At 26.1% G+C, this 72,089-nt stretch overlaps 1 protein-coding gene across 1 annotated transcript; it reads left to right on the forward strand.

Annotated features, from left to right (window-relative positions):
• Positions 1–29,306: 29,306 nt before the first annotated feature.
• LOC145833621 (uncharacterized) lies at positions 29,307–48,446 on the forward strand. The gene is made up of 19 exons (XM_082940774.1): positions 29,307–29,423; positions 30,311–30,473; positions 31,469–31,648; positions 32,645–32,844; positions 33,051–33,251; positions 33,550–33,688; positions 33,918–34,061; positions 34,393–34,680; positions 34,899–35,803; positions 36,795–36,836; positions 38,238–38,374; positions 40,122–40,214; positions 42,198–42,371; positions 42,786–42,857; positions 43,129–43,236; positions 45,319–45,428; positions 46,079–46,145; positions 46,829–47,023; positions 47,935–48,446. The coding sequence occupies exons 2-19, from the start codon at positions 30,400–30,402 to the stop codon at positions 48,016–48,018; spliced, it is 3,213 nt and encodes a 1,070-aa protein (XP_082796900.1). The 5' UTR covers positions 29,307–29,423; positions 30,311–30,399; the 3' UTR covers positions 48,019–48,446.
• Positions 48,447–72,089: the final 23,643 nt, after the last annotated feature.

Raw genomic sequence — 72,089 nt, forward strand, 5'->3', positions numbered from 1 at the left:
ATTAAGTTAAAACTGATGTTTATTTTAGTATACGACAGTTTAGATAAAGTTAGCTTATTGACAAATTTAAAGTTTAACTAAATAGTTCTTAGCAGAGTTTATTTGTAGTTTATTAAAACTTTTAGTGAAATAAGATTATTACACTATGTAAGTTCTACAAAAAGTGACAAAACATTTAATTTAAGTCCGTAGTAAACGTTTTATTGTATATTTAAGTTTATGCGTTGTTTTGTAGAGCATTCCATGATTAAAAAATAGCTTCGTTTTATTTCAATAATAAAAACATATTAAACTAACAGTTTTCATTTTACTTTAAACAAGTTTTAAATCTTTTATAACATTTATGGATTTTATTAAGCTAATTTTTGGATATCTTTATTTAAAATTTTGTTTTTAGAAAAAACGTAATAATTTAGACTAGAAGCAGTCTCAATATTTTTAAATAAACCAGAACTGTGTTAGCAGAAAGAGTTTGACTATAAGGTTTCCTTATTTGCTTAAAAGTGTCTTTGGTTAAATTCCTTAAAAGTTTCCTTGGTTATTTAAGTGTTTACTTAAAAGTTTCTTTTTTTGTGTTTTACATTTTGTTTTGTTTTGTAATTAATAATGTTTTTTTTTTGCGTTAATTGCTATTTTACTTCAATTGATGTTTTACTTTAACTGTCTGCAGTAAGTTTCCGATGAGTTCTAGTGAAAGTATATTAAAACCAGGGGCGTGTTTTGACTAGTTTCCTGTTTCCTAGGAACCCCTAAAAAAAAAAATCTTAGAATATCACTAAAAACGTTGTTTTTTGACTTTGTTTTAGTTATTAAATTAACTTTGAATAATGAATGATGAATTTATATCACTGAAAGATTAAAAAGTTTCCTTAACAAAAAATGCTATTTTTTGCCCAGCTGAAATAGATTTTAAATAAAACTTCAATTGTGACGTCATAATAGTTAAAAGTTTTAAAGTAGCATTTTCTTTCTAGGAAACTTTTTACTAAAATGCTGTTAGTCCCAACTGTAAATTGTTACTTAGTGTTAAAAACTTTTGATATAGTATTGTTTTTGAACTAGTAAGTACAATTTTACTTAAAAAATGTCCAATACAATCACTTAAATTTTATTTTACTTATTTGGTTGTATATAATAATGTTGTGTGAAGCTTTTGTACTTTAAAATTTATGTTTTTTGTTTATGTGTCAACCAACTAGGTTTAAACCTTGAAAAGTTCAATTTATTCTTGTATCATTTAATGGTATTTTAATATTTTTTATTTAAGTTGTTTTATTTTTGTATATCTGTTGGCCATAAAGTTAGTTATTGATTTTTGAAGTTTACAACTCAGAGAGATTTCAAAATCATTATTAGAATTCCTGCACCATCAGGCAAACATTTAATTATAATTTAAAGATTTTTTAATTTATTTGTAAAAGTCTAAAAATTTTTGGTAATTATCTAGGATGATGTTGCATCAATATCAAGCTGAAATTATATTGTGTTAAATATGTTTTTGAACTATAATTTTAGGCTTAAAATCAATATTTTAAGCATTGTATGATTGATCTAAAATTATACTTCGTTTTAAACAAGCTATATAAATACATAGTTGGAATTAAATTATTATTATTGTTATGTTGTTTATTGTGCAATGTTGGACTCAGGCATCAAAACCTGAGCCACTTAAACAGGACACACAAAAAGAGAAAAAGAAAATAAACTTCTATTCAAAACTTTAAGATAAATTATAGATAATTTAATTTTAAATTTAAATTCATTTGTTATAAACTAAAATACTTAATTGATATTAATTTACAGTATAGTAATTTATATAAATTATTGTATCATTTGCTTTATTTTAAAATTAAAAGCAATTAAATATTTAGGTTTTATTGGTTTATGATAAATAAGTTCTATATATGTATTTATAAAATATAATTTTTTAGCCTATAATTATGGTAAAAGAGATTACTTAAAAAAATAGAAAACATTGAATTTAATATAATTTTAGCTTGATATTGGTGCGACATCATCCTAGACAATTACCCATTTTTTTTAGTGAAATTTAAGTTTTTATAGATAAAATTACTTCAAAAAAATTTTTATTGTAAATATATTTTTTCCAGCTCTTTTTGTTTTAATTTATGTAGATTTAATACGGTATAATAAATAAAAAAATATACTATTTTTCTATTACTACCTTGTATGTTTTTTTATTTTTAAGCAGGAAAAAGCATTTTAAACACAGAGTTTTTCGGCTAATTATTGTGTACTTAACTGGCAGTGCATACCTAAGAGATGCGTACTTAAGCCGGAAATTAAGAACAAAAAAAATTGTGAACACCCTTTGAATAAAAGTCTAGACACGCCCCTGATTAAAACTATTATTGAAAAACATTGATTGTTATTTATATACGTAAAAACTAGAGTAGACTTATGTTTTTAATGTTAGTAAAAAGTTTAAACATTTATAAACTTACAGTTTGCAACCTTTTACTCAATTAGAATATACTAGTTGTATTTAGTAACACAGCATAAAATGTTTCAGTAATTAAAATATAGTGCTGTAAGTTGTGTTAATAAAGTAATATTTACAGTTAACCTACTAATACCTCTTTGAAATTAAAGATGAGTTACAGCATTAGCTGTAATTACTAGTATCAAATATAAAATAGTTTAAAGAAAAATACATTAATACTGACATGTAAGGTTGTTTAAAACTATTTTAAAAAAGCAAAATTTTTATTAAATAGTTATTACTATATATTCACGTTTTATCATAGATTACACTTTGTTAACACATAGGTAATGTTTGAAACAAATAATGAAAGTGATAATCATTAAAAAAAAACTTACAGTAAATCAAAAATCACTTTCACTAGCTTACTAAATTTCAAAAAATCTTTGTTAAAACAAAACAAACCGAGTTTTGTCGAAGAATTTTAAGTTAAACACATACAACTGGTGCTTAACAACTACAAATTTATAATTGTAGATTTTTTAAATAAACCATGAGTGTGGAAAACCAAGGTTTGGAGCCGTTATTCGACTTCTTGGACGACCAGGAAGACTACCACACCGCCAACAAGATGCCGGTCATGCACGGGGTGCAGGGCGTGTCCAGCTACCAGAGGATCAACGACCCCGGGTACTACCATGACGCCAGCAAGCAGGTCATGCTGGACAAGCAGGTGGCGGAGGCCGGTTTCAGCGGGAAAATATTCTATGGTTAGGGGATTTTTTATCGTTATTATTTTCAGTTGTTTTATTCGCTGTCATTCAGTATCAGGCTTAGTAATAGGGAGTGTTATATTCATACAAGCGTGAAATTACTAACATGAAACAAACAAAAGTTCTATCCTTCAGTATTTAGTTAGAATTTTCCAACGATGTTCAGTACAGCACAAGTGTTTTCGATACTGTGTGGTCCTTTTTAAACGGTTGGTAAATTGAGATTGTGTTGGGAGAAATAGCACCTTCAGGTCTCATTTGTAGGTGATTATTTAAAATTAATAATGTGTCCAAGATTAAAACTTGTGCTTGTTTGTATTTTAAATGGAAACAATCTGCATTTTTTGCCTAAAACTAAAAACATTACTATGATTTTAGTATACTTTGTATAAATCATACATTAATATTTTCAGACAAAATACAAATGCAGTTTACAGCCTAATTAAAATTAAATCAAAATATAAATTTCTTCAATAGACTATGTAAATGCAATTCATAAGTATTAAAGTTAAAAGCCACAAAAAACAAAACAATTAAAAATTATAAGCAGAAAATATTCAGTATCAGACATTTGTACAAGTCAGTAACAGATATACTTGTATTATAACTCTTATCATACTTTATTCGCTTTATAATTGTAAGGCAATAAGCTTAATAGAACTTTTGTTTTATTATATAAAGACATCTTAAGTGTGAAGCTCTCGAGCAATTTATTGGTTAAACCTCAATATAGATATATTCTTAGAATGTGTGTATAATTCTCCCATTAGAATACCTTATAAAACTGGTAAAATAAAAACTTTAAACGTGCAAACACGTAGAAACTTCATTTTTGAGTATTTTTTTTTTCATAATAAAGAATTCAACGGAGCTCTGATAAATGAGTCTAAATCCTGAAGTTTTCCGTGGTAATCCTAATGTTTATACATTAGAGTTGTTCAAGATAAATCAAGATGTATTTATTCTATAATTAACTTTTAGCTGATCAGTTTTCGCTGAATTAACTCCTTTAATTATTATCAAATTCTTATGAATTTAAATATCCCTGCTGTGAAAACTGCACAAAAAAATTTGCATAAGGTGAAGAAAGTACAAGAAAATTTAATTGAAAAACAAAAAATTTAAAAGTTGTAGTATTTTGGTAAATCTTCATAACTAACTTCAAATTACTTTTTTTGACCAGTTAAAAATTAATAAAGTAAAGTTCAGAAATGTTTTTGACAGCATAAAAAATCCAAAACGATTGTTTAAAGATATAAATCAAGTGTAAAAAAAAAATTATACAGTAGTCTTCCTTTTTTGTACCAACACATGTTGATGTGTGTTAACAGATTAACATACTTCAACTGGGTTATGCATGGAAAGGAATAACTCATAATTTGTTTTTATTATATTCCAGTGAGCTCGTTTCACTAGGATCTTTTGGTAACAAACACTTAAGTTCATATTTTTATTAGTTATTAATAAAGTAGGAATTTCAGCCAAGGCTTTTATTTTTACCGCTTATCAAACAAAACTAAGCCAAGCCAACAATTTGATATTTTAGTCACCCCAACCACAACCCATGCATGAAACTGGCAATTATCAAAATTTAATAATATCAAAATAACATCAAAACATTTACAGAACTGATTCCATTTTTCATTTTCATCTTTTTCGGCTACTTGCTGTCCAAAAATAAGGCCAAAAAGGAAGCGAAGAGAAAGAAAAAGGAAGAGAGAGAGAAGAGAAAAAGGAAGAGATATGAGAGCGATTACAGTGATGACGAATCTGAAATCGATCCTAAACATGTGGATGAAGAAGAAGGTATTTATTTATATATGGTTTATTATTTTCCCTGAAATTATTGATTTTTCTGAAAGTGCCAGGATTGCAAGTTTATTTAGTTATTAATGTTTTTTAACTTTTATAAATTTTTTTTAATTTGAGCAAGATAATGAAATTGATCCTAAATATGCTGATAAAAACTGTGTATAATCAATTTCTTTTTTTTTCCTTAATTTAATTTTCCGAACGCTAACAAAAAGTTTTTTTTTTGGTTTAACTTGTTTTTTAGTTTAGTTTTTATTCGTTCCCCGAACTCCGAAATTTATTTTATATGTTAAAGAAATTATATTTACTTTTTCTTTCAACTCTAACTTTATTATTTACCCTGAGATACCCTATCTTTTTTCATCAAAAGACTTGAAACGGCTATGTCAGGAGAAAATTTTAGGTTTTAAGAAGAAGGCTTATTTAACTAAACTTCGGAGACAAATACAAATTTAAGAAAAATTTACAACTAATCATGTGTTACTTATTTTCCATAACTTCAACTTTTTCCAAGGTTCTCGAACGTACGTGGGAAGGCTGACAAAAATGTTGCAATGCATGAGGCCGTCGAGTATCATCCATAAAGTAAGAAGATGGCTCAACAACATGGGCGCGAACTTTGGGCTGTGCAAAAGAAATAAAGCTGACAGAAAGCGTGGAAATAACAAAGCTTACTACAGGAGAGGCAGGGAGGCTTTGGGGAGGCTTAGGACCAACATGAGCAATTTCAGGGCTAATGAAGACGGTTACTACCAGAGAGGTTTGGAGTTTCGAATATTAACTAATGAACGATCTGTTAAGATAAAAAGAAGTAATAAATGTTTAAGGGTTTGGAAAGTTCAAAAGTGGCTACTTGTTTATTTATTTAAAATAAACGGTCTGTAAGAACTATATTAATTAATAACATAAGATAAAATTGTTTATTTACAAAACAAAAGCAATTAAAGAGACAAGAAGATATATTTTAACATAGAGGGTTGAAAAATAAATTCTTAATCAATTTTGTTTTACTAGCTCTCAAGTTTTTTTTTTGTTTTAAATTATAAACGGTTACTAAAAATAAAATAAACAAAATAATAGAATCAGCTAAATTGATTTACAGGTTTGAAGAGCGTCGGAAGACTCAGGACCAGCTTGGGTGACTGGCTTCAGCGCAGGGAAAACCCGAACAACGAAACTGTAGAGTCTCACCAGATGGAGAGGTTGAGGCCGAGTGACTGCAGGGCCGCTTCAAACAACTTCGGAGGTGACAGTGGAAATGATGGCAGGTTCCAGTCAAGAGAGGGAAGAAACGTCAATAATAGGAGCCACACTGGTAGTAGGAACGTGAACAATTATGATAATAGTGGGAATGCTAATAATAACCAATATGATCAGCACTATAGATACTAAAGTGATGGTGTTTTCAGTTTGTCATAAACTTTGGATTTATATCGCTTTCAACTTTCTAAATTCAGATTTTGTATTCCTTCAAATATATTTAAATTTTTAGATGTTTTTAAATGCTACTTAACAGATATTTTTAATTTAAGCGTTTAAATTAGGTTCCATAGAATACTTTTTTATAAATTGCACTATAAAAATAAAAGTTAGTGAACAAACTTATAATGTTTGTTGATCTTATTTTTTCCCAATAGTCGTAATAAACAAGTTTAGCAAGAATGTTTGTTGAAAAGCATAAAGTTATATAACTGTTTTGTAGTTTATTCTTAATATCAAGTTACCAAAGAATATTACTCTAGGATTTCAAAATGATAGATATTGAAATAAAATATATTAACTATATAATTTTATAATTTCTCAGGAAGCACTTCCTACTTTAAGTGATTTATTGAAAAATCTTCAGTTCATTTTCTGATTGATTTGTTTTTATTTCAAAAACTATCCATTTTGAATTTCAAAAAAATATCTTGATATGTTTTTGTAATACTGTTATTAGTATCATTTGCTACAAATAGAAAAGGATAAAGGTTTTATATGAAACTCCGCAACTATACTTTGTATTTTAATCTATTTTCATAACATTTGTTTGTTTTTGAAAGTAATTACAAATATTTTAAAGTTTAAAACGTAAATTGGAAGAATAAGTCTAAATTAAAGCATATTTATAGTAAAAACAAAATAACAGCCTACAATTTTTCAGACTTATAGTTTTACATTTCAAGTTTTTTCAGATTAACTTCATTGAATTTAATGTAAAAGGAGTGTTAACTATAAAAATGTAAACATGCAATTAGCTGCACGATTTACTTTCATTTTAAATTATGTCTCACTTATAAAATTTGAAATTCAATGTTTAGAAAAATAATTTTTGGTGCAACCATCGGGAGCCGTTCACTTTTATTTTGGTGTTAAAGCTTTTTTGTACCATAAATTTGTTGCAGTTTACTGTCAAGCTCTTAAACCATATTATCCTCCAAATTATTACAGAGCTAAATAAAATATGTGTGCCCTGATGTGTAGCTCATCAAGAATTTCTAGTGCAATGCTCAAATTAGCCTTAAAAAATTGAGACTTTTTTTGCTTTTCATTGAGAGTTCAAAAACATCTTTAAGTTTTTTATTTTAAATAACTTTTCATGCACCACAAAACATATTTTTTACACTAGTTTGCACCGTTGCACACTTTTATAACCACTGCTCAACATCGTTTAGTACCCGCCTATGTTTCTGAATGTTCTGATACCTAAACACAATGACTTTTAAAAATCACTGACAAGTTTTATGAAGTAAAAAAAAAACAATTAATAGTATTAATCTAATAAAACACTAAAAGAATAAGGCTGGTTTAAGACTTTTACAAAAACAAAAACTTATATTGTAAGCTTTAAATAATTTAAACTTTTCAGAAAAACTACCAATATAAAACTGAAAAAACAATAGTTGAGTCTTTTTTAGAATAAGATTTATCCAAACAATTGTACTTAGCAATCAAACGTTCTAAAATTATCCTTTATACATTAAAAACATAAAAAAAGCATAGCAAATATGACAAGGTTATCTATTAAATTTCTATTTACCAAACCATTAACCTCGTGCGATTATATTTTCACGATATTTAGCTTTTGAAAGTTCGCTTTAGAATATCATCTTGACTTTTAAAAAAAACCTCATGAACAGTTTAAGATGTTATTGAAGGTTAAACAATATTTAAAATTTATTTTTTGAATATTAAAAGTTCGCCTGTTGAGAATAAATAAGTCATATTTAGAAAAAATATTTTCAAAGTATTTCTGTTTAAAAATGAAATACGATTTTGTACCAAGTTCAGTTTGGTTAGAAAAGAAAGAAATCTTTGAAACAGAAGTATTTTTGCTTGGAAAATTATAAAAACATTAACAATAGTGTGACGAAACACCTTTTACTCTCAACGTTTCGTTTTTTGAACGCATCACAAAAGAGTTAAAGTAAAATATTTTGAAATATAATGTGACATAATTCGTGTTGAGAACGGAAAGTGAAAAGAAAAAAGCGTGAATTAATCTTGATAAAGTCAGTTTCAAAGTTGTCTTGCAGACGCACGGCAGGGCAGGCGCAGAGACGATCGGATGTTGCAAAGCGTTTGAAGCACAACCAACTTTCAATATTTTGTAAAATTTGGCCTTTCTTCAATCTTTTTTCAATCTGGCTAAATTTTTTACTCAAACTCATAAAATAAAAAAAATTATAAAAAAGACTTAACAAATGCCAAATTGTACAAAATATTGACAGTTAGTAAGAGAAGAATTATAGCCGTTAATTCACATATTTATAAGAAGATTTAAAAAAAATTGATTATTTTTTTTTTACTGAAACTTATAAAATAAAAAAAATCATTCTATTTGAATATGCCGTTTATCGCTTGATAATGTTTTAATAAACGAAAGTACTAGTGAATTGAAAGCGTGTTATTTGTTCATTTTTAAGACAATAGAAGCAATATTGTACTTTTTACAATAACTTTGTTATACCTATAAATTATTATCTACTGTCTGAACAAAGGAGTTCTCATTTTCTTGGACACTGGAAAAAATAAAAACGGTTTAAAATTTATCAAAAATAAAAAAAATTATAAAAAAACCCAATTTTTTTAAGGGGCCCCACACTAAAAGTCAAACCCAAATCCAATGGTTTTATTTTAATTAAAGACAAAGAACCGCTCTCTAGAATAAAAAAAAAATTATTTAGCAATTAAGATAAGGAAAATAATTAGGTCCAAAGTTTAAACATTTTAAAAAAAATTTGAAAAACGCGGTCAAGCTAACTTCACACTCGTCAATTTAGTATAGTAGTAAGAACTAGTATACTAGACTTATCTGGCATTCCATCTGACCTTTTGTATTATTTATTACAACCTTTAGTAATCATGTTATAAAAAAGCAGCATTAAGCTTACAAAATCCTAACTTTCATCAATATGAAGACGGAATAATATTTTTAATTCGCAACAAATGATTGCAAAAACTTCATTTCTAAAGAATTGGCTTTTTTTTAACAAAATAAGTTTATAATAATATTGGATGTTACACCTCATCCAAAAACTCAAAATTTATCTTTGTTTATTCAAAATAAAGCATCAAAATTATTTCCAAAAAATAACAGCAATTGCTTTTTAAGACACAAGATTTTATAGAGTAATGAAAATTGTGCTTACTCTCTATTGTATACTGATATAAGTACTTACGATTAATAAACACGTTTTCTTTTAGCTGCTTTGTTTTCATCGACAATAGACAAAAACATTTTTTTCAATGTATAAAGTAACTTTATTAACTATAAAAAGTTGTATAATTAAAAAAATTAAAACAAAAGTTTTCAAATCACAAAAAATATCGCCTGATTTTTTAGTTATTAGATTTGGTGTTTTATAGTGAAAAAGTACTAGTAAAAATTTTTATCTTTTCCATTCAAACTTTTATCAACTTCAAGTAAAGTGTATTGGCGCTAAGTTAAAAAAACGTTTTTTATCTAATTCGTTCTAATAATTTGCATTGTAGTTTCATATTAAAACGGAAACTGACTAACCGCAAAGATAAACTCTCTCGTTAAGTTATTTTTGTTTTACCATTTTTTAAGTTATGGTTTTAAGTAGAAGACAGTCTCTTATTTTGATGAAAGTTTAACACAATCGTATGGTTATTTTGTTTAATTTTGTTTAAATACTTAAGTTTTTAAGGTTTTTAAGTTTGATTAGTAGTAAGAGGTACTGAGTAGTACAAAAATATTTAGGAAACAGCCAAGCATTATATCTTTTTAAGAGTTCTAATAGTAGCAAAGTTTATTTAAAAATCAGTTTAGAACCGTAACTAACTTTAAACTTTTACTAATTTACTCCAAATGTATTTAATCTATTTATTTTATTTAGTTTAATATCTTTATTTTAATCTATATATTTTTATCTACCCTCAATCTATTTAGTTTAAGTATAAAAAAACATAGTCGCTTTATGCTTTGAAATAATTGTTTAGGAGATAGTATTTGATAAAAAATAAAATTTTGTTGAATATCAAAGGAAACACAAATATATAATTTTTGTTCTACTTTCACGCTTATTTTCTTATTTTAGAAACGAAAAAATATATACAAACTTGTATTATTTAAAAAACAGATAATATACACAAAGTTTATTTTCACACAGAATGATGAATCTAACAGTGGTTATCATAAAATTTATTCTTTCAAGACTTTATTTTGCAAACTAAGTTTCGGTCAAAGACCTCGTCAGTGCTTAAATAAAATATGTAAAAAGATATGTAAGAGTCATGGAAAATAGTTTAAAAACAACTAATTAAAAATAAATTTACTTAAAACTTATACTCCGAAACAAAATAAATTAAATTTTAATATCAAGATTGAATTTATGGTAAAGTTTAAATTTTAGTTAAGTTTAAAAATCAATATAACAATAAAAATAATAATAATAATAAGATATATGTAGCTTTCTATTTTCTTCTAGTTAATTTTCAAAATAAACATTACTTAAATAAAAATGCAGGTAGTAATAATTTTAACATGCAGATTAGATGATCTTAAAGTTGAGATGCATTTAAATGTAGCTAATTTTAAATGTGACTTAACTATCAAAAATTTTAACAATTTTATACTTTTAATAACTATGAAAATTTGAAGTTTTTAATTTGAATAATTCAAAAAAATAGTAGTTATTGTAAGTTAAAATTAAGTTTTATATTTTGCTCAAAGGTTAAAAAATTTATTTTTGCAGATGGTGAATTTTATTTGTTTACCTTTTATGTCATTAATGGGAACAATTAAGACTTCCATAGGTACTTATTTTGATGGACTAATGTTTTGTTCTTTAACTGTAAGCTATTTCAATTAATAGAACATAATATAAAAATAACATTTATTTTTTTAGTACTTACTATTAAATTTTGATTTTTAAAATAATCTTATAAATTTTTGTTTCTTAATTTTACACAACTAACAATAGTTTCTGACAAATTTTAATTTTACTAGGTTCAAGAAAAACAAAATTTTAGAAATAGAAATAATTTATATTCAAAAACAAACATAAATATTGTTTTAACGAACTCATAATATAAACTAAAGTGAGTTGTTAATTTAATTTTTATTTTTTTTTGCAAAATCACTATATACTTTATATAATTTTTTAGTGAAATTTTTTTCTAGGCTTTTGCATCTTGGATTGCTCAACTAATAGCTTTAAATCATGAACACTGCAAGGTTTTAAAGTTGACATTTTCTTTTTATTCTAGGTAATATTTAAAAGGAACAAATAAAGTAATCATAATGCGCTATAGTTAAACGCTAAATAAAACTTAACAGTATACCTTTTTTATATTTCATGTTTAATTTGAATATTCTGTCTTTAAAAATATTTAACGGTTTATTAGATATAATATTTAAATGAAAGTATTACTAAACTTAAAGAATAAATCAAATAAGAAATAGTTTTATATTTTTTAATTTAACAAGAAGTGCTGTAAAACAGATTTATAAAAAAAATCTTAGTTTCACATTAATTTCAACTATTATTTCTTCTTTCCTTTGTTTAAACAATGTTCAATTGATACTAATAAAACAGTTTTACTACCTTACATTTCTTTTCTTTGAAGTTTAAACAAGTATTTTAACACTGCGTTTAAAATTTTTGTTATCAAAACAAAAAAAGTTACAAACTTTTTTATTTAATTAATAACTTATCAAATTAAATACATTCAAAATAATATATTTACAGGCATTTATAGCATCCAACCTGGTTGGAATCACATGCTCACTGAATTTAGCGATTAACAACTTTCAGCACCAATCTGTTTATAATTATCAGGTAGTTATTTTATATTTTGACTTATGCAAATAGCTTAAAACTTTGCACTTTTAATTCAGGGTTTATGGCGTTTGATAACGCTGAAGGTTGCTTTGCAAGGGGTCCGATTTTAAAGCGAAGGTGTTTCCCTAATGTTTGCTGAATCATCAATAAAAAAAATAGTTTTATTTAACTTATTTATAATCTATACCCTTAACCCAAACCTACCTTACCCAAAATATTTTTATTTTTTCAATTTATACCCTTAACCTACCTCACCCAAACATATTAAAAACTAATTAAAAAATAACTTTTTAATAACTTTTTTTATGCTGACTCAGCAAATATTGGGGGACTTCCGTAACATCAACAAAAGGACTCTTTTACAAGCTAACAAATGTACGTTTTATGTCTTTTTTAAAAATTTAGCAACACACAAACTAAAGTTCTATAACAGTTGTCTCCGAGTTAATAAAAATCTGTGCACCCTAAAATGCAAAATTGAAATTCTGTATACCCCAAATGCGAATATCTAGTACAAGTTTCAAATTTCTCATAATATCTAGTGCACGGTTTCCAAACTATTTTTCAACTTCCAACAAAATTTCTGAAAAAACTGCCCAAGATTTTTTTTATTTATTTATTATCAACTCCAAAATATATAATCTAAGTTTTAAATTATGGCCTTGTGGCCTGCTAAATTTCCTAGTTTTTTTTTTCTATAATACCAAGTATAAGTTTTAAACCTACCATTAAAAACACCTAAAACCTTTTTTTGTTCTTCATCATTAACTACAGAACATCTAATGTAAGTTTAAAAATTTTAAGAAAAACTTTAAAGTTACGATTCATCCACCACAAATTGAATTTTAAATACTCAAAAAGTTTCGTGCACCCCAAAACAAATTTCGTGCACTTTAGTGTGCATTGGTGCACACTTGGAAGACCATTTTTCTATAAATTTAACCTAGCTTGCAAAATTTTTTTAATTAATTTTTGCGAACTACCATTTAAAAAATGTTGAATATTTTAAAATGTTCTTTATTGTGATTAAAATTTTGTTTTAAACAGGTTACGTACATTATAGCAGGGTCATTAGCAAGTCTTAACTGTGGGCTTTGCTTATTAGCTATGTACTTCGTTGCGAAGGAAATCAAAAAAGATGTTAGTTTTGTTTGATAAATAACATAATTTACAATTAAGTTTGTTTAAAATGCTTAATTTCATTCTAAACAAATTATCCGAGCTAAAAAAAACTTTAGTAAGGTAACAATGCTTAATACTTTATTTGATATTCATACTTTGGATTTCCAATAAAAATAAATGAGTGTGTTTTTTAATTGTACAAACGAAAACGTTTTATAAAAAGCTAGAATATTATTTAAAGTTTATAAAATAAATACAGAACCAAACAAAAAATAATCGAACACCAAAAAACAGTACAACTCTGCAAAACAGAAGCATAAATGGTATGATGTTACTCCCATAACTTTTTTTTTATAAACAAAAAATATTGGAATATTCATGGAATAAAATTATTTTAATTTAAAATTATTTTTATAACGTGAAAGTTTAATTCATTATGCTAAGTAAGTTTTTATGCTTTATTCAATCTAAACTCGTTTGTTTTAAAGACTTTTTTGCTAATTATTTAGTTAAAAAAAAGTTCATGTTTTAGTTAGTTGCTAATACTCAAAACTAAAATAATATTATTGAGTCTTAATGGTAGTACATAATCAATATTTTTTCTATTTTTATTACAATTAATCTTTTTTTTTAATTTTGCTCTTTAAAACATTCTTTTAATCATATGAAAAAGTAGAAAAATGCTCAATTCCAAGTATAAAAATTATTAGATAATTTTTTCAAATGTTACACCTAGTTCAAATAGATAATCAATAAATGTATAAAACTTACAGGATCTACAGTACGTCAAAGCATTAATTTGGTTGCCATTAACAACTTGTTACCAAATGAACCCGTCGAACACTTGCCACAGGCGACTTTAATTTGTAGTAGTTTAGGGGAACTACCACCTCAAAGTTATTTTGAAATTACCCAGGGACAAACAAATTGTCGATTTTTTTGCACCAACTATATTTATATCGTTTTGTTTTCCTTTGTATTTTTTCTATGTTTATTTAGAGGATTTACATCAACTTGTAGATAGCAACTAATTTGTAGAAAGTATGAAATGAAAACTTCAGAAACTATATTCTCTTGTTTGACATAGTTAATATTTTTAACTAATTTTTGGTTTTGTTGGCTTGAATAAAACCTTATGACCATGTTTGCAGCTTTGCACCACGAGAAAAAAGTTTATCAGTTGCATCTATTATCCATAAGTAACTCTACTGACTGTTGTCAATTCTGTTTGATTTTTATTAAATAATACATTTTTGATTTTAACTTTATGTGTAAGCAAACTGAACTTTAAAAGAACCTAATTTAAAAAAAAAAAAAAATGATTTTGTAGTGTAACAGATTTTAATTTACTTAATACATGTTATTATTAATTCAAACGTAAAACAAATTAAACTAACATATTTTATAAGATAAAATAGATTGTCACCAAACAAATTTTAAAGCTTTAAACTAACTTGTTGTAAAATTGCAAGTTTTATTTCTACTTGTAATGTAACACAAAACTGTTAACATTAACACAATAGTATTATATATACAGTATAGAATAGACTTTCTTATTCAGGCCTAAAACGCTTTTTATTTATTCATTTTACTTGTTATTATCATTTTTAATACCAGAACGAAGTCCTTAAGTCTAAACTTACAAAACTACTACAAAATCTTCTTTACTTTTGTTTGGTATTTTGATTTATATTTTTTGTCTGTTTTTAGCAAAACATTTAAAATTTAAATAAGATTAGTTTTAGCTAAGGACGGTTTTAAAATTTTAATAAAGTTAGTTAATTTAAGAACAAAATCTGTTATTAAATCAATATGATGTTTTTTTGTATTCCACTTATATTTACTAAAATCTAAACACCTTTAAAGGATAAAAGTTAAGACTAAACTTATACAATAATAAACGTCATAAAATTATTAGTCCATTAAAATCACAAAAACGCAATTCTTATTGTTAATTGAGATCAATAGAAAGAAAAAAACACAAAGAAAGACTTGACCATTTAGTTCTAAAATATTTTAATTCGTGACTTTGTTTTTTTTTTCTGTGCAGTAGAGAAAAAATCTTAAAGTGCTTTTTGTAAGAGTTTTAAATGAAAATGTATTTATTTTTGTTGAAAAAGTGCAGTGCAGTTTATAACATACTATTAGTATTCTTAAACAATACCAGTTATAATATCTAATTCTACAGTCTAATGGAGTAAAGCTATTTTAGTGTTAAGCAGTGTATTATAGACAAAATAATAATTTAAGAAACTTACAAATGATTTGTTTTAAATAAAAGTTACATTTTAGGCATCAAAAGCTCTTCGTTTTGCTTTGAAAAATTTTAAGTCTTTTAATTTCTGATAAATATGATTAATTGTATTAACATAATGCAAAACTGAAAGAGATCTTATAATGTAAGCAGGCTATTAGGTTACTTTAACTGATTAAAAAACTTTTATGAGTATAAGTTAATTGTTTACAAGTACTTTTTTGATTTCTACTAACATTAAACTGTATTTGTAATAAAAACTCTGATCTATAACTTTGGTTTTTCAATGATTACTACAAATTTTATTAAGTTATTATTGTATATTTTATGTGCATAAGAAATTACAGAGTTCTTTGTATAAGTAAGAAAAAATATATGTTAAAAAGATTTTGTTTCTATCTTTTTAATTATAAAGTTGTGTAAACTTTTGGTATAAATATCCAATCTTTATATTTTTTTTTACAAAAACTGATCTAAATAAGTTTGTAATTTTTTACTGTTTTTTTTAATTTCTTTTTTTTTAAATATGTTTTTGTTTCTGTTTGATAAGTTGTTTTGTTTAGGTAAGTATTACTTAAATGATTTTAAATACCATTTTATTGCAAGACACAAGACTTTTTCCATTATAACTTTTATTAACAATTTCAGCGCTTTCGGAACTCACAATTTCTCTTGTCAACAATACTTATAACTAATAAACTCACTAAAAACAATGTATATAGATTTTAACTAAATACTTAAAAATATCCATTAACCAAAACGACAAGTAATTATTAAAAAAAAATTAATAAAAAACTAATTAAAAATAACAATAACTTAAATATGTTAATAGTAACTCTTAATACTTTATCAGAACCCAGCTGATTACTCAATTTTGGTTCAAATAGTAAAGCTTCTGTAGATTTTAGACCAATATAGAACTGCACGTTTTAATGATTTCAAAACTGAATGACGATTTAATATGATGTTGTTACAATTTGTTAAAAACGCACAACTCTCGATATGTTTAAATACTGCACTATTAGTTTGAGGTACATGCTCTTTGATTCTTACAAAAAGTTGTCTTTCAGTCTCACCAACATATTGGTTGTTTAGATCACCTGGACATGTAAACTTGTAGACTAAGTATCTTTAATACATACCAATTATTGAGTGCTTTATGGAGTAGTTTAATAGAAACACATAAGTTATGTTTAGAGTTTCAACTTGAAATTTTATAAATTACTTAATAAAGATTTGTTTGAGTTACAATAAATGATGCTGTTGTATTGATGTGGTTTTTTTACAAGTTTTACAGGTTTTTGTCAACAAATATATCTTCGAATGTTTATGATTATCTTAACATTAAAACAAAATAATTTTTTGTTCTAAAAAGTTTTTAAGGAGAATATCAAATTTGAACAGTACAAAGTAATTATTATTTTTTTTTTCTAAAAGCTTGGTTCAATTTAGAGATAGTTCTAATTAAACTTTTAAATATAGTTCTTATAAATTCTAAGTTTTAATAGTAAAACTTAATCTGAAATATTATTTTTAATAAACGTTTTTTACCTAAAACATTTCTCTAAAGTTTACCAGATAATCTTTTATTTCGATATATATTTATTTTTACTTAAACAATTGTTATATTTATAACTTAAATCACAAAAAATACTTCAAAAGAGTTGTTGTTTTAGTTTTTATTTCATAAAAACAAAAAGTTAGTTGAAGATAAGTCAGAGAAGTCAGAGACATTAAGACATAAAGTCAGAGAAGTTAGTGAAAAGATAACAAACTAATCATCAATTAATATGTTGTTAACAGCATCAGTGAGTTTATTTTTTATTAATTGTAAAGTGTAAGCTTTTTAATGCTTATTACAGTTTTATTACAGTTTACTACAGTTGTTTTTTCTGGAATGGTTTTCTATCTTGGAATTTCGGAAATAAACGATGGTCATTCTTTCTATGGGCTATTATTCTGTTCCATAGTTGTAAGTCTTATAAAACTTTTTTACTTTAAAGATCTTTTGCTTATAAGGCTTAGCAATAAATCACAAATAAAACAATATTTTTTAGTTCGCTTAAAAATATTAAACAAAGAATATTAGACAATAGTTCTTTTTTAAAGAATTAAAAAAATAATTTACTATGGTATTATAAAAGTGTATACTTATGAATAGCCATTGCTTTATTTACTCGAGAGTGAAAATATTAGATTAATAAATATGATCTTCTTTTTGCTTTAGTGTTTAATTGGCATAACAACTATTACCAATTTGAAAGCTCTGGTGCAAATTACCAAAAAATAACACACGGTTTAAAAATTTTTAATACTTTTAAACTTTTATACACTTTTATACATTTCAACAGGTCTTGATAGCTGCAATTTTTCAAGTGGTAGTATTATTTTTAGAATATGAAAAGATCAGTTAACTGTTTTGTAGTATAAAAAAATAAGTTAAAATAGTAGAATTTCCCTAAATTTAATTTTTGAAAATCTAGTTGTATAGTTTTATTACAAAACAATAAGATTACACACTAAACGTTTTGAATTATCAAAAATAGAATACTAGTGAAATACTTATTTAAGAATAATCTGAAATAAATTAGTTCTACATCTTTAAGAAAAAAATATATAGTAGTAATTTTTCGTTTTTGTAAACGTTCATTATGTTTCGCTTTGTTTGTGACGTATATATAAGAATTCGTGAAAAAATATCAAATCATGCTACCTAATACCTACCTTTTTAAATTGGTAATGCGTAAAGACTTATTGACAGAATTTAAACTAAAACTGTGTATGTCATATAATGTATTGCATAAACAAAGAATTATATTGTTGGATACAGGTTAAAAGTCTTTGTAAGCTTGTATTAAAATATGTAATAAAGAATTAAAAAAAGAAAAAAAATTATTAACTTTTAAAATTGTATCATTTTGCAGATTTCTATTGTAATTGACGTTATTAGAATAGTTGCTTTGTCTTTTCTCGCAGTTCAGAATTGTGTACACGCGTATGATCCACACAGTTTACAACTAACTGTTATTTTCTTTAGTAATATCTAACGGTTATGGTAAAAAGTATAATAAAAGTTTTTTTACTGCTAAAACTTTTAGTTTTTGTTAGTTTCTAAGCACTGAATTTTTTGCATCTGAGTTTTATAAATTTTCTCGTATAATAATTGGTTTTTTATTGTTTTTAAACAGTGCACAACAATATGTGTACTAAAAACACATAAAAGTATTATATTTTAAGATGGGTGAGAACTATACAGGACTAGTAAATGTTTATAAAATATTTTTTTTAAACAGAATAACGAAGAAACCAACCTTTAACATCAAGCGGCAACATTTGCTATCTTTACCATTGGGACTTTTATTACAACAATCTACTGGGATGTTAAGTATATCAAGGAAAAAGTTAGTACATTGTTTGATCGTAATTACAAATATTAGTTTTAAAAATAAAATATTTTTTTCAAAATTTTATTTTATTTGTTGAAAAGAAAAAGGCGAGCTCAACTGTTTTGTTAGGAATACAGTACAAAGTTTTATTAAATTTTTTTTATGGTGTTTTTTAATTAAAAAATTTAAAGTGTCGTATATATTATGGAACATACACTAAACAGTAAAAATGTTTTACTAGGATGAATTTGAAAATAGACGTATAGAACAAAGTAATAAAAAAGTGGACAAAAGTAATTTGATTGGTTAGCTTTTTTTTATATTTTTTAGCAGCTGATGATTAGAATTCTAAAATAATTAGAAAATAAATTTTAACTAAAAAAATAAATCCACTAAAAATTTAGCAGCTTTGAATGTTTAAATGTGTTTTTCATTTTAAGTTTAATGAATAGATTAATTTAAATGTTTTAATAAACTACTAAACCGTAAACTATAATACTTAAATGATAACAATCTTAATTTTCCTTTTGATACGGTTTTTATTTGAAAACAAAAAATATTGTTCCAAGTGATCCGAAAACTTGTTATTTAACTTCTTAGTACACTTACAATACTAGTTTATAAAAAATTGTTTTAATACTTAAATCAGAAACTTGTTTTGTATTTAGCAACTTTGTAAGTTAAAAGCATAATTTAGATTTCCTAATGATTCATTCCTGACATAACTAATACTTAAAGGTGATGATTTTGCCATGGAGATAAGAACAAGCAGCAATCCGGTTGCCAAGGACAACCGGTTACCAAGAGAACCCGTGGAAAACGCAACAGCTCCACCTCAACCGACGTATTTTCCTGATATTCAACATTCACAAAATGTAGATAGTCTTCTTCCGCCTCCTAGTTATTTAGAAGCAACTCGATAAAAATTATTGCTCATTAGCTTTGTAAATATTTTAAAATTATTTAGTGCTTTTTGTTTTATGATTAATTTTTCACCAACAGTCGAAAGTTACTTTTTTCAACTTTTCTTAACTTCTCTAAATCTACTGACAAAATTTTATTATAGTTTTATTTTTGAACTTTGGTTTAAAGTATTGCTTTAAAGTACATGTTTTAAGTTTTTCAAAACTTGTAGATATAGTTTAGCATGTTTTTAATACACGATTATAATTTCACAAAGAAGTACAAGTCTTTTTTTTTTGCATTTAGACATTGTAATAAAACATTGTAAATAAAATTTTCTATTGATTTAAATTTTAAAAATATCAAAACTTATGTTCAATAATAATAATTCTACTAAGTTTGAACTTTTTTTTGCAAAATGTTTTTTGTGATACTTAAAATCATAACGATTTTGAGAAGAAATACTATTAATTTTTTCTGTTAAAAAATGTTTTAAATAAATATATACTTTATAACCAGTTGGTAAATGTTTTTTACTACTAGAATTTCTATATCACAAATTCGTTAGAAAAATCTTTAAATATTTACTTCTTTTTTACTGATTAAACATAATTACTTTTTTTTTTATAGTTTCTTGAACGACAAAAAAAAAACGCTCAAAATATTTTATCCTTGGACTTATTTCACAAAAAACCTTTCGGTTATCGAGTCTCACACCTCTTGGATACCTTTTAACGTCTTGTCCAGGACAGTTTTAATTATACTAAATTTTAAAAAGCAATTAGGTAGTAAAATTATTTTTTCTTACTTAACATAAGTAATTTATAAGGAGTCGCAGTTAGTTGCTTATTTATTTTGACGATAAAGTGTTTCAAAAGTTACAAAGTGCTTATGTATATTACCATTTAGAGGTTGTAAAGTTAAAATCTAAAAATCATTTGATACTTTTCTGCCTAATTACTTTTCTGTCTGATTACTTTTCTGTCTAAAATAAGAAACTTTGAAATTCTATTGCTTCATCATAAAATAGGTTAACATATATAGCAATGAATAACTTACTCAAATTAGTATTAAAATTATGTTTTTAGTCTTAAATAGTTGTTGTTATTTTAAATATTTAAACTATTAGTTTGACACATAAAAGAAATATGAGGGATTTCATGTCCAATTAATGATAATTAAGTGAAAAGTTCATGGGTCATGTCTTACATAAAAACAGTTTAGATTTTAAAAAAAAGCGTAAACCATTTAAAATAGTATCAGTTAAGTGTATTAAAATTAGTAAAAAAAGCGCGTTATTTATTTTGCTACAGTGACCGTTAGAAAATTGCAGAATTTCGAAATTTACAATCGGGCATATTTGATTATATTATTAAAATATAAGAAAAAAAAACCCTTGAGAACACAGCAAAGTAAGAATATTAAAATAAAAAAATATATTTTTTGACTAAAACATTCGTTAAAGTAAAAATTCCAAAAAAAAGCATTTTTTTCTGAGGGGCCCCACTCAAAAATTCAATCCCCAATCCAATGGATTTTTTTTGTACTGAATACTTGTAAAAGTGATTTCAGATTACATCCAACTTTGCTTTAATTTATTTTGGTCTTTAAAAATGATAACTTTTTAGAGCTGAACTTTGAGCAAGTTGACAAGAGTACTGTCAAGTTCTAAACTGAGTGTTTCTTCGGTAGTGAAAATTTTTCATGCGACAAACTTATGGTTAGGCCATAAAATTTGTGCACGAAAAGAGCATGCAAAAGCGTTGTTCTTAAAAGTACGCTAGTCTTTGCTGTCTGAACCTGTTACAAAGAAGGTATTGGGTGAGAGGCATGGTTTAAAAGCTTCTTCCTTTTTTTATTAAAAATACCGACTGTTGTGTGCAAGTAAACGTTATTTTAGAAAACAAAAGTGAGTTTTACATAAACAAGTCAATAAGCTACTACACAAACAGGTTTTGTAGCAGTTTCAATATACTTATTTGTGGCGGTAGATACCGTAAATTGGATAAAGAAAGAATTGACCCTTGTGTGTACAAAACCAAAGTGAGAAACTTAAAAAAATCAGCTTTTCACTGAAATATCATAAAAAAAAGATATTAATAGTTTATAAAAGGCAAACTTTATAACATTTGTCTACATTTGGACAAAACACTCGCACACTGTGTTATTCACTTAAAAAATACTCACCTTAATTAAAGACCTGGAAACATTTCAACAAAAATACAGTTCAGAGTACTGTTATTGCGCCTTCTGTTATTGCATCTTCATCATGAGCGGTTTTCGAAACACGAGCCCCAGCTACCACACCGACGTTTGCATTGAAAAAAACGTGGTTGGCGAAAGTTGGCGGGAAGCGGCCCGCATGAGCCAACCAAAACACGCGTCCGCTTGCCGCGCTCTTCAAGGAAAAGTGGTCGTGCCCGGGGGTAAGCACCGAGGTTGTCACGCTTTTACGACCACGCAGCTGACAGCTGGTCACACATGCCCTAAATGGTGTACGGCAGAAACTACCACAATTTAACAGTCGTCAGGAACAAGCTGTAAGGGGTCGGAGACAGCACGGGAACTTTTGAAGGTTACGGCAGCCTTTGTGGAAAGTTCAGCGCCTTGAAGCGACCCTCGGTCCCACACATGAGTCACCTTTTCACCATCGAGACCGTTCCATCGAGGCCGTTCCGATTGAAAGTGGAATTTTGTTTTTCAACTGCAACATGGAGAAAGCAGTGTTCTACAACATGGAAGTGGAAAGATGGTCTGAAGAACCGCATAAAATTTTAAGACATATTTCAGAGTTTATTTGTGTGAAAATGCCTAAAGCCTAAATAAAACTTTCCTAATAAATGGTACTTTTATATCTTAAGTAGTGTTAACATCGAGTTTGTTTTTACTTCAAGTATGTCTGTTAATTAAAATTCCAGTTTAGTTTGAGAAAGAGCTTAGTTTTGATACAATTTTATTTATCATAAGTTTTAAATACTAACAATAGTTGCTTTAAGTCATAAACTTAGTTGTTTAAGTTTTTTGTATTCGAACTTAAAATGTTAAAAGTTTATTAGTAGCCTAAATTTAAATGTCCACAACAAAACCTATAAGTTGTACATAATTTATGTTTGTTTTGTAATCATTAAACAAAATGTACACATTAAAAAAACTGACTGTTTATGAATATACTTTTAAAAGTTATAAGAGAATTGTATAAAAACTAGATCAAACGATAAATTTATTTTACTTAATCTTAGAAGAAAATGTTATTAATTACAATCTATAAAATCAAAGTTTTAAACTGTCTTTTAATTCTTCGTAATGTATAGTTTCAATATGCTAGGACTAATTTACTAAAAAATAAAGATTAAACTATTTAACAGAGTTTAATGTGTATAAAATACGTAAAAGTTATGGTAAGATAAGAAACAATGTAGTCGCAAAAATAGCAATGAGCTATTAGCAAAAAGTTACACGAACATGAACTTTATTGTAAATGAAATCAAAACTTAAAATTTGATTTTAAACTGTTATTCTACCGCATCCGGCCGGATTTTCAAACCAAAATAGTTAAGATTAAGTTATACTGCATAAGTTTTTTATAACTTATCATTATCAATTTTACCAAGCAGAATTTTAGGCCTGCTACTAAGTTTTTAGCTAAAATCATAAAAAAAATGTATAAGTATACATTTACAACTGTGCTCTAGATTTAATTAACAGTAGTTAATAATGCTTATCTAATGATTATTAAATAACAGTTTTTTTTTTAAGAGTTTTTAAACTTTTTAGTGTAACATTTCGAAAAAACAGTGGCCTAAAAAGTCTTTTATTAAGGAATCTGTCCCGTGAAGGATTGAGTTAATTAGGTTTCACTTATTATTAGAGCAAATCTATGATAAAACATTTATATTTTTTCAAACATTTAAACTTAAGTATATTAACTTTAAAAATAATTTAACAGTATTTATGAATCAAAAAAAAACTAAAATTAGTCACAAAAAGTTGTTTTTAAAAATAAATCATTATAATTTCTTTGTTTTGAAAATTTGTAGCTCTGCAGATAAAATAAAAAAAATAATTGAACACGTCAGTTAAACTAAGTTTTGTTAATTTTTTTTAAATAGTGTAAAAGGTGATATTAAACAAAGAGTAAAAATGTAAAATAAACTTTATATGTTAATTTAGCATAATTAAATAGTTTTTCTCTGGTTATCGATAATTAATACCAACATTTATTCCTTAAAGAGATTTTTAAGGGTAATCAATTAAATCCCAAGTCTTGGGGTCAAATGTTACCAGAAAAAAAAACTTGATTGAAAATAAGTTTTTGTTAAGATAGAAAACTAACTATTTGTTTTTTTTTAAATGAGCCATATTAACTTTATATTTATAAATTATTTGTTTACATTACACTTTGTAACTATGCTAACAACGCACATAGAACGACAAAAAAAAGTGTACAAAATATTTGGTTCTAGGACCTAGTGCACGAAAAAAAACCTTTTGGATATCAAGTCGCACACAACTTGGATACAATTTAACTTAACGTCTTGTCTAGAACAGAAATACAAAATGAACAACTTTGTTATTGATAAATAAAAGTTTTGTTTAAGCGAATAAAAACAAACTGATTTAAAATAACTTAAAAGGTGATAATTAAAATTTTGCAAGATTAATAAAAATATTAGTTTAAATTTGTATTAGTAAACATTTTCTTCCCTTTAATTATCAAAAAAAATCTATGTTTTTTAGTTTTGAAAGTTTTCAAGTAATATCTTATCACACGCATAACCTAGAATGACAAAAAACTTTTTATAATTTATTTTACTTCGATATATTTTTATGAAATTTGCTTAAAGTTATATCTTTAGTTTATTAGTTCTGTACTTTATTAAATAATTAATTTTGGTAATGAAGTAAGATTTTTGCTTTACAACTTTTATTAACAAAAATTTAACTACTGTTTGAATGCTGAATATACACATTTTTAGGAAGCATATTATAAAATAAAAACATAACAAATCAAAAGGATTATGAATATTTTTATGTAATAATCTATATTGTTAACTTAGACTAAATCAGTGTATTAAAATATTTACAATGTGTTTGTAATGCCTTTTTTTTTCTTTGAAACAAAAACCCTTTTTTTTATTTAAATTATTGTCAATTGTATTTGTAACATGGCCAAAGAAAATCTATCATTATTTAAATCACATAAATTTTGAAAAAATGAAAGAAAAATGTGAATGCTCACAACTATGGTCATTGGATTGGTGTGGAGAAAGACCTTTTGGTCATAGCCTCACACCATATATTTTGTAAACAATTTTTATAAGTTTTAATATAACTTTAATAACATTTAACTATAATATCAATCTAAATGAGTTTTGGTAAATACCTAGCATGATGTTGCACCAATATCAAACTAAAATTACAATATTTGATGTCTACTTTGTCCATAGCTTCCAAACTATTTAAATCCTTAGGTTTAAAACCTAACATGTTTAGTCTTAAACAGTTTATATTAGTTTATTTTAAACAAGTTTTAAAATACTTAAGTAGAATTAAATTTATTTTAAATAATTTACTAAAACTTAGATACTTAATAGCTTTTATCTTACAGTACTGTAGTCCATAAAAAATATTGTATTGATATAATCGATTTATGTTGTAAAATGAAAGCGATTAAATGTTGAAGTTTTATTGTTTTATGATAGATGAGTGTGATTTTATTATATTTGTACTCACAACATGTCATTATAAAATAGTTCTTTAGCCTAAAATTATGGTTAAAGTAGACCTCAAATAAAATAAAATTTAATTTGATATTAGCGCGACATTAGGCTAATTAATTACCTGAATTTTCTTTTTTTTCTTAAATTAAATAAATTAATTAACTATAACTAAAAAAAAAGGTAAGCACCCTTTTTAACCTATTACTGCCAATATTAACCATGGAAACCATAGTCTACCATGTGCACCACACAGTCTCATCCAAAATATTTTGATTTTAATAATCATTTAAGTTCACATTTTTCTAGTTGCCTTCTCTACAAGAGCAACCATGAAAAATACAATAAAAAGTTCAATAATAAAATAAAAAGGGAGAGGTAGTAAAATTATTGTAACTAACATATTTATCCTGTAAAAACAAACATGAGTATAAGTATCTGTAGAGCATAACCTATTCTAATAAGATAAACAGGTCCATGTGCTTATAATCTCAAAAAAGCAAAAATATTCTGTATTTTCTTATACTTTTTTAAAATGTAAATTATTAATTTACAATAACTAGTTCTTGCACTAATGAATACTAGATACCAAGAATACCAAAATGAATATCAAGTATTTTTAATAAAAATATTTGATGCAGTTAGATTAGTATTACCCAATCTAGCCAATTAAGATCTCAACATGCTGTTAGTATTGTTTTTATTAATAAAAAGACCTATATAACAGTTAATGCATATTCTCTTAACAGCTATACACTTAAATTTTATTGTTTGAATTTTTAACTTCAACAGCTAACTCTTACCCTTTTGTTAACTCAAAATTGATGATAATTTTAACCTTAAAAGAATAATATTTTCTTAAAAAGGTTAAGATTCATAAGATTTTAGAAAAAGTGACAGTTTTTAACAAAAGTGTTGAAATTTTAGGGTTTACTAAGCATAAATAGTAGTTAACACACAAAAATGATAAATTTGGTACAAACAACTAAAAAGAAAGTTATTATATTGTAAAAGTTTATATATTTTTTTACACTTAGGATAACTCAGGCTAGTTTGAAGTTAACAAAAAACTCAAAATGACTCAGAACAGTTTATTTTTTTGTATAAGAAACTGACAGAGTAATTTATTATAACCTCATGTCAGTTTTTATTTCTAAGTTTTAAATGATATTTAGTGTTCAAGTTTCAATAATTTAATATATCCTAATAAATTTTGTTCAAAAACTAGTTTTAAAAAAATAATAAAAATATTTTCAAAGAACTTGGATTTAATAATGTTAGGATGACTGATACAGTTTTTGGTCACTAAGAATGCATGCAAAGAGTGGCAACCCTTGAGACAGTTAAAATCCTGAAAACAGTTGCTAAGTTTTTTTAAATATCAATCTGTAGTATTCTACCCTTTGCCACAATATACTTTTTCTGGGATAAAGCAAATGTGTTACATTATTTGTATTTTTACCTTCCCTTTAAATTTATATTTTGAAATAAAATAAAAGAACCTTGGTAACACACCATTTGGGAACACCTACAAGGTTGTTATGTAGTTGTAAAGAGTACAAATCAACCTTAAAAAAGTTTTATGTTAAAGTTATACAGAATTAAGTTTAGAGATCTTAGTTTTTTACTACATAAATGATTTCCAGAACAATATTTTTTGAATTATTTCAAATTTCACAAAACAATATACACCAGTTGTCAAAATTGCACATATACAAGACATTGCCCAATCATAATCATAATCAAGATTTGTTGTTGAAAACCCTAGCTTACACAACTTAGGAAAAAAAGATTTTTGACTTATTAAACAGTTTCTTGAAATTAGCAAATACAATATCCATTTTCTTTAAAATATATTTCCTTGAATTTTTTCTTTTATTTTTGCAAAATTTATTACATTATAAAAGTTAAGAATATTTTGTTTTATTCAAAGTATATTTTGTTTGTTCTTAACATAATAAAACTAAAAAAGTTGTTAGTTTTAAATTAAAAGCAGATAATTATTATTGTGCTACAAGAAAATACTTTAAATTCTGTACAAGACAATGTAATAAACTTATTGATAAACTTTTTTAATCTCTAAATTTCTTTTTACGAGAGTAAAATACATAGATTGTTTATTGTTTAATACTGTATAACTTATCAAATTAAATAAGGAACTATATGTCAACAAGTCTTGTATATGCGGTTTGTTGTGCTGAAGTAAAACAAATATAGTTACTTAAAATTTAAATCTTATTTTAAGAAGTAAGTTTTTTAAAATTATTTTCAAGTATTTAATTGAGATAAATTGAAATGATATTATGTACATTTCCTAGTACTTAAATATATATATTTAATACGTTCTTTACATTTTGTAAAAACCAAAACCAGCTGTGATTAGAGTTTAAAAAAATTACTATTATGTAATTTCACTCATTTTTTGGTATTATGCTTAACATAGATGGTTTTTTACACTTATGAAGGAAAGTTGTTGGTTTCAAAAAAAAATGTGCCTAAATACTTACAATAAATAATAAATTACTAATACGAAAAATTCAATAAATAGGTTTGCTCATCAGTTTATGAGTTCTTTTGTTTTCTTTGATGTACAGAAAAGTTAAAAAAATTGCAACTCAACTAAAATTAAGATGAAAACCTATAGTGGTTAAAAAAAGCCTATTTACTTACTAATTTTAATGATAAAGATTTTAGCTGATATATGAGTAAACTAAAAAAAACATTTTTTTTGTGAATAAGTAGCATGTTGTTTTTATTAATTTTTGATAATAAACAAAGTGATTTTTTTATAATTAAAGGTTAAAACTTTTAAGTAAAAAAAATCTTGTAATTTATACATGAGCACTAAGATAAAGTTTAATATTTAGATAATGAGTAAGGTAAAGAGGCAATATGGAAAGTACGACAAAAGAAGGAAAATTCAGAAAGTACAAAATCCCCTCATAAACCTTGAAGGTTTGTGTTGTTTGGGTTATAATATGAATGTTCCAACTCATATATAATAGCTATATACATTGTATTGGGTTTCCACACATTTTTCAGTACTTTGACTATAGATTTATGTTTGTCAACTTGCCATTTCAAGCAGATTGAAAGTTAGTGTTGTTAAGCTAAATTTTGCTCGAATGATTTTCCATTTCATGTGATATAACTGTAGCCGTGAAGAAGTGCCTTTCTGAAACTTTTTTCAAGTCAACTAAAATACTTTAAAACGTGTTTTTGTGATACTTGTCAAATGTAAAATTTTTTTAAAGTTTTTTTTTAGGTCCCACGCTATTTACATTAAGATTGTTTTCAGAAAATCAAAAGTATTTAAAATATGTATACAGCCTCAATGTTTAGGTCTCCACTTTTGCTTTATACTAAGAAATCTTTTTGAACAAGTTTACATGTTTTAAATACATATTTGTTATTTTAAAACAAACCAGATCTTCGTTTTGCACAAAACCTAACACTTAATTATTAAATTACATAATTTTTTATTAACTTCAAGTCTTCAATTTTTGTGATATCAAAAGTTCATATTATGCAAACATAGAATTACTCATTTATCAATTTTATACCATTTTAAATCAACATTTAGGCCTCCATTATTGCGTGATACCAAACATCCAACCGCAGCTCAACAGCACCAGATTGCGGGAGTTTTTCAGGGAGTTCGTTGAGAGGAGAGGATTTTATTGCTTCCACTACAGAAACAGACCTTCAAGCCATCCATGGAGAGGTAAGTTGTTATGTATTTAGTATATTTAATTTCAAATATCTCATTATAAGTTCTCAATCTAAGAAAGCAATAAAACTGATTTTAGGGATTTTTTTATGTATTTGGTTATTTATTAATGTGATTCCATTGCTTCCACTACAGAAATAAACCTTTTAGTCACCCGTAGAAAGGCTTTTGTTGAGTTATAATTTTATATATAAGTTTGCCACTAAACAGTTTTTTAAGAATTGAAAAGTATAAGTTTTACGACACACAACATAAAAAAGTTTAATTTTTTGTTTATTTAGAAATTTTTTTGAAAAATTCTTCTTAATATTGAAAAGGAGTTGCTTTTAAGTTTTAGGTATTTATTTCAGCAAACATAGGAGAATATAGGTTTTGGTAAGTTTTATTTGTTCTTTAGTTTAGGTTTCTCCTCCCATAAGTAATTAATTGTAGTTTCCAACTTTGTTTAAAATTAAAAGTCTGTATAAATCAACAAGTAGCTTAGAAACTCTAAAAATTAAGTTCAAGTTTATAAAAATTTATTTACCCCCATAGAATTTTTGTGGTTTTTTCAAGTTCTTTATCAATTATTAAGTTGTTTTAAATATATATTATTTTCTGCTTTAGAGTATATTTTATAGTTTTACAGTAATTTGTATTTACAATTCTATTTTATTTTGTAGTAAACTCAAATATCAATTTTTTTATCAACATTTTAAAATGGACTCAGTTGTTAAATGGTGTTTTATTTATAATCTATATATTCATACATAATTTAATTTAATAGAAGCTCAATGTACTAGGATTTTCTAAATATTTTCTAAATAATATCTAAATGTTATTTATGTTAAAAAGTGTTTAAACTTACAGTTTTGAATTTTTATCACAATTCTCAATTACAGGTGGATTCAGCTTTTCTGCCATTGCGGCGTTTGACTCTGAGAGGAAGCAGCAAGCTTTCATTAGAAAGTACGACCAAACTTACTGGCCCATGTACTCCAACGGTATTGCGTTGTTGTGCAGCATCAAACCTGTAAAAGTTGTTGAAAAGTGCTCTGAAAACAGGTGATAATCATTTGAAATGTAAAAAGATATTCAAAATACATCTAATTAACCACTTAGTTTGTTTGTTGAACTTATCTTAATTTTATTTTTCAAAAATATTTTTCAATTTTCTAGTATTAAACCTGTGATAATTTTTATGAGCGCTTTGAAAACAGGTGGGAACTTGAAACTGTTTTGATAAAAAAATAGTTCTTCAGCTATGTTAAATTTTATTTTCCTTTTATGTTAAAACTTTTAAGCTTGCTGGACTTTTGTTTTATAATAAAATGTTTTTCAAACCGCTGAATACACATAATTTTGTTTATGATTTAACAACTTGTTTTCAAATTTAAATATATTTGGTTTGATAGAAATAGTGTTCAGCAAACATTTTATACTGAATTTTAAATTAAAAAACCGCTACTTGTTAGCTATATATTATCCAAAAATAATAGTGCTCCTGCATATAAAAAGGTAAATCAGTTAAAAAAAATTTTTCAATCAAATTTTGTTAAAATCAAAAGTTTTTCAATATTCAACTTGCTATTTTGAAATTATGCTCTCCTTATATTTTTGTAAGTAATCTGTATACTTTTTTCACAGATTTAGCAAAATTTTCATGAAAATTTCATTGATTATTATTGCAAGTTGTGAAGACTTAAATGTTTTGGAGAATTTGGCATGAAAACATTTTTTTTTATTATCACTATGCAAATTAAAAAAACATCTTTCTTTGCTCGACTTAAAGTCAGCATATAATAATCTCTCAAATCATCTTAGTAATGCTGAATTTGTTCTTTTTTCTTTTCTGCCACAATCTGGTATTAGAGTAATATTAATAAGTTCTGGAAATTGTTTTATACACATTAAAAGATTTACAAGTTGTTTTTTATATTAATTTTAATAAGAAGTTTCGTTTCATCCCCAGGCAAGCAAAAGTTAGTTTTTCAATGTGCATTTTAAAGTGATTAAACAATTCAAATAACAAGTTTTACATAAATACATTTGTTTTTCAGCAAAGTGCGAGTTCGAGGTAGGCCGTGCAAATCGTTCCAGGGTGAAATTATCGAGTACGAAATGAGAGAGTTGGAGAATATGTCCGAGTTCCGGCCTCCCCACTGCTACCCCAATGGAAATGTCGGCACTCCAAGCGATGTCATACAGGAGCAAATAAGAAACTGCTCGTTTCCAACTCAGTTTGTTTTGTTTAATAAGTTATTTAAAAAATATTTTGAATTAGTAAATAAAATTGTAACAGGATATCAAGTTGCACTTGATTACTGTTTAGATTTGGTTGGAAGTTTTGAGCTAAAAGTTCATCCAAGCGTTAAGAGAAAGCTCGCAAGGTCAAGTTTTATACTGATGCAAGTTTAATACAGTTGACAAATGGAGAAAATAAAGTGCAGACCAGAAACCCTGATGCAACATTGAGTTAGGGAATGTTATATATAAGCTGATACAACAGACAGACAAGGAGATTCTAGCCACAGCCTGCTGAAGTAAACATGATAATGAAGAATAGACATTTATATTGTTTTGTTGTGTTTTATAAAGTATTTTTTGATTAGTATTATTTTTGTAAGTATTTCTTATTTACATTCTAAGTAGTTAAATTGTATTTTGTTTTATACATTCTTAAAGTATATTCTTGCTAGATTAAATCTTGTGTAAAGGTTTTGACCACATTTAAAGTATTTTCTAAATTTGATGTTCTTTATGTATTTGTTAGTGTTTGCAATAGTTCTTTATATAAAATATGTTAACTCATGTCATGCCTAGTTTTATATAGAGTAGTCAAGTATTATTAATATCATTATTTAGTTTAAGTTAAGTTTAGTATTAAAGGTACCTACATCTGTAGGTTACAAAATATTAACAACCAAGTATTTCTTCTATCTGTATATTATATGTTTGATTTTATTAAACTGTTCGTGCTAATATCATTTAGATTGGATAAGAACTTAAATACTAATCACTAAATATTTTAACCACAAATATGTTTTCTACTCTGTAGGTTTGATGAGTTATGTTTGAGTTGTAAACCCAAATACTTTTTAATTTTAATTTTTCCATTATAAAAAAGTTAGGGTTACCACACATTCAAGCTTATTTTAATTTTTTTTTTCTTAAACTTTATGCTAATTTTTTGTCACTCAGTAAGTAAGTATGTTTCACACCCAATCTTGTTGCAGCCTGCTCAAAACGCTGAATTCTCGAATGAAAAAGGAAGGTAAAAGGAAAGGAAAATACGGCAACGTGCCTTTCAACTACAACCCCAATGTGAAAACTGAGCCAGTGGCAGATGATAGTGAACAAGATACCAGCGATTCTAATGAGGATGATGATGAAAGTTTCAAGAAAGTTTACAACACCAGATCCCCATCGCACAGTGGTAATTGTTGTTTAAATTTTTATGTTTTACCAAGCATTTAGTTATGTAAACTAGTAAAGTAAGAAAAATATTGTATGTGCTTTTACAGTGCATATTTAATCCATGTTTAAACAACTTAGATTGCGACGACGACAAAAAATAATGAAATTTATAAAATGTTCTTCGTATAAGAAAGACCATCATTTTAAATCTGTAATGTTTTTCAGACTATGACGACGACAGCTGGTTCGATCAGGACTTCCGTGACAACGATGACGTCATGTACAACGGACGCGGTGAGAGTTTCGTAGAGCATGAGGCGGTTACGTCAGACGTGACTTCACAAAGGAGGGAGAAAGAGAGGTTGTTCGAGGAAGAAATTGAGCAAAAGTGGGAGAAGGGAGGCAGCGGATTGGTTTATTATACTGGTGAGAAAATTAATGCATATAATAGAATATTTTAATTATTAATAAATAAAAAATTGAACATTTCTGGTAAATAGTTTTTTGTCTAAAGAAGTTAATTAAGGTATGTACAGAAGGTAGTCTGTATAAAAAATTAAAAAAAAAGTTTCGAAGAGGAATTGGTTAGAGATAAAAATAAATTAAGTATCGTGTATAAACTGACGCTTAAAAATACAGTTTGTCTTTAAGTTTCGAATTTGTTATTTCAATTTAACTACATCTACTTTGCATTTAGTTTAATTTAATAAATACAAACAAACAGACGCGCAGTACTGGAAACAGCAGGAAGGTGATTTCGACGAGCAGACGGCTGATAATTTCAACGTCGACATGCAGGAATATTACGGGCAACACGGTGACAGGGATGCCAGGGATTTCATCAGAATACAAGAGGAAAAGAGGTAGTTGTTTGACATTCATCTTTATAATTATCTTTTTAAACTTAAAACAGTTCTTATAAAGAAAATACAGTTTATAAAGTAAGCACCTACAAATGTAGCAAACAAAAATTGAAAATTCATTACAGAGAGGATGGTTGTATTATAAGTTTACTACATTTTACGTTATGAAATATATGTTATAAACTTGCATAAATTGTTTAAATTTGATATTAAAGTGTTTATTCCTAAGACTACGTGACGGGCATGAACTGTACCCAGAAAAAGAAAGAAGTGAAAACGAACCTTCCACCAGCATGGATTACAGCTGGAGGAAATCTGTGGGTAAAAAGAAGCACCACAAGAACAACAGAGTGGCTTTGAAGAACCCAAAAAAGTTAGTTTGATTGTTGTTATTTTTTGGAAAATGGTATATTAAACATCGTTAAATTTTTAAAAGCAAGCTTAAATTAATTTTCAATTTAATTATTTAAAATAAAATATTTTATATACAAAGTGGTAACTTCTATTATTATTAAAGAAACATTAGTAAAAATTACAAGTTATGATATTTATAACACGTTATAAAATTGTTTTGTTTATAACTATCAAAACTGAAAAGATATACGGTTTATCAGTTAAATCAGAAATTTGTCAATATTTTTAGTAACTAGATTTATTTAAACTTTCTTTCCAACACCAACTAAACCTTTCGTAAAATATTCCAGCAGCAATAAACCCGCTGAATTGGGCGACTTCGAGCAGCACACGAAGGGAATTGGCGCCAAAATATTAAGCAAGTACGGCTGGTCTAGGGAAAACCCCCTAATCGGAATCAACGACGAGGGACTGGTGAACCCGGTGGAGCACTGGGGACAGTTCGACAGGAGCTGCATCGGTTACCAGGGTGAAGATGGTGTTGGTGGTCATGGTAACCGTGGTGGTAACCATGGTGGTCGTGGTGGCAAGAATAGTAGGAGGAGAAGTAGGCAGAAGAAAAGAAGAGAAGGGTGGACGTTGGTGTTTGAACTGATATTTTACAAATTTTAATTTATCAATGTTTTTGTTGTTAACTTGAAGTCTAATACCAACCCTTAGTAAGTAATATCTATTAATTTTTTGCAATAGTTTATTTAATTTGATTTTAAAACTTCAATAAAACTTAATTGTAATTATTCTCTCAGTTAAAAGTTGAAGTCGCTATGTTTTATACTAAACAAACATTTATTTCCAGTAACAATCGTCAAACCAACCAAGCGTATCCAAGCAACAAACCCCTCCACGACGACCCATCCGTTTCTGTGGCAACCAAAATAATGGAAAGCCAGGGCTGGACCCCGCAGAACCCCAGGCTGGGTCCCGACCACAACAAGGGACTCCATGAACCCATCCAACACTGGGGACAGCAGAGCAAAAAGGGCCTGGGCTTCGAGATGGTTGCCAGGGCAAACAAGAAAAAAATCCCCAAGATCGATAAGGTGACCCACAACACAAAGTACATGGACGCCATCCCCAATTTCGCCATGGCAACTTTAAACAATGGGACTGTTGCTATGCAACGCCATAAATTGGTCCCAGGAGACGATGACGGGGTTGTGATAACAACCAGTTTTGACGAGCGGCCCCTGGATGTTGACCTGCCCGTGGACGTTACCAGGCAACCACAGGACACAGCAGTCAAGTACAGGAAAGAGTATTTGGAAAGTAACGAGGTGTTTGGGGATCATTTTAAAAGCAGGAGAGGGAATTTCAGGGGGAGGGGCTCCCGAGGTGGATATTACAGAAACATGGGAGACGCTCATAATAGGGGATTTTTTGATAAAAATACCCCAAAACTTGAAACAAAGACAGAGTTTTCTGATAAAAATAGTGGGATCTCCCAAAACAGGGGTGGAAATAGCAAGTTGGTGAGGCGTGAAGCTTGGAAGTTTATGAACGATGAAAATATTGCTGATAAAGTAAACCAGAAGAAAATAGAGAAAGCCATGAAAGGAGTTTCGTTTGTAAATGGAGAAAATAATAATGCTGATAACAAAGATAATAAAAATTCACCACAGAAAAACAATGATGCTGGTAGAAAACCACCGAAGAAAAGTTACAAAGCGTATAGGAAAAATTATAACACGAATAAGACTGGTGGTAGTTGATTATATTAGAAAAATGACTGACTATTGAATTAATTATTAAAAGACTACTTAAACAATTTTTATATTATACTATTGTTAATTTCATATTTATTGTTTTTAATTAGTATTATTAGATAAAAGATAAAAAATTACAATTTTAAGTAGTTGTTGAACGGTTTTGTATAATCATAGTTAGTATTTCCACTATACGATAAAATTTTCAACTATTTATTTAGTAGTTAATATAGTTTTATTCCTCAATCATACTAAATCTAGAAGTTTGTTTGTATTTATCAGTAATTATATTACTTAATGATACTGACTTCTTATAATTTTTTTATGCCCTAAGTAAATTTGACTAAAAAAAAAGTTAGATCTCCATTATTTTAAATGAAAAAAAAGTCTCATAGTCTTGAGTTTAGTTTTGTTCTATTTTAATTAAATTAGACTTTGTTTTTTAGATTTTAAAGTTACTATAATAACTAAAGCATATATTTATATGCTTGATGTATAAAAATAACAAATCTTAATGTTATATTATCAAGTTTAATAATGTTTTAAATTGTTAAAAATTTATTGTTAACATAATTCTAAGTAATTTGTGGTTTTATTATTTTTAAATGTTTTTCAACTGCCTATATTTTTAAACTAATTTTCTTCTACCCTTTTTTATTAAGTATTTCAACAATTTTTAAGTAATATACTTATTGTTAAATGTTGCTTTAAAGATGATTATCATTATTCTTTTAGTTGTAATTAATAAGAGAAAAATCTACTTGATATCTTGGATATGTTTGTTATAATTTTAGATCCATTGAAACTAATTTTAGCAGTGAAAGCAAAAAATTATTGTCGTAATTACTTTTTATTATTAATTGATTTAATACAAAGAAATATTCGTTAATACCAAAAAAAATTATTGTACTTGAACACGTTCATTATTAAACTTAAATAAAATGTGTACTTTTAACAGAAATAAGTAATAATTTAAACAAATATCTGAAAAATGACATTGTTTGGTTCATCGGGTAACAGCCTGTTTGGAAGCAGTAAGTTTTTTATTAATATTTGTTAATTAGATTTTGATTTAATTTATAAAGTAACCAGCTTGATTGTTTGGCGTGTATTAGTTAGTTTTCAAAGCTTATTATTGTTTTTTTAATTAATAACTACCAATGCTTGAAATAAAAAGTGTAATCTATTTTTTTGTAAATTTAAAAACATAGGTTTATGAGTTAAATTTAAAATTTATTTTGAGCTAAACTAGAATAATTGCTTTTAAACTTTTTAATAACTAAAATAAAAAGTGTCTGATTTGGAAAGTAATTAAACTAGTTAATTTTTCGAATTAAAAAAAATACACAGTAGTTTTTAAATGTCAAGTTAGTTCTAATATAAAAATTATCATAATTTAAGAATCGATAATTTTTTTAGAAAAAAAAAACTTTTTCTAGCGTTGATTGTGTTTTTTTAAAACTAAGTTTTTTAGGACATTAAATTAAAACATCTAAAAAATAAAACTTATTTTTCATCTAATTTTATTTTTTTGCTTATTTTTAATAATGAATATTGATAAATAACCTTTGAATATTTATGTTGAGTAAAATTTATAACTATTAAAAAGTTATGATTAAAGTGTGATTTAATTATTTTTGATATATAAGTTATTTTGTTTATATTTATTCTTTTTTAAAGTTTTAATATTTTAAATTTTTCTCATAATTTGTGTGTTTTTTCAGGTAGCAAGACTTCAAAATGTACGTTTCATTTCAATTCATTTGCATGCTTATAGTACTATTTATGTTTATGAAATTAAATATAAGTTATTTATAAATTTATTTGCTTTAATTACTAATCGATTTAAAGTTTCAATGGTTTTAGTTTAGTTTACATTTTTGTTTAATATGTCTGACTTAAATTTAAGGTTGTTTACAAAGCTTTCGTTTTTATTAAGTTATTAATAAAACAATATTATCATTTAATGTATTCATAGTCTAGTATAGTTTTTGATAATTAAGCTTTTGTAAGTAGATAATTACATAATGCTTTTTTTTTGTGCTTTAGTATTTCTTAAATTGATTCGTACTATTATATAAAAAAAGAAATAAAATGTTATGTGTAACAAATTAATGCTTTTTTTATTAAAGTTTTTACATGGAATATATAACAAAACCTATTTTTTTAAATAAAAACATTTATCACAGTACTGTTTTTTAAAAATCTTAAAATAGTTTTGAAATAGAAATAGTACTGATAGTTTATATAAGCAATCAAAGTTTTTTCTTAGTAGAAGTATTGATGCCTTTAAGCAATAAATATTAAAAATATATAGAACATTAATTTATTCTTCACAAAGAAAACATTTAATCAATTAAAAACTTAAACCCAAACATTTAATCAAATCAACCCTCATTAACGTTTAATTAAAACTGTTTACTGCTCAACAGCGGCAACAAGCAGTGGCAGCCACAATCCAATGAAGGACTACGAAGCGTTGGAGCCGCCCAGCGACTGCATCAGCAGCTTGAAGTTCGCGCCAGCGTCCATGGGCAACTTCATCATATCTGGATCGTGGGATAACGCTGTTTGTTGCTGATAATTTTGTTTCAATATTTGATCAGTATAAAAAACTGTATCATTTAATTACATTTGTTTTTATTACGACAGTTTCTTAATTGACTACCAGTGTTGCTTAGGTTCAGGGTTGCCACTTTACCTGGAAAAACCTGAAATTCGACAATTTAGGTAAAAATAACTTGTAAAAACCTGGAATTTGAGAAATTTCGAAAAAAATTGGAAAAACCTAGAATTTTGATCAAAAAACCTGGAAAAACCTGGAATTTTTGATAATTTTAACATTTTCAGTAGTAAAATTACGATTTTACACAAAAAGTCTATCATATAAATAATATTTTTTTGTCATCATCAAAAATTTTTTTTATAAAAAACACATTTAAAGTAACTTTACAGTATCTTTTCAATTTTTTAATACTATTTAACACAGTTTCTTACCTTTAACTTAATTATAAGCTAAAAATAGAACCAAAATAAGTACTTTTAAAAACCTGGAAGAAATTTGGAAGATCTAAATTTGAAAAAAAAGAGTGCAACCTTGTTAGGTTGTAAATAAACAGGGTTCGTGCGCGTCAGGCTAAATCAGTTTTTTTGAAAAAAGTTGAAAAACGTCATGCTAAATCGGTTTTTTTATTTAAAAATTTGAGAATCTCAGTTTTTCTCAGTTCAAATGCTTCAAAATGTTTGATAAAAAAAAATTGAGAAATCTTTTTAAGATCAAATTGAGATGTGAATTTATTTCTAAATAATGATTTAGTTATTAAAGACAAAATCAGTCAGTATTTGTAAAAACAAATGCTTAAAACCTTTTGTTGAATCTTTAATAAATATTTAAGAGTCTTCATTATTTTGTTTTGAGTAGATTATATACGTCATAATTATGAAAATTCATAAAAAAATACAGTTTAAACATTACAGTTTTGTTCAACAACTTAGCTGTTTGTTTGAATTTTAATACTCGTGTAAGCGTTTCATTTTAAGTTTTAGTAAAACACGACAATGCATGTCATTTTATTATAAATCTTCTGGTTATAATGTTTTTACTTATTGTTTAATTACATTGATCAATTGTGTTTAGTAATATACGTTAAATTTTTACACTAGTACTAGATTAGATATAACACTTGTTTTAAAACTTATCACTGAATTTGCTATATTAAGGGGGGAGGGGGGGTCAATCACTTTTTTCACAATTTAGTATTATTTTATTGAGTTGTAACTAAGCTATGAGTTGCTTTTTGCAGATTTTTAAAGTTCTAAACATTTTTGAGAGAAAGCTAGTTGAAGTCGGAGACTACAATAGTACTAATTAAGACCCCCCAATATCTAAAATAACTTCTTTTGGGGATTTTCCTTATTTTGAAAAAATGTCAGGCTAAATTGGTCCCAGTCAGGCTAAATGAAAAAAATTTCGCGCACGAACCCTGATAAACTTTCTTTATTTGGAAGGCAGTATGTTTGGGAATAGAGTATAGTGGAAATATTTAGTAAAATAACTTTAACTCTTAGTTCAATTGTAGTTAAGAGGATTGAATCAACAGTTTCTGCGGTTAAATTCGGCCCATGATACTATTCAATATTTTTTACTGACAACATAAAATGGTTAAGTATTTACATTTAATTGATTAAAATCTGTAAATTAAAAAGATTTATTGATTGATAAAATTAAAAAACGGTAAAATTCAACCTAGTGTTTACAGTATATTAGTTACTGATAAAGTGAAATAGTTAATATTTACATTTAACTAACTTAACAGGTAAGATGCTGGGAAATTGAGTCAAGCGGTAAAATTCAACCGAAAGCTCAACAGAAAGCCGATGCACCCGTGCTAGACGTTTGCTGGGGTGAAGTCAGTATTCTTGATTATGTGTAGTATTGATATTGCTAGTTGTTTTGATTAATATAAAAAAAATCAGTTTAACATAATTTTGTATCTTTCAGGGTTGCCACTCGGTCAGGAAAAGTCAGGAAATCAGGAAAAGTCAGTAAAAATTTTAAAAAATGACAAAAGTCAGGAAAAAATGGGGGGTTTAGAAAAAAAGTCAGGAAAAGTCAGGAAATTTGATAAAATTTAAAAAAGGTCAGATTTTGTCAGTTTAAATTTACAAAATGCTTTGTTTTCTAAAGCCTTCAACTGGTGAAAATTAATTAAAAGTCCTTTAAAGTCAGAAAAAAATCTCAAAATTTTCCTAGAAACTTACAAAAATATTTAGTTCTATTTCCAATGCCTTCATCTGGTATAAATTAGTAAAATATCTTTTATAAAACTGCAAAAATTTTCTATTAACATAATGAACAAGTACCCTACTTGAACAAGCAGATTTTGTAAGCTTTTTAGTATTGATGATCTGTAGCAAGGACACTTCCATAGTGAAACTGTTGTATATACACAAAAGTTTATCTAGCATAATTTTAGAATCAAAGTGTTTTTTGTTTAAATAAATAATTGAATTCTTTATAATTAAGCAGTTAGTTTAGTGTTTTATGTAACAAGTTAATGTGTATACTGAAGCGGAATGCAGACCAATTGAAGGACACCATATCTTCATTAGATGAAGAGGTTAAAGTGCGAATAAAAAAAGGAGAAAATAAATTTCAGTACGTACATTTAAAAAAACAGTATTTGATTAAGTTCTTTATTGTTTTTATGTTTTAACTGTAAAAGTTCGTTATTGTTTTTAGGTTTGAGTTGTGAAAGTTCCTTATTGATTTAAAGTTTTAATTGTAAAAGTTCCTTATATGTCGTTTCGTTTATTTAGATACATTTATGCTAGGAAATGCTAAAAATTTGTGTCTTTTTTCAAACAAGCTGTGTTTATAAGGTAATAATACAAGTATTTTGCTGATAGAGCTGTTTATTACAAACATGAATCATACACAGATGGTTTAAGTGATGTACTGGAAGTTTGATGATAGAATTCAGCAAAAAACTGTTGTTTTTAACCTGTATTAAAATTAGATTGAAAGGTTTATATAGTTTCAAGTGTTAGATTATGTATTTTAGAATAAGTTTAATTTATGAGTTTGATTTAGAAAAGTCAGGAAATTTTGGTAAAAAGTCAGGAAAAGTCAGAAAATTTTTCTGAGCTTGATCAGTGGCAACCATGATCTTTACACTTGTTCTACTTTTTAACTGTTAAGCGCAACCCCTTTAAACCAATTTGTCCCACAAAGTACTTTTTAAATGACGATTTCATCCAAAAAAGCATTTTTAATCAAATTTAACAAACTCTTCAAAACGCTGTCCACCATACAACATACAATAAAAGCATAAGCAACAATTTATTGACCAATAAGATTTACACTTTCAGCTTTGCAAGCAAAAATGTTTATGGCAAAGTTGCCAATTGTTATGTGCATAATGAAGTAAACAGTTTGTTATTTGAAAATTTGACTTTGAGATGCTGCAGAACAAAACAGTGATTTCATACAAATATAAACAATCAGTATAAAAACTAGACTTAGTGCAAACCAATAAAAATCACTTGTTTGACATCCAATCCACGGTTTTTATGGTAAGTCGTGACAAGCAAGCCCGTGTGTAGGATATTACTAACAAAAAAATAAAAAAAACTTACAAAATAATATGCAGACCAATAAGATTCATTGGTCCTTAACTATCATCCAATCATATAATGTGATCCTGTCAGAGTGATCATGGCAAGTTGTGACAAACAAACCCGTATTTGGTATTTAAGAGACAAATATAAATAAAAACATTAAAAAAGAAAATACTGCTTTTATAAATATCATTTATTTATGATCTGGCGGGACTTGCGCCTATTTAAAAAGTTAAAATAATTTAATCAACGTTTTGTGTATTTCTTTATAGGATCCAGTCAGAGTGTTCGTGGCTTCATGCGACAAGCAAGCCCGTATGTGGGATCTACAGGCGAACTCGTTGGTTCAGGTAGCCCAACACGACGCTCCAATCAAAACTTGCCACTGGGTCAAAACGTCAACTTACTCTTGCTTGATGACCGGAAGCTGGGATAAGACTGTCAAAGTGAGTTAATTATGTATTTGTTATTAAGTGATTTATTATTTGTTTTGTTTATGTATTTGTTTAACTTAAACTGTGTTTAAACAAGTACTTATTCGTGCTTAACGACTAGTAGTTGGGATAAAACTGTTAAGGTTGGTGGAATATATAACTTTACTTATTTAATTTATAATTAAATAAAACATCAACGTACTCTTGCTTGATGACCGGTAGCTGGGGTAAAACTGTAAAGGTTTGTGAAATAGTTATTTTATATTTTATTTGATATATTTAACTTACTGGTGCTTTAATACAAACATAATTGTTTTCTAACCTTGTACAATTTTAGTTTAGTAATGATCGTAGATATACAAAATTTTATTCTAAGTTTATCCGAAGTGTATTGAGCAATTAATAAAATATAATTTTATTTCCTAGTTTTGGGACACAAGACAAGCCACTCCGATGAAAACTCTTCAATTGAGCGAAAGAGTTTATGCTGCTGATGTGGTTAGTATTTATAGAAATAAAGCAATAAGTTGTTCTTACAATTACCAAGTTTTCATTACTTAACTAATTACTGACGTATACAATTTGCTAAAATTGTATAGAAAAGTCCAATGGCGATAGTTTCTAGCGCTGAAAAAAAGTTTATAATTTTATATTATATAGAAAGGGCTAATGGCTATGATTTTTTGTGCCGGTAGAAATCTTGTTTGGTTATATTAATTATTAAAAAATTGCATATCTATATTAAATTTAATAATTTTATATTTTATAGAAAGGACCAATGGCAATGATCAGTTGTGCCGACAGAAATCTTTACTGTTTGAACTTGCAGCAAGAACCGAAAGAACATAAAAAAATTGAATCCCCGCTAAAATACCAGGTAAAAATTTTCATATTATAGATGTTTATAAGCTCTGAAGTCCGTAGAAAATGACGTTTGTTTATAGCCAGAGAGTTGCAGATTTTAAATATATTTAAGTTTATATTTTTACAAATCTAATAAGCTTTAATGTCTTAACTTTTCTATCAGTCTTAAAATTATCTTACTTATGATAATGTTACCCATTAAAAGTTTAATATACAAAAACAGACTACGTAATTTATACATGAAAAACCTTTCATCTCATAATCAGTATAATTTCAATTCATTTTTTTAGCACCTTTGTAGCAGTAAATTTAAAATTGTTTATCTTTTTAGTAACGATGCATCTTTATATTGAAAAGTATGAATCAACAAAAAATCCATATATAAACATTTAAACAGTGTATAATTTATACTAAAAGTCAGTAACTGACTTGTATACAATATTAAACTATATAAAAAAAATTTACAGCACCGTTGCATCAGCATATTCAAGGACAAATCACAACAAAAACTATACAATATTAACATAAATATACACCATAATGTTTTTTATTATTCTTTACAGCACCGTTGCATCAGCATATTCAAGGACAAATCTCAGCAAAAACTATACAACATTAACATAAATATACACCATAATGTTTTTTATTGTTCTTTACAGCACCGTTGCATCAGCATATTCAAGGACAAATCTCAGCAAAATCTATACAATATTAACATAAATATACACCATAATGTTTTTTATTATTCTTTACAGCACCGTTGCATCAGCATATTCAAGGACAAATCACAACAAAAACTATACAATATTAACATAAATATACACCATAATGTTTTTTATTATTCTTTACAGCACCGTTGCATCAGCATATTCAAGGACAAATCACAACAAAAACTATACAATATTAACATAAATATACACCATAATGTTTTTTATTATTCTTTACAGCACCGTTGCATCAGCATATTCAAGGACAAATCACAACAAAAACGATACAATATTAACATAAATATACACCTTAATGTTTTTTATTAATATTTTACAGCACCGTTGCATCAGCATATTCAAGGACAAATCACAACAAAAACTATACAATATTAACATAAATATGCACCATAATGTTTTTTATTATTTTTTACAGCACCGTTGCATCAGTATATATAAGGACAAATCACAACAAAAACTATACAATATTAACATAAATATACACCATAATGTTTTTTATTATTCTTTACAGCACCGTTGCATCAGCATATTCAAGGACAAATCACAACAAAAACTATACAATATTAACATAAATATACACCATAATGTTTTTTATTATTCTTTACAGCACCGTTGCATCAGTATATTCAAGGACAAATCTCAGCAAAAACTATACAATATTAACATAAATATACACCATAATGTTTTTTATTATTCTTTACAGCACCGTTGCATCAGCATATTCAAGGACAAATCACAACAAAAACTATACAATATTAACATAAATATACACCATAATGTTTTTTATTATTCTTTACAGCACCGTTGCATCAGCATATTCAAGGACAAATCACAACAAAAACTATACAATATTAACATAAATATACACCATAATGTTTTTTATTATTCTTTACAGCACCGTTGCATCAGTATATTCAAGGACAAATCTCAGCAAAATCCTTGATATGTTTATGATAACTTTATATTTTTAATTAATTCTTTACAGCACCGTTGCATCAGTATATTCAAGGACAAATCACAACAAAAACTATACAATATTAATATAAATATACACCATAATATTTTTTGTTATTCTTCACAGCACCGTTGCATCAGTATATATAAGGACAAATCACAACAAAAACTATACAATATTAATATAAATATACACCATAATATTTTTTGTTATTCTTCACAGCACCGTTGCATCAGTATATTCAAGGACAAATCACAACAAAAACTATACACTATTAACATAAATATACACCATAATGTTTTTTATTATTCTTTACAGCACCGTTGCATCAGCATATTCAAGGACAAATCACAACAGAAACTATACAATATTAACATAAATATACACCATAATGTTTTTTATTAATATTTTACAGCACCGTTGCATCAGCATATTCAAGGACAAATCTCAGCAAAATCCTGTTGGTTTTGCATTGGGTTGCATCGAAGGACGGGTTGCCATCAGCTACATTGATCCTGTGACTTCGTGAGTTTGTTGTTTTTATATATTTTGTAATCTATGTTATTGTATTTGTTTTAATAAATACGGTATATTACAATATTAAATGTACAATAGTGTTTCAATTGATTTTACTATTTTTTTAATTAATTTACACTACCTTGGTTAACAGTTGTCAAAATTGTCTCGATTGTTTATGTACCATTTGCAACTTATCATTAACAAATTAATCATTTTGTTTTATATTTAATTTCACAAAGATTTTATACTAGTTCCATTTTCAAATGGTAAATTTTAAATGAATTTGAAAATGAAATTTGTATAAAAATCTTGTTGCAAATAAGTTGCAAATGGTATATAAATACGTTTAAAAACCTTCATATAATAGTCTTATTGTTTTTTTTAAGTGAAATAGTTTTTGAATTATGTTTGTATGCTACATCATGGAGCAAAATTTTTTTTATATTTACTTGAATTTTTTTTAAAAAAAGGACTCCTGATCCTGTTCAAAAGGACTCCTGATCTAAAAATTATTTTAAAAACATTTTTAATAATTAGTTTCTAAACTAAATAATAAAGCAAACAAATTTTCTAGTTATAATTACTGATTTGTTTTCTGTTTTTGTTGTTTCTTCGTTTAACAGTTATGAAAAAAAAAATTACCGTATTACTGACAGACGCGACAACTTCACGTTCAAATGTCATCGGTCGCCCAATTCAGTGTCTCCGCAACAAATTTATTCGGTTAGTTTGTGTTTGTTATTAAAATAAGAAAATAAAATCTATTATAACATTTGTTTAAACTTTTAAACTTGATCAGTTTGCATCATATGTTATATAAATAATGATTTTTGTGATGTTACAAATTAGTAATAGTTGCTTTTGTTTTTGCCTGATTGTATAAGTTCTTCATAACACTAAATTTTCATCGCAACCAAATATTCTTGATAATGATCACACTACTAGAAAATGTCACAGACTTATAGTTTTAAGAAATAATTGTGCATATTAACAATAGCATTTTCTGACCAGATAGAAATTTTGTTATCAACAAAAACTGAAAGTTGTTAATGAAAAAATCATATTGTCATTAACTATAGATTAAATATATTAACTGATACGTAAACATTTTGCTCAGGTTACTTGTTTCAAAGTTTCAACATCGCAGTCGGAATAGTGACCTTCAAATAAAATAAAAATTTATACGTGTATAAGATTTTATAAGTATTCAGTAAAATAATATAAGGTAAACGACATATGCTTCCACCTTTGACACATAAAACTAACAAAATTAATGATAACTAAAAACTAAGGTAAAATGTTTTATGGTTTCATAATAATAAATAACTTTCGTAGCGATAAAAAGAATACTAAACTTGTTGAAAATTAATTTTCCGGTAAATAAATTTACAAGAACAAACTTCCAGGTCAACGACATATGCTTCCATCCCGAGCACGGAACACTGGCCACAGTGGGATCGGACGGCAAGTTCAGTTTTTGGAATCACTACGACCGCACCAAACTGAAGGGCAGCGAACAACTCGATATTTCCATATCAGCTTGTGATATCAATCCACAGGGAAATTTGTTCGCGTATGCTGGAAGCTATGATTGGTCCAAGGTTGGTTGAAATTTGTATTAGATCTAATTTAAGGTGTGATTTTCAATTGTTAATTATAATGAATTAAAAAAAATTTGGATTTTCATTTACAAATATTTTAAGTTGGGCTTGAATATATATATATTTGATTTATTTCTAAGGGGTTTTGTCATCAAAAAATGTATTTATATGTTCTTACGATTGATCTATAGTCGGCATTAGTTTTAGATTTTAATTAATTTTTTAATATTTTGTTTGATTTAAACGGTCTTAAAGTGAGTCGAAAGTTTTAAAAGTTCTTGAGGTTTGTTTCTAAGGGTAATCTCGCTCATTTGGTTGGTCTAAGGTTAATATTAGTTTTAATTTTAAAATGTTTTGTCTAAATTGTGTTATAAAAAAGCGAAGTGAGCTGAAATGTTTTGTTTGATTTAAATTAATTTTTTATTGGCTATTTGTTCGCATATGCTGGTTCCTTGGAGTAAAGTAAGTAATAATTATTGAATTAAGACAATAATTATTAAATGTTGTGTTTCTATGATATTTTATTGTTTGAATATTTTGGAAAGTGTAAAAGGACTTGAGTTCGAAATTTAGCTGTACAATAGTATTAAGGCACGTACATATTTATATGCAAAAATATTCTTTTTTAGTTTTTATTTGTGCTAAGAATAGTCAACATTTGGCCATAATTTTGTAGTCATTTGTAAATTTACAAGAAGTTGTATCTCATTACAAATCTTATAAATAAAAGTTCCCTAATTCTAGCAGTTTAAACTTATACACATTTATTAGTCAAGACGCCTCATAATGTTTTGCTATGATGTTAAACCATATTATTTACATCACAGCTAGATATTTAACATCAATTTTTGGCAAATAATTTACATTGTATTTATAAACCAACCAACTCAAAACATATTTATTAATCACAGGGTCATGAGTACAACAATTCCAGCCTGAAGCACAGAATTTTGCTGAGAAGTTTGAACGATGAAATGAAACCTAAAAAAAAGTAAGTTGCATTGGAAATTTGGCGGGAAAACTTTTATTCCGTGAAATTTTGGCGGGAGAATATCATCACGTGATGTTTGGTCACAGTTATCATAGGTTGTAAGGCTTTAAGTGAAAATTTTACGGGTATTATTACGTTAACTTAAGTTTAAAAACATAAGTTTTGACTTAAAATTTCAATCTATTTTGTTCTACAGACAAACTTCATTGTTAAAGTTAAAAGTATTTGTGTTGATTTACAGTTTTTAACAATTAAATTAATATTTTTTTTAGCTAAATTGAAAAGCTGTGTTAGTTTTTTTACTTAAAAGGCTTTGACTTTAATTTTTAAGTTTTCATATTTTAAAAGAGTTTATAGGGTTTAATTCTTTAATAAAAGTTTAAAACAAACATTTAATTTGTTTTCGTACCTAGTATAATTTGTCTAAGTTATTCCACTCTTAAATTTTGTGCTTGCTTTTTATTGTTAGTAAATAAATGTGTTTTTTATTTGTCAATAGATGTTGTACAAAAATGTCGTTTTCTTATTCTTTGTCAACAACTAATATTAATGATATTTATTTTGTAAGTAACACATTAAAAATAAAACAAAAAAATATGACTTTATTAGTTTTTATAGACAAATAGTTCATACAAGGTTTACGTTTCATACATAAATAAACATATAAATATCAGTACATACTTGTTTGATTAATATAGACTCATTACTCTTACAAGTTTATCATAAGCATTATTTGTTACGTGAAAATATATGTACAAAGTTTTCTTTTTTTAAATAGCAGCCCACAACTTCAATAGTATTGAACATTGTGAAAAAATTTACAAATTTAAAAGTATTTTTTTTTAGTTCACCACATTAAACAATTGCACATAGTTACCACACATTCAGGCTATTTTGAACTAATTTTAAATAATAAGGTTTATATTTTTATTATTATGCAAACTCAGGTCAATTAGAAAGTCTTCTTATATCTCAAGCTAGTTTTTCAACCTTTGCATCTTATTTGTTCTTAAAATATGGTTTTCGAAATATTAAGTCCTTTTTGTTCTGATAATGATATATCCTTAAAGTTTTTAAGCTTCAACATCAAACTTCCAAAGTTTTTTGCTATAAATACTTTTTGTTTAAATTTTATACTAAACTCAGACTAGCTTGTGGTGTTAAATACTTTTGTTTTGTCTTAAATACTGCAAATTGCTGAATTATAAGCGTATATGTAGCTCGGATTAGAAATTCATGAAATAAATTAGTTTTAGGAAAATTTATGCTAGCACTAGTTGTTTTTAATTTTTGTTTCAAATTAATTACTAAAATTAAATTCTTACCTTGAAACCAAAATTAAAAGTATATAATTGTTCTTGTTATTTTTTAAATGTTTTTTTAGCTACATCTTGTATTTTTGCAGCCTTTAGTTTGAATACATTTAAAACTTGCATAAAACTAATTTGTGTTCATTAAAATTTCCTTGCATTTCTTCCGAACTACATTTTGCAAGTTCAACTAAACTCTGAGCCTTTTAAAAAGCCGCCAACTAAAATAACCGGCCCGCGACTGTTCAGTTGAAAACAATTCGCTCAAACGAATTATAAATGAGATTTTTATAACAACCGTTTTTAATTAGATATGCCATACATAGTAGTGCAGGGTTTCTGAAACTTTTTTCAAATGACCCCATTTAAAGAAATTATAAGGCTATGGGCCGCTCCAACAAGATTACTCAAAAATCTAACATTAAAAACACTTAAGACTTTTTTTTTGCTTTTCATCAACAATTCTAGAATTTCTGTTAAAGCATATAAACATTATGTATATGCTGCTCATGACCTTCTGAATACCTGTCATGGCCCACTTGGGGAAACCCCGCAGTTGTGCTTTCTAAAAATATTTCTTCAACCTCCGTAGTAAGATACTCGTCTCGCGAAGACTTTTTGTGAGAACTAACTGCGAAGTAATCGCTGGTAAATTTAACCGAGCGACTAAAAATATTGCCTGCCACAAGTTTAAAACTATTAAATGTCATTGCAAAATAAACATTTGCATTTTGATTATAGATCACATGAAATTAATATGATCGAGCCGTCATGTTAGCTTTGAGCTTGTCTAATGGAATACGAAATTCTAGACTTTTGCTCTGTAGACTTTGGCCAATGTTTTTTTTTTTGATATCGGTTAAAATTTATTAAATTTTACTAGGATACTTTATTTAAAGTCATTAAAGACTCTGTTTTAGTTGTACTAAAAAATATCAAAAGTTGTTCTTCGTACGAAGTCGTTATTTAAGAGATACTAACTAATGTTTATAGTTTAAAAACTGTTACTAACTTGATATTAAATGGGCAAATATTAATTCAATCAAATATATTCAAAACACATTTCCTGATTAACTCAAACGAAATCCCAATAAAATCAAAAATATCGAATATTCGCACTATGATTTATTACATTAGTTTTCATATTATCAAAACTCTTTAAAAACATATTTTATCTACAGATTTAAACGATAAAACTATACTTTTATGGTCAGGTATTACCTAAGAACTTTGCTTTTGTTAATTTTTTGTTAAACTATTTTAGTATAAATTACGATAAAAAAAATGATTAAAGATTATTTTACTAAATACTTTACTGATCCTCTGTAAGTTACTAAAGTGACCTTTAAAAAAGTTTGATAACAATGTAGAAAAATTTGAATTGTTAAAAATTATATATAATGTTTAATGTATACATTTTTAAACTGCATAAAATATACGATACTAGTTATGAAATTAAAAAAAGTTCTAAGTTTAGTTTTAATTATATTAATTAAACTTAAAAATACATAAAAAATTAAGATATTATTACTTTCACATATTTTGAAAAAGAAATTGAATTAAAATCCATTATAAAGTACATTTAAAACTAACATTGAAAATGCAAACTTTTTTGTGAAATATTTACACAAAAATTTTCAAGCCTCATCCCTATTAGCATTATTTATTTTTGATCAAGCATTACTGATGCCTTGGCCTTCTTGCTGCATAGAAAAAGCTGCTATTTTAAAGCTAAATACAGTAAATTATTAGCTGAAACCAATTGTAAAACAACTATGTTTTTGCGCTTAAGTTGTAAGAACTATTTAAGGTTCTGGTATTTACAATACATCATTCACGAAAACTTAGATAACAGCAGCTATGTCTCAGTCTGTTAAACTTCTTAATAAGCTGCTGAGTTTGACCTTTTGGAAAATTTTGTTACAAGTAGCTTTTTGTCTGATCCGTTGCTTTCAACTTTATAGTTTAACTGATCCATTGTCCTAGACATGACATTAAACTGTATCCTGGTGTATGCTAAAAGATTTTTTTAAATACCAGGTCCATAGACCAAATTTTTGAGCCCTTTTTTTCGTTCAATAAAAAACAATATAGTTTAACTTTTACAACGACCTTTTCTAAGTCCAAATTTAATTTCACGTGGCATTTTAATCAGTATTTTTCGTACTCTTTTCATAGTGAGATGATATTTTCTTTTTAAATTTTAGTATTGCAGTATTTTTACTAATTTTTCATTTAAAAGTCTTTACTCTTTTTGGTTGTATAAAAAGAGCTATATCGCAGTTACTTAAAGTTAAACTGTTGTTAGTTTTTCTTTATCTTATTATTATCTAAGTTTTTATTAAACCTAATGAAATAATGACGCTTTGAATCTTTAACAAAGTTGCCAAATGCAGTCTAAAGGTTTTTGCGGAAAACGTTTTACTTACTGCGATTTGATAGAGATAACAAAGTCATAAACTTTTGTTAAAATAAACTAAAACTAATGAAACTAAAATTCTGTTTGAGCAACTTGTTGCGCTTAACTTATATATGATAACTAAGAATAACTATTTACTTGCAATCAAAGTTGATCGGTAATTTACTAATAAAGTTGAGATACCAAGCTTTGAGCTATCTGTAAAAGAGTTGTTTACAGAACGGTAAAAAAGTTTTGTCTGAGGACTTGGTGTACGAAAAAAACTTTCAACTATCGAGTCGTACACCACTGGGTTGTTTTGAGGTTTTGGAGCTGTAATTTTTCATATATCCTTTTCTTATCAGATTTACACAAACGTGCAAGTGCAGCAGGAAAAACTCATATCTTATTAAATTTACGGGATTTTCAATGCTTAGAACATCAAAGTTATCGGTGCTGTTTTAATTCAAGTTTTATTAAAATAAGGTTGGATGAGAAATTTTTAGTTGCAACATTTTTATTTTCTTAAGTAGTCTGATAAATACTCATACATTTTGCAAGCGCACCTTATACGTTTTTTTAGTTTGTCTTAAACTTTAATTTATTTAAGCAGTTTTTAAAATACGACCATATTTTTAAACATTAAACACTATAATATTTTAAACTTTTTTGAATAAAACATTACAGTAGAATAAATTAAACAGATGTTATATTTTAATGTAACATTATAACATTTTAAAGGTAAAGCAAGTTTCGTTTTTTTAAGATGTTTTGGTACATTTTATTGTATAAAAACAAAAGTAAAAAACAACAACTTTTATTTTTCATAAAAATACAATGTAAAGCTTTAAAAAATTAAACTTACTAAATGAATATAATTCTCGTATTTAAATTACCAAGAGAAGAATTAATATGTTTGATTACTGTGAAAAAGTGTTAATAGTTATTAATGTTTTTCAATCTACAATTAAAATCAAAATTTTTTCAGCAGAACTAGTTAAATAAATACTTTGGTGTTCCACTAAACTCTTTAAATAAAAATTCTAAGAAATTCAATAGTATTTATACTGGTAAATTTATTGAGCTTAGACTAGCAGAACACAGCATGTTTTATATAAAATACAATCATTAAAAAGTATTTAAAACAACAAGTTTTATAGTGTTAAGCAGAAGATTAAAATTTTTATATTTATCAAAAATTAAAGAATTCAACAAAAAAATTATAAACCTTGTTAAAGCAATTCTCTAAAAGCCAGCAATTTAAAACTTTTCATATCTCTATGTGAACTGAATAAAAAAATAATTGTACTCAAAAAATTTAAGCTACTGCAAAAGCTTTGAAATACTTATTTTATTTAAGGCTGAAGAATTATTTAAAACACTGCTAACTTAGTTCAAAAAAAAAAAGACAAGAGCAAACTTCTTTTTATCAATAGTAAAAAAAACAAAAACTACAAAGGTTTTACGTATAAACGATTTGATGATTACTCTGATTTTAAAAGAAAAAACGCATCGAAAACAACTTGCTTTTTAAACATTGGGCACTTAAAATTGAAAAACACTTAAAGATAGATAAAATTTATTTAGATAAAAATAGTTATAAAACAGAAATCACTGGTACGCTACACGGAGCCTTTAATTAACCTTAAAAACTATTTTTTATTTTAGTAAAGAATAAATGAAAGTTTTTTATCGAGTTTATTCTAAGTAATTAGGAGGCGGGGGAAGACTATCTACATTTTTTGAATGTTGAACATCAGGAAAATACGTTAGTTGGGTCGGAGCTGTTGAGTTTTCCAAGGGTTCGCTTGGTAACCAGTTGTTCATGGCAACAAAATTGCCGTTTGTTCGTCTCTCCAAGGCAAAATCATCACCTTAAAAAATAAATGTTCTTTTTAAACCTGAATCATTAGGAAAGTTGTGTGTTTGCTAAGTTGCTCCATGCTTAAAAAGTTTCTGTTTTTAGTGGTAATCTTTTATATACATGTACTGCATACTTTTTATCAACTAGTACGCAAATGTACTAAAAAGTTAAACAGTAGCTTGTTTTATTACAAAAAACGTCTTTTTTGTTTGCATATTAAAATAGTATCAAAAAAAATTTTAAGGTTTGTTGCTGAGTGTTGTAAAATACTGTCAGTAGTTAGTTAAAATATTTAAGCTAGCCTATTAAATAAACTTTACATCGGAAAAAGATTTATATTTTTATGGCTGCTAAAATTTTACTTCATCAATAATACTTCGTTTAAAACCAATTTTTTGATCAGTCTGGTAAACTAGTTATTAACTAAAAACTATAAAAGCTAACCAAATAAATCATTGTTGTCAGCATTTTCATTTGTTTGTACTCTGTTTCCATTTTTCAAATCATTCTAAAAAAGTATTTTTATTGTTTATGTTTCATAAAAGTACGACATTTTAATCTAAAATTAAACAATTTTAAAAATATTTAATGTAAAACTTTGCTTATCTAACATACAAAATTGAGCTCACATGTTTTAATAGAACACCAAAAAAAAAAAGCTTAATATAGTTGGTTCCTAGGACCTGGTGCACGAAAATCTTTCGGTTGTGGAATCGTGCGCCACGGATACCTTTTAACGTCTTGTCCAGGACTGTTTTTTTAACAAAAATATTCAATTAAAATAAAACTTTGACAAAATTTTTTTTTTTAATATAGTGATTAGAATTATGGTCAAACGACGTACTAACTTTCTCCTTGATATTTTTAACAACATAAGAGATTGTTTTAATAAAAGTTCCAATGTTCACCATAGTTAAGGTTGCAGCTATGATGTTAAGGTAATTTTCTTCTTCATGTTGCTGAAAAATAAGTTACTTTACAAACATTACCTAGCCTTATATAATTCTCACCATTGTTGATAAATTTAACTTTAAACATTTTTTAAAAATATGTAAAAAAAATTATACAAGAAAAAGCTATAATACTCAGTTTGGAAATTTTTTCATACTAGAACTTTAGCAAAAATAAAAATAAAAACACCTTTTACCATAACCCTTGAGTATAAGTAATAAAAATAGTAAACCCGTTGTAAATTGTATTCATCATATATGTGTAAAAAGTTCTGAATCGCGAGAAAAGACAAAGCAATTATTCCGATAACGTCAGTTACTATAGAAATCTGCAAAATTAGTATAATTTCATTCGTCAATCAATTTTTATTTGTTATTTTATACTGCACTAAACATTTTAAGACAAGCTCAGGAAGACTTCTTACTTGAACTTACTATTCAACTTTAAAATTCCTCGTTTAAACAATATGATTGTATGACATACACATTTTTAGTTTTAATCATGTCAATAAATCTTAACGCATTGTGTGTTACATAATTTTCAGTTTTTAATTTAAATACCAACTAAAAGTACTGAACATCGTTTTATAGATTTAGAAAAATTTCACAAACATAGCAAAACATAGTGAAAGTCTCCACAGACGACTAGTTATTAATACTTAAAATAAATTTTAATCAACAAAACCATCGGCGAAAGTCTGCAGAGCAGAAGCCTGGACTTTCGTTTGCCGTGAGACAAGCTCAAGTTTAACAAAAGGGTTGATCATGCAAATTCGATCATCAGACCACAAGCTTCGGTAGACTGAAACCAGTTTCGTCCTTGTTAGGACTCATCAATCAGTCACAACCGAAAAACCTGAGGCGAAAGACAATGCTGACGTCACTGATCATTGCCAGCAAATGGTTGCTTTATGCGAAAGCATGATAAACCGTTTGTAGATTGACGATTGAAGGTTTTTCGGTGGTGACTGACTGACTGATGAGTCATAATACGGACGAAACTGGTCTCAGTCTACCGAAGGCTTGTGATCTAATGATCGAATTGGCATGATCAACCCTTTGTTAAAAAAAAATTAATTGTATACTTAATTTAATGCAGAAAAAAATAAAATTTTTATTCCTTTTTTTTTCAAATCTTGCATCAGTTTTTCATTTTTTAGAATTAGAAATTTTATTTGTGTAGTCAAATTTTTTCATCTTAAAACTAAGTCTAGTATAGATTAATCAAACACGAAAAGGAATTGTACTTCAGAAATGTAAGTTTGCTCTAAATAAAAACGTTTTTAAATATAGCGCCGCTGAAATTATTTTTCTTATACTTGTTTTGCCAACAGTAAAGCATGATGGTATTTATTTAGAAAATCAAAAAACTTACAGCTGCTAGACCTAGAAACCTAAGTTTAAAGAAACTCTGAACGTTACCTTTTTTATACTACAAAACAAATAACTGACCTTATAATATTCTTTAAATATTGCAACCACTTGGAAAATTGCAGCTATCAAAACCTGTTAAGATGTATAAAAGTGTATAAAGTTAAAAAGTGTTAGAAATTGTAAAATCACGCTAAAAATATCTTACTTAGTATTTTGAGCTTTTCTAAAGTAACAAATAAACATTTTTTAAAATAAACTTTAAAGGTCATTTAATTTGTTTACTATATTTAAGCGACTAAGTAAAACATATTTTTCAACTTTTTTAATTTGTTCATAGTTTTTTGTCAAAGAAGGAGATTTCGCTAGATTTAGCATTTTTCGAACACTCACAGTAATAGAACAGAATAACAACCCATAAAAAGAATGTCCGTTTTTTATTTCCGAAATTCCAATCCCAAAAACGGCTCCAGACGTGATCAAAGTACTGAACTGTTAAAACTAGTGCAATGAGCTTTAGAAAATAAATGAAAATTAACTAAAATCTAAACTCACGGATGCTGGTAGCAACATATTAATTTTTTTCATATTTTTGATCAAACTTAGTTGTAATTCCATTTTGTTTTGTAATGAAAACTAAAACAGCCGACTATTTTTAACAGTTTCTGCTTTAAATTATTAGTATAACAAGCTAAAAGATTATTTAATAAATCTAAAGGCAAACTTTATAATAAAAAATGTTCAAACTAGTGTATAACATTACCAACATAACACAAGTCTATAGTATTATTTTTAAGTATAGGAAACTCCAAAACTTTTATAAAATATTACAGACAAAGTAATTTACAACTATCAATTTAGGAAAATCATAATGTTACCAGGTTAGTTTATATTAATTTTTGAAAAATTTAAGCTACTTAATAATATTATAACTTTAAAATTTAAACAAACAAATAAATATACTTACATTTAGCAGGCTAGTAAAATTTGTGAAGAACAAAAAAAAAACTAAACAACTCTTTCAACTAAGCATTAGATTGAATTTAATGTTTTAAAAAATTAACTTTTGTAGTGTGACGTAAATATTAATTTATGCTTATATTCTAATGGCGTTATGAATTTGAAACTTTGAAATTGGTTTTAATATTCGCTTGTACAAGTTAGAATAGTGGGTATTTATCAAATGTTCTTAAGTTTTAAAATAAAGCTTTTTAAAATGTACACATAAACATATTAATTCGTTCCTTTTATCTGAAGGAGTTCCCCTTCTTTAAATAAAAGGAAAGAATTAGTATGTTATGCAGATTTTATTCAACTGATGATCTCGTTTGATTTGGTTCAAGCAAGTGAAACATTGTTTTGTTAATAAAACTTAATCCTTTTGAATCGATCATTCTCCTAGTCATTAAGTCGAGAACTTTTATTGTTATCTATATAAAGTAAAAAGTACACAACTATACTTTACTTAAAACACTTTACTTTGAAAACATTGTTAACAACTCATGGTTGGTAAATTATATACAATGTAAAGATAGTTATATACAAACATCAACTTACACTCGCTACAACTGTCATTTTCAGAATTCCAAATTGGTTTATACCAGGAGGTATTTTAAGTTTTAAGATTAAACTTTTAGTTTGAACTACTACAATTTGTAAACTAAAGATCTAAAATCTTTTCAAACGAGTTAATTTTGTGCTAATAATAGCATCAATCAGAAAAAAGTCAATCGAAAAAAATCTACTTTAAAAGGTTTTATTAATTTTACAATTTGTTTTTTTACATACATTGATTAAAGTTTATTCATATCTGTATTCAATTTAAAAATTATTAAGTTATAACTTTAAGACTCTTTTAATTTTCTATATCAAATTTACGTTTGTATAAAAAAAGTTGTTAGTTGAACTTTTACAAAGTTTACAAAAAAAACAATTAACAAAAAAATATTTTGTCAATTATAACTACTTAAACAACCAGAAGAACTTTTTATTAAACAGCTTAGAGATATTTTTTCGAAATTAATTAGAAGTTTGGTAAAAGTTTTTTAATTATTGTCGTTTAAACGTATTAAGTGTAAACTTGAAAAGAACAGGGGTTTTACAATCTTTGGTAAAAAATGCTTGTATGATACATACAAACGTAATATTTTTCAAGGTTAATTTCTTTGTTCCGGATCCGGACTTTTTTTTTCAAATTGGAATCCAACCGGAACCGGACCCAGATATTTTTTTCAAATTAAAATCCGGCCGGATCCGGAACCGGATCATTAATACTCTAAGTTATTTGTAATGTAAGTAGTATAAAAACTACTATGTACAATAATACAATTTTCTATAACTAAATACAAACTAAGTATAATTGTGTGAAATTTATCTTTTATGTGTTATATTTAACTATAAACTTTTGAACTTTGAAAAATTATAGTTTAAAAAAAAATTAGGCTAAAAGTATTAATGTGCTGCTAAAATAACTAAACAATAAGAAAGTTTATGATATGTTATTAAGGTCTAGTTAAGATTAACAGTTAAAAATAGTAGCTGGTATGTTTGCTAATTTTCTAAACAATATTTACATTTAAATTTCATTAAAATTAAAAGAACAAAAGAAGAACTTGAAATTGAAAGAACAGTAAAAAAAACTTCAAGTTGAAAGAACAATAAAAAACAATAAAATATGATTTTTTGCTAAACTTATAAACTTTTCATGATTTTTAGCAACCAGAATATCACCTAATTTTAGCTAAAATCAGGGTTGCCACTCTTTGATTCAGAAAACTAACCTAAGTGATTATAAACTTTCCTGAGTCAGAATGAGGTTGTGGAAAACCTGAAAAATAGTTACTTTAAGCTAATAATCAGTAGAGCAGCTAGCCACAAGGTTGAACATTTTAAGTAATGTTTACAATTAAGGCTATAGGAGAGTTTAACACTTTTTTTTACAAATTGATCTTGTTAAATAGAATACTATCTTAGCTACCAGATGCTTTTTATAGCTTTAAAAAAGTTAAAGTAGTTTTTAAGATATAAGCGGTCAAAGCCGGAGAGTTCCACAGGGACCTAATGGAAGGCGCAAGCTAAAAACGCGGAAATATCCATTTAACTAAAAATCTATTTCCTCCTAGGTTTCTTAAGCTAGGTACCTCAAATTTTCAAAAAAATATTCCTTACACAGTTTAAAAGCTTTCGAGTGTTGGAATTTCAAATAATTGAAATTTACAAATTTAAGGTCTAAAATTTAAAAAAAAAACATATTTTTTAAAAAAAATAAAAAAACTTTTACACTTAAATGATTTAAAATTTAGTAAAGAGTAAACTGTGAAATTTGAGTAAGATTGTTTAAAAACTGTTGGAGGAGATAGATTTTTAATGAAATGTTTTTTTTTCGCCTTTTTAGTTTGCACCTTCTATAAGAAAGCTATTGAGCTGGCCGGCTTTGACCCCTTGTATCTTGAACTACTTTGAATTTTGTTAAGCTGTAAAAAGTATCTGGTAGCTAAGATTAAAATCTATCAAATAAGATCAACTTGTAAAAATCAAGGTGGACCCCCTTATAGCTTTACCAATCTAAAATCAATAAAAATGAAGTTCTTGAACAAAACTAACTAGAAAACCACAAAATATTGAAAACTGGATCATCTCAAGCTCATTCAAAATCTAAAAGAAAACTAGCCTGAGTTTTTCAAAAAATCTTAAAACTAGCCTGAGTTTTTATAAAAAACTAAACTACTAGCCTGAGGCAGCCTTAGGTTTTCAAAAATTTCCAAAAATTTTCAAACTAGCAAGTTTGCCACTGTTTAAGTCAAAAAAACTAGCTAGAGTGAGTATAAACTAGCCTGAGTCTAAAACTACTATAATCTAATAATCAGTAGATCAGCTAGCCATAAAGTTGACAATTTGGTAGTAAAGTTTTAAATTTTTTAAAAATAGATAAAGAGTTGCATTTCTGAAATGTTTGTTTCATAGTTTAAATGTAAACAAATGTAAATTAGTCACGTGTACAAAAAAAGCCAATCACGGTAGATGTTTAATTTTCAAACGTATTTTCTGACAAAATGACTCTTTTTAATTTACACAGGGTTTGTTTTTAAAAAAATACTTTTCTGTATGCTCTTTTTTACTAACTAGATCCGAATCCGCCGGATCTCTGTTAGGATCCGGCCGGACCCGGATCCGGACTTTTTTTTCAAATTAGAATCCGGCCGGAATTTTTTTTCATATCAAGGTCCGGCCGGATCCGGATATCAGACAAAAATGGCAATATCCGGCCGGATCCGGACCCGGATAGTGAGTCCGGTAAATCACTAGTAAAAATACGAGTCTAAAGATTATTAAATTCAGATTAAGTCTCTAGAACAGTTACTAAGCTTTAAAAAGTTAATGAAATTATTAAAACAGAATAATTAATGTTATTGTTGTTTTTATACATAAAAAAAAAACAATGTTAAAGATGTGAAAAAAAATTATTCAAACGAACTCATTTTAGAAATTTAAAAGGCCTTTTTATCCAAAAAGAGAAAACTACTTTTATTTTAGCAAATGTTTTTATATAAACAAATTATAAACACTGTTATGTTTTTTAATTTGGACAGAGAGTTTACAAAACAAAATTATTTGTATTGTAAAAATGTATTTGTTGTCAATAAATAGCTTGCATACTGTCGTAGAACGGCAGGTCATCGTCGAAACTTTTCGAAGGTTGGACATCATTAGATCTTCTGTTGTGGGGTGTCCAGGTCTAATTTCTATGGGGTTAGGTGTAAATGATTGTTTTTTGGTTGCATTGATAACACACTGTTATTTGGTTGCCCTGGCAACTGACTGTTCATAGTAACGTAATCACTTTCTTCTTCTATGTGGTTGTCGTTACCACCTAGTACTTAAAACTTAATTACATGAAATGTTTTTACTTTTAAATTTAACAACGAAGCTCTTTTTTATAGCTACATGATAATATAGAATATGTTCTATTATGCAAAACAAAAAGCTTTCAAATATGTTACTGACTATCAGAATCTTCGGTAAACTAAAGTATAATTAATCTTAAATTGATATGAGAGTATAAGTTGTTAAATGGTAACTAAAAACTTAAGTGTTCTTTTTTGTATACTAAAGTACAATTAAATATATTTAAAACAAATTATAATAAGTTGTTAAAAAAGTTTGTTAATGTTAACAAGTTTATAAACCAAAAAAATTAAAATGTTATCAACAATAAAAACTTACTAAGTACATATATTTTGCTTGTTATCTATTAAGTTTTAAAATTACAATTACTTCTATTTCACATTAACTCAATAAATTATGATTAATTTCTTTTTAATGTAGCCTACACAAAGCATAAAACTTTTAAAGGCAAAAATGTAAACGCACCTATACGTTTTTTAATCATTAACTAAATTCAAAAGCTTTAAGCAAGTAAAATTTTCTGGTTTACGTTTTTTCAATAACACTAGTTACTTATTAAACTTTAAATATTGTATAGAGCTTAAACACTCTTTTGACTTCGTTTTCCATAGTTTTAAACTTTTGTTTATTTAAGCGATTTTAGAATATGATTATATTTTTTAACATTAAGCATTAAAATATTTTAAAGTTTTTTGAAAAAAAACAGCCCAACAGAAGATTTCAATAGTTGTTATATTTTAAAGTTATGTCATAAAAGTTTAAAAGTAAATCACTTTTTGTTCTTTTAAGATAACTTAGTAAATTTTATTGTATAAAAACAAAATTAAAAAACAACAATTTTGTTAATTAAAAAATTACAAAGCTTTAAAAAAGTTAAACTTACCAAACGAATTGTAATTTTGTAATATAATTAACAAGAAAAGTATTGATATGTTTGATAATTGTGAAAAAAAGTAAATAGCTGTTAATGTTTTTCTATTCGCAATGATAAAACTTTTTTAGTAGTATATAACTAATTAAACAAATACTATGATGTTCTACAAAACTCTTAAAATTAAAATTTAAAAAAGTTCAACAGCATTTATACTGGTAAATTTATACTAATACTTATACTAACAGAACACCGCATATTTTATATAAAGTACAAATATCAAAAAGTTTTTAAAACAAATAACTCTATGATATTAAGCAGAAGTTTGAAATTTTTATTATTTAAAAAAAAATCATCAAAAAAAAAGTATAAACTTTGCTAAAGCGATTCTTTAAAAGCTATCACATTCAAACTTTCTCAAATCTTTAAGTGAATTGAATAAAAAATGAAGTGCATTCAAAATATGTTTAGTCATTACAAAGCTTTTAAATACTTGAGATATTTAAGGTTGAAGAATTATGTGAACATTACTCATTTAATTAAAAAAAATGAGAAAAATAATTGTTTTATCAATATTAAAAAAAAAACTACAAACTTTATATTATAAGCGTTTTAATAATTATCTAGAATTTAAAAAGGTTCTATCGAAAACAAATTGCTTTATAAACATTGTGTGTTTAACAAAAAAAAATAGATAAAATATATTTAGGTAAAAAATAATTATAAAACAGAAATCACTTGTTTTGTTTACGCTGCACGGAGCTCTTAATAAATTTTAAAAACTGTTTTTAATTTAAGTTAGAATAAATAATTTTTTTATTGAGTTGCTTCTAAATAGTTAGGAGGCGGGGGAAGATTATCTACATTTTGTGAATATTGAATGTCAGGAAAATACGTTGGTTCGGGTGATGATGTAGCGTTTTCCAAGGGTTCGCTTGGTAACCAGTTTTCCTTGGCAACCGGATTGCCGTTTGTTCGTCTCTCCATGGCAAAATCATCACCTTAAAAAATAAATGTTCTTTTTAAACCTCAATCATTAGAAAATAAAAGTTGTGTGTCTGCTAAGTCGCTCAGTTCTTAACAATTTTTTCCGGTTTTAGTATTGATGTTTATTTTTAATTAAGTAAAAAATAGTAAAAAAGTTAAACAATACGTTTTGGATCACATAAATAAGTCTTTTTTGTTTTCATTAGAAAGCTGTTCGAAAGAAAGGATTGTTATCTTTTGTATATTATTAGTGGTTTATTGAAAAAAAAAATTGAATCAATTTTACATTGAAATTTACATCTGTAAGGCTGCTAAACTTTTACTTCATATAATGTTTAATTAAAAAATGCTTTTGATTAGCTTGTTGAAAATTATCAGTCGCTAAAAAGTATTTAAACCAACCAGTACAATTACTGCTTTCAACATTTTCATTTCTTCTTTCTGTATTATGGCTATTTTCAGATTCGTTCTAATAATTCAATTTTATTGGTGATGTTTAGTAAAAAACACACTTTAAATTTAAAATAAATATTTAAAAAAAATATATAAACACTATTTATAAATGAATTTAATAACAAACTCCGTTTGTCTAACATAAAAATTGATGTTGTGGTTTTCTTTACAACAAAATAAAACAAAACTTGACACAAAAATATGTTAAGTATTTTAATCTAATAAATAAAATAACGTTCAAACAAATTATTTAAACTTTCCTAGATACAATTAAGAACATATTACATCCATACAGTACAACCACAAAAAACTATTTAAAATAAATTTAACATTTTACTCCGTTTATCTTACATAAAAATTGAACTCTATTTTATTGAACAAAATTAAAAACGAAGATTGACCAAAGTGTTTATGTTTTATAAATTAGTGTTTAGAATTAAGTTCAAATGAAGCACTAACATTTTCTTTAATATATTTAACAACATAGTAAATTGTCGTTATAAAAGCCATAATGTTTAAGATAGCTAAGATTGCTGCCATAGAGTTAAGGTTGGCTTCTTCTTTAAACTGTTCGAAAATAAATTATTATATAAACATTTTTTAGTCCTGTATAATGTCAGTTGTTTTTAAGTAAATACAATTGTGCACTGTTTTACTAAAAGTACTAAATATTACACATGAAAAAGCTACAATACTCAGCTGTAAACATTCAGTGTTTAGAAACTAGATTTAAAAAATGTTTAGCAAAAACTTCTTATTATATACCTTTTATCATTACCGTTAAGCATAAACAAAGGAAATAGTAAACCTGTTGTAAATTGTGTTCATCATTTATGTGTAAACAATTCTGAACTGCAAGAAAAGATAAAGCAATTATACCTAATATGTCAAGTAGTATAGAAACCTGCAAAATTAACAGAGCTTTACAAGTTAATAAGATTTTATTTAATATTATATTATGTACATTTGTTTTAAAACAAGCTTACGACTACTTTTAACTTTAACTTAATATTCAATTTTTTTTTGTTTAAACAATACGATTTTATAATACACACAGTTTTAGTTTAAATTCTGTTAGTAAATCTTAACGCGTTGTAAGTTAAAGAAGGTCTGTTTTTAATATTATAAATAATTTAAAATGGTAGTATGATTTAATAGTTTTTTACTGAAAAAAGTTAAATAAATGTTCTTTAAACAACACAAAATTAACTAAACATAACAAATTATTCAGCAAAAAACAATTTGTTAAAACATAAAAAAATTTAAAACTGTAAGCTTAATTTAATTCAGAGTTCTTTTTTATAAAAACTTCATTACTTTTCCATTTCTAAACATTCAACAAGTTTAATGTGCGATCCTAATCTTTAGCATAAAACTGTGCAACTAGATTTAAAAACATAAATTTAGGGATATTCTGCTAGTTTAACTTATATTTTATAGTACAAAACAGATAACTGACCTTATTATATTCTAAAAATAATACTACGACTTGGAAAATTGCAGCTACCAAGACCTGTATAAAAGTGTATAAAAAAGTTTAAAAGTATTAAAAATTGTAAAACCGTGCTATAATTTTATTGTAGTTTTCGCTTTTATAAAACCACAATTAATTGGTTTTTTAACATTTTCATGAAGTTTAATTTGTTTATAATGTTTAAAGAACAAAAATGGAAATTCCATAATATTTTGTTTGATATTTTTTTCTAAATTAAAGACAGTAATTTAAAAAAAATATATAAGTATTAGAAAACTTACAGAAATAGAACAAAATATCAACCCATAAAAAGAATGTCCGTTTTTTATTTCTAAAAATCCAATTAAAGAAACGATTCCAGACAAAAACAAAGTACTGAACTATCAAAAATATGCTAATAAGCTTTAGAAAAATAAAATGTTTGAATAATAAAGTTAAACTTACGGATGCTGTCAACAACATATTAATTTCTTTTGTTATTTTTTCTTAAGCTTTTCTGTATTTCTTTGTTATTATGTAATGAAAACTAAAACAAGGAGCTATTTCAAGCAATTTTTTGTGCTTAAGCTTATAAACTTAACAAGCTAAAAGATTATCATAGAAAATTAAAGTTGAAATTTTGGTAAATTTTTTTTTATGTTAATATAATATAACTTTAACAATACACAAGTATAAAGTATAAATTTAAAGGTATCAAAGAAACTCTTAAACGTTTATTAAAATATTACAGACATTTTTTATTAAAACTGAGCGTTTATCTGAAATATGTTGTAAAACATAATTAGAACTATTATATGTCGAATCAACATGTTGATAGATCAAATTTTTAATAAATAAGTATTTGAAATTAACACTTGTACTGTTCAAGTTCTTATTACATTGCTAAAATATTTTATAAAATAAAATCTATAACAATGTTTAGAAAATAATATGAACTATGCGAAAATTTGTCTGTTGACAAAAGAACTGTAAAAACTTAAAAAAACAACTCACACTTGCTAGCTTTTTTGAACAATATATAAAGTTTTAAGTTTAAAACCAAAACTAAATTTACTTGATTAATGAAGTATAAAGAGACTTTACAAATTAGTATTTAAATCACTTCCGCTTAGGACTTAAATGTAAATTAAAAAATGACAAAATGTTTATTGTCTGCGATAAATGTTTTTAGAATGAATCAGAAAAGTACAGTTTTTTGTTTTTTTATAAACTAAACTGAAAAATAGATTTCTAGATTTCACCAAAATAAGTTAACCAATCTTTTTTTAAATATGTTTTTAATTTTTTATTAAGAAAATTATTTGCACATAAAAGTCCTTTTTTTAATAAATACTAAGTAAGAAAGTATGAATAAGCAAATAAAAGTAAAAAAGCTTTTGTTTCAACCAAAGTACTTTCTGTAAATTAGATTAACTATAAAGTTAGAAAAATTGTAAAGCTGTAAATACTGAAAAATATTTCTTCATTTTTTAAGGTATATTGTAAATGTAGGGTCTTAAAAAGCTGATGTTAAAACAAACTAGTATGTATTGTACTTGAAAATATTTTTTTTTAACTCGAAAATACATTAATGAAAAACTTAAGGCAAAACGTTTGAACATTAAAACATTCAAGTATTGTTTATCTGCAATAAACCAAGTACCAAAGAGCAACAAATATTCTAAACTGAGTATTTCTTTACAAATTAAAATACTGGAATATTAGAAACTTAACTAGATTTGTTTTTGTTTAAAAACAAGAAAGTAAAGATTAACTACTTTTATTAAAACTTTATGCAATTTTTATTATAAAAAAGAAAAAAAGAAAATTTATTTAGTTACTGTTTGTATTATACTTTTACAAAAAACTCTAGGTACTATTTTTAAATACAGAAAAGTAGCTTTAAACCTTAAAATTTGTTTCGAAAACTAAAATGTTGTTTTATACTATGTTTAACTTTGCAAGAGCAGTTAGAAAAAGTAACTATCTTACTGATCTTTTGTTGGTTTAAAGCTTATGAGTCATATCGATTAATATTTTAAATTATTTTTTTAGCATGGTTTTCAAAATTAAGTGTTAAATTTTTAAACACTAGTAAACGGAACAAAAAAGTAACTTTTAAATAAAAAAATAAAACAAAGCTAAACAAAACAATATTTAATAACACAGATAATAGTTATTTTTGTATGTAATAAAATTGGTTTGAAAACCCAGTAAAAGAAACTGTCTCAATTATAATACGAAAATAGTTTATATGATTTCTAACATCGATTTTATAACATGTAGATTAAAATGTTCATAGCTGCCCAATCTCTACTATAAAAAAGGAAAACTACCTTTAAACAATTTATTTCAAGTTTTTATGAGTTAAAAACTTGACAAATATTACTTCATGATTGTCTTTCATTACAAGGTGGCGGAGGAAAATCTTCTGAACTTTGCGAATTTTCTTTGAAATTTTGCTGAGGAGGAGAATTCAGTTCTCCCTCCAAGTTTTGTGAATCTAAAACATCGGATGCTGTATTTGGAAGGGATGAGTTTTCCATGGTAGCAATTTCTTGGGTTGATACTGTTGAGTTTTCCACGGGCTCACTTGGTAACCAGTTGTTCATGGCAACAAAATTGCTGTTTGTACGTTTGTGCATGGCTAAATCGTGACCTGTTTTTAGTGTTGTATACAGTATAGTATAAAAAGACATATTTCATTTACAATAAGTTTAAACACATTTATACAACTTTCTATTTTATAAATACTTATATTAAATTTCGGTGGACTTAAAAAAAACATCTAATCAATTTACGTTTAAACTTCAGTAGAACTTTAGATGTTCAGCTAAAAATCAAACAGTTAATTGAAAAAAATGTAACAGTTTTATTTTATTAATTTATCTTTTGATGTGGACAGCTTTATTATAAATTTTGTTTTAGTACTCAAAATACTCTGCTAGTCAACTATATATCAAATAACTAACCGTTATTGACTGTGTCATTTGTACTTTCATTGTCAAACAGCACATGATTACTTGCTGTTTCTTTCTAATAAAAATATATTATCACTAAAATGAAAGTTTATAAGTATGTGCGTGTAAGTAACTACTTCACAAAACGTTTAACATGATATTTTACTTATTTACTATACAGCGACCTTGGTTTTTTAAGTATAAATATAAGAAAGTTAGTCTCATTAAAATTAGGCTTACGATTTAACACACAAAATAATTTAATGTTTAACATAAATTTGCCATTTAAATCAGAGTACCCCAAAAAAGGCCATGAGCAGTAAAGAGACCACATGAGTTGATGATGAAGATAAAAAAAGGTCATAAGTGTTTTTAATGGTAGTTTTAAGTCTTGCACTAGATATTCTGGGGTTGAGAAGTCCATAGTTTTTTTTTAATTTCTTTAAAACGGGCATTTTAAAAAATCTTTAGGAAACCCTGATTTAAATCATGTTGAATGTGCAAACAAAATTTTCTTAGATAGTATAAGAGGTTTAAGTTAACAACTAAAACTAACACTTTTATTTATAGCTCTGATGACGTAGTATACAGTTGTTGCAAAAGCTACAATGTTTAAAACAGCTAATACTGCTGCTAACGTATGGTGATTAGAAAATCCAGTTTTTATATTCAGTTCATAATTTGTATGATACTTTTCCATCTTTAGAAATTTATACATAAAAAAGTATGTTTATATTTTTACAAGTCTTTATTTTAGATCTATTTTGTAGAAACCTTATTCTAAAAACCTTTAAAAATTTATTTCAATTACTAAAATTATTCTTCTAACTTATTTTAAATAAACTCTACATTTTAGCAAAACTTAAAACTTTGAGCAAAAAATCTTCAAAATTTTCGTTTAAAAATAAAAACCAAACTGATTACAAACGTCTTTAATTTCCTGTTCATGACGTTGAAGTATAATATTTTTCACTGCTAGATATAACAATCCAGTTATACCAACAATGTCAAATACAATGGAAGTCTGTTAGTTAAACATGGTATTTAAACATATATACGTTTTTCTGAAAAGTAATAGTATTGTGTTTATTTTGAAAATGAAGCTTGTATTTTTTTTATAAAGATAAATGCTAAAATTATTAAGTTGCGGCAAAATGCGAATTTTGATTTAAGCAGAAAATTGTCTATCATTATTTTAATCTCATGTCTAAACTTTATACTATTATTTAAATTTTATCATGAAAGTCTTTTTTCAACTTTACTTTTTTTAATGAGCAAAAAATCTTTTTTTTTAATCAATTCTGTAGTAGAATATTTCCAAAAAATATTATACTTTAAAAATCTCATAAATTACTTTTTTTTTGTTTTCGGTACTTTTATTAACAAAAAATTTTTAGTTATTTTAAAAATAAAGTTAACTTAACACTTTTGGTTTTTAAATTATAAAAGTTTATAAAAAATTACCTTATAGTATTCATGGACCACTGCTATCTTTTGAAAAACTGAAAAAAATAGGACCTGTTAAAAAAAAAAAAATTATTTAACATTTTCTAATCAACATAGGATACACTGAGCTATTTTACCGTGATCTACTATATTAAATGACAAGTAGTCCCTAAAAAAATTAGCTTTAATTTGTACAAAAATCATGCTGTAATTGATAAACTGAAATACTTAACGAATTCCTGTTGATTCTGAGTCAAAATATTTTTGGTCATGTCGTTTGAGTTAAAAAAAACTTAGGTTTTCAACCTAATAAAGTATAAGAAGTTAAAGTTTTGATAAATTAAGTCAGTCACTGTCGTAAAATATTTTGCAACTTACTACAAAATAACAGAAATGAAGTCCATCAAAAGAATAGCCTATGTCGTAAAAAGTTGAAATGTTTTCATCCTTTTGTGATAGTCCAACTGCCAGAACTAATATTGAACAGAAAAAAGTGATTGTCTGTAAGAATTTATATTTAAAATTGAAATTTAGCTAAGTTTATATCTATGGAAAACTCATACTTGCTATTTCTTTCACTGTTAAACGTTTTATTCGATTCATAGAAAATGAGTATTTCAATTTAAACAAGTGCCATTTTTTGTTTTAGTATACTAGTAGTTTGTTTAAAATAAAATATTAAAACGACTAAACAATTTTTTTTTAGTTTTGTTTTGGTAATTATAATGACTAAAAAACTAGTAAACCAAAACAAAATGAAAACAAAAGCACAGTATAATACTACAAGTTTTACAGGGTTTGTTTTTATTCACAGTTCACTTTTGCTTAGGTTTTATTGAGTATTTTTTTTGTCTTTTGAATTTATAAAGCTATATTGTACTATAACACCAAGAAATTTTGATTAAAAAGTGCTTGTTACTTTAAGCAAACTCACAAACTTTTAATAATACAGGTTTTTTAAACGTTTTTGATATTTTATTGAAAAAACAAAAATATTAAACGTCAATACTTATTTCTAAATAACAAATGGTTATAGTTCTGTTACACGACTTAAAAGCTTTAAAAAATAATTTTTACTTTTGTGAGCAAAACTACTGTAAAAACTTTGAAAAATCCTAAGACAATAATTCACACATAAATTTGTTAAATAACTTCTAAAAACTATATAAAAAAATTGCAATATACGTGTTTTTTTTTTAAAGTATGAGAACTTACGCATAATAATTGAATTACTTCCGTTTGAAGCTTAAATGTAAATTACACAACCAACAAAAACTTTATAGTCTACAATAAGTATTTTGAGAATTGATCAACAATAGCTATTAAACTTTATAATAGTTTTTTTATTAAACTTTCTACTTTAAAATTTCCACTAACAAAAACTAATTTTTTGAAAGTAAGATAGTTATGTATAAACTTAAACTTACACTTGCTATAACTGTTATTTTCCGAAGTACCATTTGATTTGCATTAGGATGTATAGTGCTTCAGTTGTTAGACAAACGTTCTGTATTTAAACTAGTCTAAAACGTAAATTAAAAAGCAATTTTAAATAAACTTTTGATTTGTAAAACAGCATATACAAAAAATGTCCTCCGAAAAAAAATAAAACACAATTACTATAACTAATTATTATGTTTATGGTTTTGTTTACAGCGGATAATTGTTTACTTACATTTAATTTAACTTCATAAACCTTATAGAATTTTCTTCATCAAATTTACGTTTTATAAAGTTACAAAACTTTAAACACATAGGTTATTAACAGATAAAAAGCTAAAAAACTAATTGTTGCTACTTTAAAACCCAAATTACTTTGTATTAAACAACTTAGAATACAAGACTTTTTGTTTTAATACTTCTTTTTTATGTAAAAATAAATGGTTTAAACAAACAAAATGTAAAGATTAAAAAAGTCTTTAGAGCCACTACTAAACCTTAAAAAACTAATGGTTATTAGAACTAAAATATTTAATGTTATTGTTATTTTTGTGCATGTATAGAAAACAAAAAGATAAAAAAACAATATTTTTTTTGCTTTAAAAAGATAAACTACAAAAATAAAGTGTTTAATATATCTGTTCTTCCTGAGTGGCGTAGATCCTAATTATTATGACTAATTGTCGTAGATCGGCAGATCATCATCGTAGTTTTTCGAAGGTTGAACATTATTACACTTTTTGTTGTGGGGGGGTGTCAGGTCTACATTCCATGGGGTCTAGGTACAACCCACTATTATTTGGTTGCCCCGGCAACTGACAGTTCATGGTGACGTAATAACTTTCTTCATCTATATGATTGTCGTTACCACCTGGTATTTTAAACTTAATTATATGAAATGTTTTTATTTTTAATTTAAGATTGAAGCTCTTTTTTATAACTACATTATGCTATAAATATGTTCTTATACGCAAAAAAATAGAAATTAAGTATGTTACTGATTATCAGAATCTTTGGTAAACTAAAACACGATCAATCTTAAATTGATACAGAGTTTTAGTAGTTAAATGATAATTACAAATTTAAGTATTTTTTTATATACTAAGTTACAATTAAACCATTTTAAAACAAATTGTGATAAGTTGTTAAAAAAAGTTTACAAACCAAAATAATTAAGATGCAATCAATAATAAAAAAATTATTAAACTATATATATTTTGCTTATTATTGATTAAGTTATGAAGTTACACTTACCACTGGTTCATATTAACTAAGTAAACTATAATGTTTGTTTTTAAATGTAGCCAAAACGAAACATAAAACTTTGAAGGCAAAACTACTTTGAAAACTTTAAAACATAAAGTAACATATAAGTAACACCTTCAATTAACTAAATAAAACAAAAAAAAAAGTTTTAGTTTTATTAAAATTTTATTTCTAGCAAATCATTTTTACCTTTTTGGTAGTTTAGGTATATAAAATATTTTCAAACTTACGTAGCTCGTTTACAGGAGTTATAGTTTCGGTTTTCGGGTTTTTCATTTTGTCTAACATCTGTTTGTAATATTTTGTTGTAAAACAGAAAAAAATTCCTACATATATTTTTATTGTAGGATTTTAAGGCAACTTAAGCACTTGGTTTAAAATTAAACATATATCTAGTAAAA

Source organism: Thalia democratica, chromosome 4, assembly GCF_965202585.1.
Source record: "Thalia democratica chromosome 4, ktThaDemo2.hap1.1, whole genome shotgun sequence".
NCBI lineage: Eukaryota > Metazoa > Chordata > Thaliacea > Salpida > Salpidae > Thalia > Thalia democratica.

What these genes read in the sequence shown, in the direction of transcription:
- LOC145833621 (XM_082940774.1), top strand. Translation starts at nt 30,400, where the DNA reads ATGTACTCCAACGGTATTGCGTTGTTGTGCAGCATCAAACCTGTAAAA. An exon ending in TAGACGTTTGCTGGGGTGAA is followed by an intron (nt 40,215 to 42,197) that starts GTCAGTATTCTT and finishes ATTTCTTTATAG; the next exon opens with GATCCAGTCAGAGTGTTCGT. An exon ending in AATCCCCGCTAAAATACCAG is followed by an intron (nt 43,237 to 45,318) that starts GTAAAAATTTTC and finishes AATATTTTACAG; the next exon opens with CACCGTTGCATCAGCATATT.